The sequence below is a fragment of the Dromaius novaehollandiae genome, chromosome 1 (genome assembly GCF_036370855.1).
Source record: "Dromaius novaehollandiae isolate bDroNov1 chromosome 1, bDroNov1.hap1, whole genome shotgun sequence".
NCBI lineage: Eukaryota > Metazoa > Chordata > Aves > Casuariiformes > Dromaiidae > Dromaius > Dromaius novaehollandiae.
Genome location: NC_088098.1, coordinates 56395723 through 56466438, shown reverse-complemented (window position 1 = coordinate 56466438; position 70716 = coordinate 56395723). Strand labels below are relative to the sequence as shown.

Below are 70716 nucleotides of genomic sequence, written 5' to 3'. Positions count from 1 at the left end.
TGAGGTAGAGAGCGCCACGCTCACAGAGTTGGTGCTCATGGCCACAGTATGAATGGAGTCATTTAGTGTGCTGTCTGATATTCCGGTCACTCGCCCGGCGATGTGGTCGGGCTCCATGACAACGGGGAGTTCCAAAGTGCTACTGTGAATGGGGATGACGCCACCATGCCCCACAGCATCCGACGTCAAGTTACTGCCCACCGTGTCTACGGCTAAAGGTTCGTGATTCCGGGAGCCATCTGGCATCTGCGAATGATCCCCAGCTACATCATCCATCGTAAGCTCCTCTGTCATCCCATCTGTAGAGATTGGGCTGGTTACTCTTGAAACACTCTCCATAGTGATTGTCGTATCCAGCGCTACTTCATGGCTGTCACTAGGATGCAGACTTTGAGCACCATGCGCGTTCACTGTGCGGGAGTCCATGGAGACAATTCCGGGTTCCAGCCCCACGGATCCACTGGGCTGGTATGGATCTAGGGCTGAGGGATTACTGGGGACTGACAATGCTGGATTGCTATCAACATTTATAGTGTTGGGATGGATGTACTGAGGTGGAGGTCTGTCAGCCAAGTAAGATAAGATACCTGATAGAATGAGAGGGGAAAATAGGAAAAGGTGAGATAACATCAGTTTTCAAATCTTAAACAAAAATAGCCAGTCCCTGTGGTACACTACATTAAGACCTAGATCCCTGAAGACACACTCTATACATGATGTCCAATTAAGAAGCACTAATTCTAAAACATGACTCACAAACATATGCCTACCAGACTCTCTTTCCAAGGTGTCATTTGACAACGAAAACAGAGTTTCCATCCAATAAGGAAAGCCTCTACTTGTCATATTCTGAACAGCCAAGTTTCTCGCAGCATTAGCCTATGCTCCTTAGTACACAAACTGAATCAGAAAGGGGTTCCTCGCTTTTTAGTTATAATTTTTCATTCTCAAGAAATAGCTCACAAAAGATGAAAGACTGCTAGTACAATTAAAAATTTCATAATCCCTGGTTACTCTTTGCTAGGAGTACGGGAAGTAGAAACAGTTCTCCAGGATACATCTTTTTTGCTTAGGTGTTTAAGTTTTAACAATGACTACTTCCCTCCTCTAAGACTAAATAACACAATTGTCCCTCTCAGAGCTCATCAACTGCAATCCTGAAGGACCAAGCTAACACCTCTCAAAGGTATCCTGAGTCACCTGCTCTCTTTTCTTAAATGAAAAGCATAAAACTGTACCAAGGTCCTGATACCAAGGTCTGGTAGCTCTGGAAAGCTCTTCAACGTCAAACAACCTTGTAACTTAAGATATGAAGAAACACTGACCTACACTTACATACTACCAACTTCTCTTGTTGGACAAAGCTGAAAGGTCTTTGGAGGAAATACATCAGCACATTTGTGTAAACAGTACTTCCAGTGGAGACAGAGAAAGATTTTGCAGATTCTGCAAGATCTGAGTCAGCATGTTTCTTTTTGGCCTTGAACCCTATATGCCATTTGCTCTGTACAAGCTTTCCATTCAAATATGGGCATTATCACTAATATGCATATATGGATAGTCTTCCTGCAACAGTGGAATAACCCCACAAAAAAAGGCTGAGCCACAAAATTAGTAATAAACAGTTTCATTTAATCAATGGTATCAAATATTTCTGCATGGAATACTGCCATGTGGCTTGAACAAGGGAGATTCTTGAAGGCAGTAAGATGACTGACAGAAGAGCCCTGTGAAATGTCAGATAATCATCAAGCAGCTTACAAGGAAGAAGATATATTTCTGCATAAATTATTGCAGCTCAGAAATATGGCAAATACCCTTGGCTCTCAGACGCACTATCTCCCCCTCTGCCCTTTGCCCACAGGCATTTAGTAGCAAAGGTTACTCCTAAATAGGGGAGTTCAGCCACCAGTTGCAGGTAGTTGGATGGGATTTAATGCGGGCTGCTGTATTTTTTTTCCTAATCCAGGCTGAAACAACAACACTCACTGTGCAACCTTGAAGTTTATCTACCCTCTTCCACCATGTCAATCATAGCTACAAAACAAAAGAAGGACAACATTTAAAGCTCAAATTTCTGTGTCTTGATGTATTTCCATGTAAAATTTTACATTAACACTGTAAAATGCATGCTAGAGGGGAACTGAGATAGAAAACAGTATGTTAGACCTTTGGAAATCAGCTTTGAACAATCATGAGAAAAACTGTGCCATGGACTAAAGGGATAGGAAGGAGCCCAAACTCCTCACTGAAGGCTTGTTCTTTTTAAGCTTTGAACTACTGCATCCGAGCATTATGCCCATATCAATGTGTTACTTCAGACTACAGGAAAAAATAAAAAACAGCAGCAGTTTTCAGACTACAACAGGCCACTTGAGATCAAAACCAGGCATGTCTTGTTTTCTGTTGATCTTAAAAATAAAGCAACAGGAGGAGCAATCAGAGTTTTAGTTAAAGTAGCAAATGCCCTGCAATTCTCTTCATATTTTTATAGAGAGAGAGACATAAAAGAAAATACAGGTGCATAAATAACACAGACTTCAAACTCTGTGAATTCACAGCTCCACAAAATACTCATTTAGTATTGGCTGCTTCAGGATAGGAACCACACTGCTCTTAACACAATCTCTTTCTATGTTCCCATCCATCAGCATCAGACTACTTACCAGGTAGAATGTGTCTAAAATAGCTGCTCTCCAGGTGAGGGTACGGTGGTGGAGGTAGGGTGTAGTTTCTCTCTGGTATACCACACATCACTCCTCGATCCCCAATACCCATTGGGAGCATCAGAGACAGAGCAGAGGGCAAGGAACTCAAGGAGGGGCCCAAGTTTGGAATTGCAACAGGCAAGCCTGCAAAAGAAAATGCCCATTTAAACTCAATGGAACTATTTGAGCTTACAAAAAATAACCAAAAAGGCTTTCTAATTGCTTAGAAGTTCATTATGGAAGCACATAATGGTATTTTCAAAGCAAGGTGACAAGCTTCAAAGAAGGGATCACAGTTATTGGACTGAGAGGCATGCTTGAATGTGGCTAGATCTTTTTTGGATTTATTATGTAGGGTCTGTTTCTGCTTTGCAAATGTCTGTGGAGCCCCCTGAAAAAAACAGATAAGAAAACAATTTTGCTTTACAGGTTAAAAAAAATCATTATTTCCACCCGAGTGAAAATAGACAAAGATGGAGACAGATTCGCAGCTACAGTTAACATTTCAAAAGACTCTGCTACCACCCACATACACGCAGTGCAAAACGCCCCATTAGAACAAAACAAGATTCTCATTAAGGTATAGGCCTGGTAAGCACACATCCCTTTTCCTTCGTCCCATAAGCAATGCTTTATGGTCTGTCCTTCCACAACGCTATGCCGATCATCTGATGAGCCGTGAGATCCGCTATAGTGCGTGACTTACTATCAAAGCAAATGTTGCTACCAATTGTGAACTTCCATGTGAAGTGTAAAACACAGAGCACCAGCTGTCATACCCTTTGTGGGAGCTTCTCCCCTTACCTGGTGCTGGTATGGCGTTGTGAGTGGGTGATGCTGCCAATCCCAAGTGACTCCCTGAGACAGGCAGGGCATTGCTCACAGAGGACGAGGTCAGCTGGTCCATCCCTACAGGACTCAAGTTCATTTCATTCATTCTGGAGGACAGGGAACAGAGAGGGGATGAGGAGAAAAAAAAAAGTGTGAGAGAGGAACAGAAGCAGCAACATTCCTGATTACTGTGATGAAGGAGGACTGAGTCAACAAACTTAAAATCAGATATTGACACATTAAAACTCTGCCTTAGAAAGCTAAGCATATGACACATCAGTCACTCACACTATGATCACAATGTGATCGATACATATTGATCATACTAGATACCAATATCCTGGATTTAAAAGCTGGTTCCAAAACACAAATCAGACCACAGCTGTCTGTGGTTGTCCAGAAAACAAGGCTTCACTCCTCACAGTCAAAGCCATTGTGATTTAAGTATTGTGAACGCAGACCAATCTGCAAGCTGAATGTCACAAATGTTTGGACAATGGCGTCTGATTTGTATTTCGTAACTTCTGAAATCCACATTCATATTCAAAGTTCCTCCTCTCCTCATGGGAGAGGAGGGGGAAAACTCACTTAAAACTGGCAGTGGACACAAACCCTCTAATTCACCACCAACTTGAACCAGGCCAATAGGGCCAAGAGTCACCTCTGCAAAATAGCCATTTTATAGAGTTTCAATAGGCTACCTTTGCCTGGCTCTTCACTGGCACATGCTCCGATCGCACAAAAAACCCTGGCACCGTGGATGACACATTATTTCAGACTGATCGACCAGTGGCACCCAAGTGCCTGCACCTCTCGAGCTACTCCAGCGGGCCCACGCCACGCGACCAGTGGCAGGGTTCTGGGAGCCATAGGGGCTGCTGCACAGCCCAAACGCTCCACTTCGGGAGAAAGCAAGTAGGCCGGCGTCCCTCCTCTGGGGTCTGAGGCAGCCCACGTAGGGGGCCCTGCCTCGAGCCCTGCACGCCCTGGCATGCTTGCCCACGCAGAGATGATGATCGGTAGTCTGCAGGGTCGGGGAGACGGGCTATGCCCGCAGCGGTCCTAACCCGGAGCAGAAAAAGGACTGATGCAAGGCCGATCCTCACCCCTCGCGCATGCCACACCAGCAGCAGCGCCGGGGCTAGCACGGCAGGCGGGGGCCGGGGCTCGGCTCGCCCCCGGCCCTTAGGAAAGAAAGGTGCCGCTCAAAACCCACCAGCCCCACGCGACCCCCGCGGGCCAGCCCCACGGCCGGCTCCGCGCCGCTGCCACGCCTGGGCACAACGCTGACCCCGCACCGCATCCCGCCGCGGCCCCCTCTCCCCGCCGCGCGACGGGCGGGGGGACGCGCGGCCTGCGGGCGGCGCGGCCGTTTGGGGGGCGCCAGGGGACCCTCCCGCCGCCAGGATCTGCCGCCGAGGCCCGCGCGTCCCCCGGCCCCGGCGCGGGCCGCGGCGGACGCGAGGCCGCTCACCTGGGGTGCATGGGGCCCGGTGCCGGCGCGGGGCCTCTGCCGGCGGCGGAGCGGCCGCCGCCGCATGGGGCCCCTCAGTCCCGGCCCACCGCCGCCGCCCCTAGGGCAGGCGCCAGCCCCCGCCGCGCGGCCCGGGCCCCGCGGGCCAGCCCCAGCCCCAGCCCCAGCGCGGCCACAGCCACAGCCGCCGCCGCCTCATGGGCGGGCCCCGAGCGGCGCCGGCCCCGCTGGCGCAGGGGAAGGAGGGAGGGACGGACGAGGAGGCGGCGATGGCGGCGGCGGCGATGGCGGAGGGGGAGCTTCCGCCGCCGGCAAGCGCCGCCGCCGCCCCGGCCCTGCCCGCCGCCGCCTCCCCTGCCCGGGCTGTGCCCGGTACCCGCCGCTGCCCGGGCGCGGCTGCCGGCCTGGAGAAACCGCTTGTGCGGCCTCGGGGCTGGCCTCGGTGCGGAGCTGGGCCGCCTTGCAGCTCGCTTTGCGCTTAGCGCCCTGCCCGGCAAGTCTTTCCTTAACGGTTATTGCAGAGGTTTGCGTGAAAAGTAACCACCAGCGAGAGTATATTGCTAAAAGAAGAAATGGAATAAGAAAACGTTAAAAGGAGACCTGTCCTGGAAGTTGCTGGATACATAGCACTTTTTCCTCCTCAGAGGACAACTTCAGTTGCTATTCTCCAGTCCTCAAGTGTCATCTCAGCCTATCAAGGACTTGCTGTTCAACCTGACATTTCATACGCCACTTCTTTCGGAGGAAAGCTGTGATGATTATTCATTTCTTCCACACAAAAATCCAAGCTTTTTCACTCGGTTCTCATTATACCTGTGTATCTGCTGTCGTTAGAGGGTTACATTTCATGGGCTCTGGTATCATCAGCCCGTGCTTTCCTAGATACATTCTGGAGATCTGGTATTCTTTAAATACGTATGATTTATGGCTAATACCTATAATTCCGGCAAAGGCTAGGATATCTTGATGTGTGTGAGTAGTTTTGCAGCTCACAGTCACCTGTGACACATGTATATTAATCACACGCTGCTCAAATCAGTCTACAGGTTACTTAAGTACTGGGGTGAACGGCTGCTTCCTGAAACACTAATATGCTTCTGTAATTTGATCAAGCCTGACACTTAAATGATGTCTCATTTAATGAGACATCCCTTGATAGGGTGTCTGCACAGGAGGAAACTTAAGGTATTTTTCTGCCTGATACCTTTTGATCTAAAAAGCCTGAATGAAAGATCTGGAAGGGTAATTCCAGTTCAGTACAAACTTATCGGTGCTTTTAGAGGTGGAATTAGTCTCTCCTGATTTGACTTCGTCTAAAATTTAGCCACCTCACATAAACTAGTTCTTCAAGCTCTATCTGCAGCTGATGGAGAGAAGTAGGCTCCTGCAGAAAATGCCTTGTCCCATCCTGGGGTAGACTTCTAAGACATGTGGGATGAATCCCCTTTGGAGGTGTTTTTCTGTGTCTATAGCCACTGTACTAGTCATAGTACAACTGGAACCTACATAATTAGTTTAGTCTATATATATAACTTGTAGAGAACTACAGTTAGGTGAAGTGAATCCAGGCCTCAGTATCATCTGTGACTGAAAGAGTGACCTCATTTAGTTTCACATATATTTGAAAAGCACTCATGTTCCCCACTAAGCCAAGTGATATTAACTCCTCCATGATCGAGTGTATCTGAATCAGCCAATAAACACTATCTCATCAAGCCAGACAGCCCCTCAGGCTTTTGGGGGCTGCTAAGAATGTGATGGAGGTTTGTCTGTGCTTTATTTTTGTGAATATAGTACCACATATTCACATGGTGGTTGCTAATACTTTGCATCTTTCTTAGAAGTGCTCCTGAAAAATTACAAGCCTGCTGGCTTTGATAAAGTACGGGCAGCTACAAGAAAAGCCTCAAAGTCCCCCTCTTCACATTGCATTCCCTAATACATAGAATACAACTGGAGACCTTTTGTTTTCATTTCTGTCACCCTTGCAACTTCTGTTATGCTCAATACATCTTGCCTCTGTCCTGTTATCCCAAGCCCTGAGCTTGTCTTTATGCCAATTACGATAGACTAGCTCTACCAGAGAACTGGCCTGTTACAGAAATTCTTGTGTTATTTCAACTAACTGAGCTGAAAGTAATACTCTGTGGCCTGTGAGCCAGATTGGACATAGTCATACCCAGATAAGGGTACTTTCTCCTACTGGCAAATATATGAGTCCTCCAGACTTCAGCTTGTTTTGCAGTCACTCTACTCCCTTGAACGAGTGATATCGAACTACCAGTTTAAAGCACGAAGTATCAAAGGAAGTCAGTGATAATATGAAGTGTCACTGAATGAGAAATTAGTCTGTGTCCGCAGAGATATATTCTGCATGCCCAAGGTATAATGATAAAACACATTTCAGAAATATTACTTCTGAAAGGGAAGGTATTTTTTATATACTGAACATTTATATGTGAAGTGTTTTGATAAGACAACTGCACTCTGTCCCCAAAAGCTTAGGTTATTGACATCTGTAGCAGTCCTTGCTGCATAAGGAAGAAATTACAGCGCTATTTTTCAAGTTGTCTTCAGATCCTGGAGACATACTGAAGCATAAGGGAGACTTGTGGAGTCACGGGGAAAAAAAGATGCAGTAAGCAAGCTTTGGTACTTTGTTGTGTGAGTGGAAATCCCTGCTGGACCATGTATACACCTCACAACACAGTCATTAGTTTTCTTCTGCCTCTATAGTGAACTTGCCGTTGGATTGTTTCTCAGGGTGAGCAGGACTACACTGAACAGAGATTAAGCAGAAAAACAGTAGCTGAGGCCACCTGTTTTAACATCAAAAAACCACATTCCCTTCCACCTTTTATCAGCTGGTCAGCACCTTGCAGGCTCACCTGTACCTTGGTGATGATCACAGTATAAAACCCTCCTTTGGTCATATAGCTCTTACTTCTAGCTATAAAACTGGGGAGAGATGGCCCATGCTGAAGGAGAAAACAGTGTTAGAGGTGCATAAAACTATTCAGTCTTGTAATCATGAGTCTCAGTCTAAATTGTTGCTATTAGTTTAATTCTGTGGTCTGCAGATAACATGAGAAACTCCTAATTTCATGATTTTGTATAGGTGAATAAATTGCAGCATCCTAGACAAGCTATGATATGCATAATAAATATTAGAATTCAATATAATTATGAAACAGTAAAATATAAGAAATGAATAATGTCGTGAGGGTTTCTTTTAACTCCTGATATATTTTCTTTTATTCCTTGGTAATAGGTTCACAGATAAAGTAGTTGAGACATCTCTTGGGAAATAGGTGGACCTGTATGTGTTCAGCTGACTCTTGTGTTTCTGCTATAGCATTTCCACTGATGATTTTCCTTTCAGAAAAGACCCAAAGGGACACGGTGTCATGGTGAATCTGTTGCTTTGAGTAATTCAAAGTCATTCAGATCCATCACTGTGTAATGCAGGAATGTTAGTAGTGTTATATATGATTCTTGTGGGAGTCAGAAAAAATTGGAAGCAGAGTAGTAATACAGGTACTTGAGGGTTCTTTTGTAAGTGTAACACTACAAAGATTACATTCTTTTTCTTGTAGATACTGTGTTGGGATATATGCAATTAAAACCACAACTAAGTTATATCTGGAAGGAATATGCCTCAGTCTTTTATTTGTATGTGCATGGGAAGTATTTTCTATTAGTTTTGGCTGGATAATTAAGAGTATATAGTGAAGGAGAAGGAAGGAAACCTGTTAGAGTGCCATGGGCAATGGAGAATGTAAGGAATGTCCCAGTGTCCCAGTTTAAACTTTGTACTAAAAAAAAAAGCAAAACATGTAATATAAATAGAAACAGCACTACTTCCAGAACCTCAGAGCCTGAATATCATCTTGCAACAGTTCTGTAGTGGGACTTTCTTGCCATTATAGAGGAGTGAACAAGGCTTGATTTCTACTATGCAACCAAGCCCTCTGCTTCCTTTCAGCTTGGAGGATGTGGTGTTCTGGGATCAAAGCATCACCCAGGCAAATGTGTTAAGGAAGAGGAGTTAATCTGAGAAACAGTTCAAGAAAGAAGATCAAAGGCTTTTCTTGGGAGGGGGGCATAATCCATTTTGTCTTAACCTACTCTTAAGAAGAAGGCACCTTAGCCTTACCCTTGGTGGGTCTGTCCTGCTTGCTTCCACTGAGTCAGTGTGCATGTGCGGACACATTGAGAAGGGCCTGCTTTGGGCAGGGGTCTGGACAAGAAATGTATGTTGCTTTAATCCTGCTAGGTGTCTCCAAAGGGATCTACAGTGGGCTGTGCATTGGCTCCCTGCCCAGGAGAGACCCCCCTACCCCCTTCCAAGAGAGCAGCATTAGATTGTCAGGAAGATAACGCATTCAACAAAAGCTCATGACAGGATTTTCATTTTTCTCTTGTGCAGAAGCAAAATCAGCCTACAGACTCCACTTGATATGAGATCAACTCTTTCAGTCATTCAGATTAACAAATAACATTTACCTGTAATATTTTTTCATATATTTCTCTGAAGAATTACCAACATGCTTTTTTTTTCTGTAGGAAAAGCAGGTGTCTGTCTGGTGCAGGTGGAATTCTGATGCCCTGGAAGGTGCGGGTGACCTGCATTTACAGTAAACATAGAAAAGAGGTCTGGCGGCAAAGAATAGTGTGTTTGTGTTACCAAACTGAAACATAACCCTGCCTTTTGAACAAGGCTAGACTTCTGGCAAAGTCACAGAGAGAGCTCTGGAAACTTCTAGCATCTGAGACACCCAAGAGGAATGCTTCCATTTCCTTACAGGAATACTGTCACTGCAAAAATCATAGAAACTGGGAAAGATCTTTGCCTGTGCTGCTTATGACAGATAACAGCTTTTCAAATTGAATAACGGTACAATCAAATGTAATTTTCCTACTTCAGGCATTTGCATACAGGTCGACATCCTCTTTACTTTAAGAAGACTTCTAAATCCTGGCCTGCCTCAGTGAATGAGCTATTCTCATCTAACAAATCATTTCTGAAAACATTTCTGCTAGAGACCTTTCTTACAGCAAAAGTTACAGTGCAAGTCATGCTGAGAAGCCCATGCTGTTCAATGGTTTTCACAGATTTTTTAATGGCAGAAAGAGTCTCTTGATCATTTGATCTGAAGTGAATTGCATGTACTATGGAGACTTCTCCAGTAATTCCTGCTTCGCACCCCTATGTTCCATCTGAGCTATGGCATGTATTTTACAAAGACATTTAGTTGTGACTGAAAAAGATCTCAACCCCTCGTGAAATGTAGTAGCCAACTCTCAGGTAATGCTACAAAACCTTCAGCTCGAAACACCAGCTTTTGCTACGTGATGTCAGTGAAGGAGGTGAAAGTAGATGGATACTTGTCCTGGCTTCTGAGCCATTTTGGTGCTGATCCTACCCCTGGCATAAATCAGAGTCCAGAATTGTTCTCACTTAGGTCTTTCTGGAACCGTCTCCATGTATGTTTCTCATACTTTGAAGATTAAAATCTAGGTTGTTCTTGTATCATTGCTTTTTGAAGCTGAAGAACAGGCCAGCAAAGATACAAAAGCTGGCTTGAAAATGCACACTGACATCATTGCCGCTGGTTTCTGACTCAGCAGAGACATAGATGTGTTTCTCAGAGTGGAGGATGTTGTTTCAGTTATTCACTGTTCTGAGACAGTTTGGCATAAAACACTGAGCAGGGCGGAAACTTTCACTTTGAGCAAAAGAACAGTTTTAATAGAGCCTACGTGCCTGTACCTTTTCACATCCTTCTCATAGCTCTCCCACACCAGAAGTTCAACTCACCAAACTGATAGTGGGAGAACCAGCAGATTTATTTCACTGCAAACGTTTGTTTCTGGAAAGATTTTGTAACTATGGAACCCTTCAAATACACTCCATTTGCTGCAGATGATCCTAACACAGCAGGACATCTTAGAAACACAGATTGGGACATTATGCCCTTACACTGGCAAAAATCCTCGTCTTCTGTCCACCTCTTCTCTTTGCCAAGCAAATTGGAGGATACAGCACAGGTATGGCACAGTCAAGAGGAATTTTCCACTCCCCAATTAAAGCAATATGCAGGGTTCATCTGGTAAGCCAGTATCTGTGTAAATGTCTAGTAATACCTACACTGCTGTCTGAGGGCAATCAGAGCATAACCGTTACATTTGGTTTTTTTGAAATAGGTGTTCATAGTAATGACCAAAACATCTCTGCAGTGAATAGAAACAGGCAAAATGTTGAAGATTTTTGAAAATGCACACTTTCAGCTTGTGAAACTCGTACTTCTTGAAAAAGCCTCTCTTCAGATGAAGAAAGCAGTTTTCCTCTTATGCTTGCACATATTCATTCTTGATCTGACATGACTTGCAACCACAAGAGAGCACTCTTTCCTTTGATGATTTCTTAGCTTCCCCAGAAAGCTAGAGAGATGCCATATAAGTTTTGCAAACTGCATGTGAGCTGTTTCAGTTAGACCAGAGCAGCAGAAACAACAAAGCTTGCAGTTGTCTTTTGGATTTCATTGTGAAAAGCCTTTGGGTAGTTTTCAGATGACAGAAGATCCTTGGTTCCTGAAAGGGAGGAGTTCTGCCAAAACTTTGAAGATCCATGTAAACTTTGCAAATTACCCATCTTTTGGAGACAATTATATCAAACGATACTGTGGATTACAATACATGAGAAGTGTTTAGAGCCTGGAAGATTATTTATGTTTGGCATTAACTCTTATGGTCATAATTTGAAGTGGAGAGGAAAGGAATACACAGGAACCCTCTTATTATCTTTTGAAATATGAAGATCAGAGGAAAAGCAGGGTTTAAAGTGTGGAGTGATGGTCCTCAAAACCTGTCTATAAATTAGCTGGCATCCTACATCTTTAAAAACAACAAGGCTTCGAGCTGATTTTCAGGCACAGAGTGGACCTCGTGATTTGTTAGCTGTACTTGAAGAGCTGAATTGTTATATACCACAGAAGGAAATTGCAGCCCGCGGGGCAGAGTACCTGTACAAATGTTTCCTCTTTGCTTGGATTGATACAAGATTTGGAAGCCAAATTCGGGAACTGACAGTTGCACTGGTGAAAAAAAGGAAAAGCATGGACAGCAATAAAGATGATGACGGACTATTGAACCGGATTGCATTTTCAGAAGCTATGTCCCTGGCTAACAGCCACGGGACTCCCCACGGGGTCCCCCTGAGGGAGCCCTTTGGGGTTCCCTTCCACCTGGAGCCATCTTACTGGGACCAAGCCTACAGCGGGCACACAGGTCGCATTTCCTATATCCCATTCGCCGGATACGTGGGCATCTACGACTACTCCTTTGAGCCTGCCTTCATTCGAAAGAGGAACGAGAGGGAAAGGCAGCGGGTGCGCTGTGTGAATGAGGGCTACACACGCCTGAGAGAGCACCTGCCCAAGGAATTTGCTGACAAGCGCCTCAGCAAAGTGGAGACCCTGAGAGCTGCCATAAGTTACATCAAACACCTGCAGAGCTTGCTGGACTGTCATCCCTTAGAGTCTGGCGGTAAGGAAGCGCTCTCTACCAAGGAGATCACGGAAGCTCCCAGTCCTGGTCCCCCCAGGGAGTGCAACAGTGATGGGGAGTCTAAAACCTCTTCAGCGTCATCCCCCTACAGTGAATTTGAGGAGCCGGGCAGCTAGGAAACATCTTCTCTGGAAACAGAAGCCTTCCAGATCAACTGAAAACCAAATCTAAAACCTTGGGGATTTTGCTGCAGATTAAAATGAATACCAGGAAAAGGAAAAAGGCTAGGAAGAACTGAAGGTATTTTCAGTCTGTCAGGGGACTTTTAATTTTGTCTGCATGAAACCTGAAAACTCTCTGTAAGCAAGTCGATTTCTCTCAGATTGCTTCTGTCGTACTACCAAACTTCCTTTAGACTGTAAAAACCAAAGCAATTTTTACCATTCAGCTTCTATTCTGTTTATTTTCTTTTGCCTCGCACTTGGTAAGACAAACAGATAAATCAATTTCAGGAAATCCTCCTCCCCTCTCTCCTGCTCCCTCCTGTAACTTTTATTGTCTATTTTTCCTGACTGCTAACCTGAGATGCACTGGGTTATAAACAATTGGACTGGGAAAGGTAAGATTTAGATAAAAATGTCTTTCCCTAACGTTTTTTGAAAACTCACACAATGCTTCTATTTCCAAAAATCTTTTTTTTCCCCTTATAAATAAGCCCCTATTTGTGAGTGGATTTCTTTTGCAGCATCTTCCAAAGTGAAAGAAACAACTCATACTTTGGAAACTGGGCTATACAGTGATTATTTGAAGGATTCTTTTCAGGAGAAGAAAGTCTTACGCTTTCATTCTAATAATACAAGAAAGTGGCGACGGAGTTTTATAAAACTGCACCTATGAAAGCAAAGTTCCACTAATGATACTGAAGAAATATTTCCAGCCTTTTTCTTTCTTTTATGAAAACTGAGTTTGCGGACAAAATATTATTGATTGTGGCTTTTTGACAGGTCAGAGTTTAGACGCTTAGAAATGTGTTCCTGTAATGGTTAGGTACCGGTGTGTACAAAAAGGGAAACATTAACTATATCAGTTTACATCTGCATGAAAATATAGGCATTTCTCCTTTTTTTTAGAATATTGTATTTTTTTTAAAAGACTACACCTTTTAAGATTAATATTTCAAGATCTATGAAATACTATTAATTTGGACTATGTCTACTTAAAATGAGATGCAGAATTTTTCTCCAAATTTCTCAAAAATCTTCCTTTTCTCCAAGGCCAGATTTATCCAAACACTTAATTATCTGCTTATATTTAAGTATCTGCCATTCTGAATTAGGGGAAAACCGCTCTTTTCCCATATGCTTCCCACTTACCTTTCAAAAATGGTTTCATATCTTTTTTTCCTCCTGTCATGATATGCTGACTGAAAACCTGAAAAAATACTCCTGTATAAATATGAACAAATACTGATCAAATACCTCAAAACATGTCCATGAATTTTGTTTAAATAAAAAGTGGAATTAATCCTGGCTGTGTTTTTTTTTACACTTTCTATTGATAATAATGAACGGGGCAGCAGTGTTTGCAGGAATAATGAATTTTCAGGAAAGAATAAAGAAAATGTCCAGGAAGCAAATATGAACTGCTAACTATGAAACTTGTAAGAGTTTTTAAATCTAGAAAAAGGAGCAGAAAGAAAGGTGTGTGCTGTGAGCATCTAATCAAAATTATTAGGTATAAAAATACTCCTCTGATGATTTCTAGCAAACTACTCTGAAACATCTGATTGTATGCTTTTTGCTATTGACTGCCTACCTTCAAACTCGTGCAGCAAAAGTTTCGGTCTAACTATTGCTGAGGCTCTGAACCCAATTTTTTTCAAATTTTTCAGTCAATAATCTTAAAAAGCAAATACATTTAGGCAAATCACACAATTCACAAATGGAAAGAGTGTAAATGAGTTATCCAAATGGCTTGCTACAAATTATTCCCTCAGCTGGACCATATTACAGCAGCACTGTTAAAAATGTCAGTGCAAGTCACAAGCTTCGTACTTTATTCTTTATGCAGTAGCCAGGTTCCTTTATAATGAGTATTTTTTTTCCCCCGTAAGTGCTGTTACTTTTGTGTGATCTGTTTCCAAGACCCAAAGAGTATATGTCCAGTTTCCTGGACAATTCTCTCTAAGAATCCAGAGCTGAAGCACTTATTTTGGGGTGCACAAGTATTTGTATTTGTTATCAAAAGAAAGGGGAGGAGGGTAAGGTAGTGGTCTGATTGGGATCCATTACTTATTGGCTTTTCTTCTTCTCTGACAGGACATTAAACCTCTCTCTCTGCCTCAGATTTTAGATTTTTGGAAATATGGTAATGCTGGTGATAACTCTATCAGTAAGACTGAATTGCATTTCTCCACAAAGCAGAGAATAAATCCCTGTTATCTATGAAAAATGTACGCTCCCTTGGAGTACCTCAGATGAATTCTGTGAGACAGAGTTGTTTGTAAAGCTCTCTGAAGACGAAAAGCAGTTAATATACATAAAATTACAATATATTAGCCAAATCAAACTGAGCCATTAGAATAAAAATGACCGTAAGGTCTCTTACTTTGTGGGCAGAAGGCATCAGATAACACCCCACAGAAATGTTTAGGTCAGATGGTTATCGCAGACATTTGGCCCCTACAGAGTTATCCGAGAGCCGTACTCTGATTTCCACATCCCAGAGAGAGGGTAGAGAGAGCTGCCTTCTCCGCAGCCAGCCAGAGCAGGGGCTGACCGCTAGGTCAGGCAGCTCCGCCATGTTTCAGCTTCGTTTCCCACGGGATGTGGCTCAGTGGGAGTCTACCGGAGTGGGGACTGTCCCCTCTGTGGTGCCCTGGGCCTGTCGCTACTGTCACTGCTGCGACACATCCCTTCCCGTGGGAGACGCGGGCTGATTTGGTGCACTTTCAGACAGTTCTCTTTTATTTGTTGTTTAGCCTTAATATTCTGCAGTCAGAACCGAACCTGGATTTTGAGAAATAACATTCTGGAAGAGACTTCTGTGACTCAGGTCAAGGAGACTAGTTAAAAATCTACCTCTTAATGAAACTGTAGATTGCTTTATTTTTTAGATTGTACAGTTCACTCTCTTTAACATGTCTGAAAGTTTTCTTAAAATGTGTCCTGATCCAACCTCAGTGCTGAAGATTCAAGAGCTAGAATGTCATATGTAGGTTAATTTTATTTTAAAGGAAAATTAATTTCTGGATGAAAAGGGAATTCTTTCCGCGGGAAAAGTCTATCACAGGTTGAACCACTCGTAGGAGAGAACATTCTACATTTTGTTTCTCACAGTTCCTGTTGTCATACAAACCTCTTGCATGGTTTTAGCACTTTTAGCACAAGGAAGTAGAAAACAACCAAAAATTTTGCAAATATGGATCAGACTACATGCATCAACAAAGATTTCAAGTGAATGCTACATTTCAAAAACTTTCTTAAGCTGTTTCTGTCTAGACAAAGGTTTTCTTCAAAGCTTCCAAAGTGTATCATTATCAGACTTTGAAAGCAGAGAGTGATCCAACTTGTCACCTGAGAATTAAAGTTTTAATAAAAATGTTGACCAGAAGAATTGTCTCCATGTGGCGCAATTACTATTTACAAGGAAGATGAACACTGATATCCCTAGGCAACCGTGCTACAGCTTTATCAAACTGCACACCAAATGTAGACACTTTAATCTTTCTATCAAACGTGAAAAAACATACATCTGAAGTCTTCCCTCTTCTGCCATTAAATTACAAATCCATTTGTTCCTTGATATTATCAGCATTTTAAAGATGTGTAATCCTGGCCATGGGATTGCTTTTAATCCTCTAATAGCTATTTAGCTGATTTCTTCAGTAAAAGCCCATCCACACTCCTTTCATGTTATCCTATTATCGTGTTATCATGTTATCATGTCATCCAGTGTCAATAAATGGCCAAAGAAAACCAGAAGATACCATAGAAAAGGAATGTTCAGACAGTCAAGCAATCAGGGCCAACTTAGCTCTCTGGAATGGATGAACAGGGAACACTCACACAAAAATAAAGGCTCTTTGAAAACATTTGTCACCAACCTACTAGGGAAGAAGGCAAAAAAGATCCAAAATATTTTGAAGAGCATCTCAGGCAGTACCAATGGGAGAGCCCTGCTGAAGTTAGATGATGTCAGTCACTGTAGCTGAGCAAGGGCTCTACAAAATAGGGATTAAGCAGGTATACCCCAAGCAGGTACCTCAGTAGTGATCCTCAGCATGTGGTTAAATTGCTATAGAGAGAGTAACAGAGAGATTTGCTCCAAACAAACAGAGAGGAGCAAAACGATGAGACTGTAGCAATGCTTAGCTCTTACACGTGGCTGTCCGACCGTAGGTCTCAAAGCCCTGTAAAAGCAAGGTGAACAACATTATCAACCAGAAGGTGTCCTTGTAGATAAAAATATGTTATAAATGCTCGCTTGTACTTCCCACATTATTTTTATATGTTTTGTCTACCTCACTGTGAATATGTCCATTGACAGATCAATAGAAAAGTTCTGTTAGATGAGCAAGCCTGCCTTGCTGGGAGAGCAAAGTAGAGGAGAGAAGGTGTTCCTAAAGGTGAATGTTTCTCTCCATACCTCTTTTATACTGAAATTAATGGGGGAATCGAACACAGAGGAGGGCCAGGCAGGGGTGCTGTTTAAATGAGCACAGACAGCTCAGTGCTTTTGTTTGCAATTTACAGCAGTTTGCAAGGTGGCACTGCTCAGAAGACACGCCAGAGCTGGCTGAAAACATTATGACTAGAATTCATTTGACTCAACTGAAAATATACTTCTATTGGGAACCAATGGCAATGACCTTGAGCTGAGATCAGGAAACTCAATAGGAACAACTGTGCTCACTTAATCTGCTGTGCAGGAGGCTGTTAGTGCTTTTCAGGAGTGAAAGGATCACCTCTCTGGCCATCAAACTGTCCGTCTCTCTTCCCGCTCATATCTACATTGCACAGGTATTCCTGGTGCCTGATTCTGGTGTCTGAAAATTTCATAACTAAGAAAAGCAGTTAGAGCATCCTATCTAATGTGGCAGTAGCAGCACTGACCTCGCAAGTGCCTTCTTTTCCCCCCACATGAAAACCCACCATTGCTGACTGACATACCTAGCACAGGTAGCTGGTGGGTCACAGACCAGGTCACCCAGCAGTGCTCACATGGCAGTGGGATCATGGAGAGGCAGATGATGGCAAAGTAGGAGAAGGCTGTTGCTTAGCACTGGGAAGAAGACACTTGCCTAGCTGTGGGTTGGGGAGTGAGATGGAAGCCAGTTGTACTAACTACCACTCTCTATGGGTGGGATTTGACAGGTCGTGTTTTAACATCCATTGTTTAGTAGCCTTGCCCTATTGTATCACCTGAAAAATTCTTATTTAAAAGTCAAGAAGTGGGCTTGGGAAAAGACACAAGTTACTGTTTGCAAAGATATAGGAGACAGCTCTGCTAGTGTCTTACCATGAGGGCTTTACAAGAGCAAATCTCTCTCTGAAATCAGTTGGTCATTTTTCACTAGATTAAGCCCTAAGTGAAAAGCATCTGGTGGCACATTTATGTTTGGTTATCATACTTGTTGCCAGAACATGTCCCTCCCTGGTCTGAGCATGCAACATGCACTCAGGGTACAATCAGCAAGAAGGCAGCTACTTGGGAATGTATGAAAGCTGTGGATAGTTGCTTCTACCAATGCCTGGGCTGAGGGTGAGAATAAAGATTCAGAGCTCTAGTCTGGTGGTGAGGTCCAACCTCAGAAGACAAACCTTTCCCAAGTTTGCAAACTGAGTTAAAAAAGGAAGTGAATAACAACAAAAACCTAACTCATAAAGCGATAGCTCAGGTATGTGCACAGGCTGAGTTTATTGGATACACTTCAAAGGAAAAGCACAAGAAAAGAATGGTTTAATTGGTTTTCCTTTATTTGTCATGGCTTACAAAAGAACCATTCTTCCCTAACAAACATGGTAGCTGTCTGCTGTTGAGCTGGAAATGCTGGGGGAGCCCATGGCTGGGCCCTAGAACATAGCTCTGTCACTGCACTTTTCCTGTGGAGACCATGAGCCTGTGCGAATGCACTTGTGAATCCTAAACATTGTAAATCCAAGACAAAGCCCATTAGTGATTTTTAATTTGGTTTCCACTGGAAACTAAGCTTAGACAACACTCTGTGTGAGACCTTAGGTCACCAAAAGTTTCTGACTCTCTGCCTGATTTTCAAGCAACCCTCACAGGAAGAGAGGCCAAGAATGCAAATCAAATTTCTACAAATTTGGGTCAAAATAGGTGCTGGGCAGAGGAGGGAAGCCCAACTGAGGACCTATGGCTCCAGCTGGTGAACTCTGGTGCTTGATGCTACGTCAGCTGAAGATGTTAATGGCCCCAGATTACTACGCTACCTAACTTCTGGAGGCCACAACCTCTGTGGCAGATGCAGAGATCAGGTAGTGTATCCGCTTTTTAATCACCACCATCATAACTTGGTATTCATGTAGCCTGAGGTTTTTTTTTCAAGGTCAATACTCCCACCTGTGAAGCTGGGTGGCTGAAGACTCTGGCTGATTATCACCATTGTCTTTAGATATAGCTGAAGGGGCCAATACTCCCATAGCTGGGGAGACAGGGACAGGGAGCAGCCAGCAAGCCTATATCTCAATCTGAGTTCCCTTCCTCTTGCTTAAAAGCTTTGAAGCCAGGCTTCTTGGACTCACTCTCTCATTTGGGAATGAGTCTCCATTTGAAGAAGCACAAAGAGTTAAATCCACGTTACTGTGTGTCTCAGTTTTTAACCATTATGCTTTTACAGGTGCAGGAAAGGAAAAGATTCATTATTATGGGTAATACTTTTTTAGCCAGGCTTCCTAGGGAAAAAAAGAAGTTTAGGAGTCCAAACATCTCTGCTGGTTTCCCCATTGAAAACTTTGGATCTTCCTTGGCTGCCTTCAGATTTGACAGGAGACAGAGGTCTCAAAGACATGAAATTTCTCTAAGGCCCATGAAGATCAGTGGCATCATGGTGGAAAAAGACTCCCAGTTTGAGTCCTTAGGGAGGAAGAGCTAACACCAAGCTGCCTTTCCAATTTGACCTGCTCGATGTCCAGTCAGCCCCCGGCTACCAGCCAGCCTATCCGCAGGCATGCATGCTTTGCACTAGTTGTGACACATACTGCTTCTTGCCTAGTCTACTGGGGACAAGGAATGAAAGTGTGTGCATTTTGAGGGAGTTTTGGATTTGTAAGGGGGAAACTGAATAGACTGTGGGGACTAAAGGGATGAAAATGTGGAGACAGTTTACTGCAACCGAGCATGGGAACTTATAGCACAAAGCCAAGCCAAGCCAGGCTTCATTAGTTCTGCTGCTCACAGAGCACCTTTTTGTCACAGTGATTTTATCACGATGCTGTGTGGTTCTGGGCATAAGTAGAAGATTTTTGCATTCCAGGGCTGTCAGCCGTCGGCACTGAATCACAACCAATCTCTTCCATCTGTACTGAGTTCACAAAGAGAACAAGTAGTTACAAATAAATGGAATTTTCAGGTCTTTTAATGTATTTGCTTTACTGCCAGCATTATGCTATATTAGGCTGCTGTCTAGATGGAGCTCTTTAAATTTAAGAAGCACTGAAGAAGTCACAAACTCTGCAGCAGAGGGTTTATCCCAAGGTAACACTCACACTGAGGTAGGTGGTCTATACATCACCATATCCAATAGTGTTAAATCTCAATGGTGCTTAATGAATGAAATTGATAACAAACTGTGTAACATATAGATGAAATAAGTCAGATATACAGACATATGCATGTGTGTTGTGGTGCTTGTGCATGGGAGAAGGAATAAGGATGGAAGCAGGGAGGGAGAAAAGAAATGTTTTTGAAGTGTAGCACACTGTGGGATATCAAATCAGCCACATGGCTGAAACTGGGGAAATAGGAACAAATTAGAAACAACACCTTTTGGGGAGGATTAATTCATGTAAACAAAGGACTTAAAGATAACATATTGACAGACAAACCCTGTGGAGATGTAAAAAGGCTGAGAGATTTTGCAGAGTAGAAATCTAATAGGAGCAAGCAGAGCAGTGACTTTCATGGGACAGGACTTACAGGGAGCAGTAGGCAGAGCTGGAGTGAGGCACGACTCCTGCCTCCCACCAGCCAGTGTGGATGTCTGTCATCATTTAACCTATATTTCTCCTTCTCCTGGTTTATTCATTCTACTCCACTTAGAGGGAGGAGTGCTCATGCCCCTGGCGGGATGGCCTTACATTTTTAGCCTAGGTGTGCCACGAGTTTAGGGAAGACTCAGCTTTTCACCTTGAGGCATTGCTCACTTTGGCCATCCCTCATAAGCTTGGCCATGAGCTGCTACATCTGCGGTCTGTCATGGGGGTCCTATGGGGCTGATAGTAGCCCCCAAGCATGAGTCGCTCCCGCTCCATGTGGGAGCCGCGGGCAGGATGTGCTTTGGCACCCGTGGCTCCCGCATGGCTCAGGTGGGCACTGCTGGCCTGGCTCTAAAGGGAGCACCTCAGATGCAGCACTTGATCCCAACATGATTTTTTTGGAACATGTGTGTCCAGCAGGGAAGATAACAGGAGCCTAGCACCATGATGAGAGATGTGACAAGGAGCCTGGGATATGGACAGGAGGCCAAGCACAAGAGATATGTCTCTTAAATGAGGAGTTGCACCACTGGCACCAGTCTTTCTCTCTCCTCTTCCTCTGTCCCCCATCTCGAGAGTCAGGAGTGCTCCTGGAAAGCAGGGGAATGTCATGCTGGGCACCGCACAGGAAAAGGAAAGTGCTGGCTCTGTGAACATGGTGAGGAAACAAGGAGCAATGTCTGTAGCACTGGCAGGATCTCAGGCCACCTTTGGGCATCCAACTCAACACAGAAACAAATCCATTAGAAAGAGGAATCAAAGGACTCTAGGCTAAGCATGCTTTTCTGGTTGTGATGGAAAGATTTTCCAAGCCCAGGACTATAGGAAGAGCTGTTCCCTGCTGTTAGTGTTTTTCAATGGGTGGATATAGGTTTATAGGTAATACCCATTTCTTTCCATTTTGCCAGTCCCCATAGTTCTCTCTTCCCTCCAGTCTACACCTGTAGCTCTGGCTTCTGCTAAAGGGGCACAGGTAGAGAGGCGTGTCCTGACTGTGTATTTCATGTGCTTCTCATAGCATCGCCTGATTTTAGTGTCCCTCCTTGCTTACATCTCTCTGCTGTTGATCGCACTAACTGTTGCCCTTGATGAAGATGGACATATCTCCCTGCAGCTGGGCTGGAGGTGGGCAGGGAGTTGTTTCATAAGCAAAATTAAAAAAAAAGCCCTAACAACAAAAAAGGCAATATAATTCTACCACAAGCCATTGCACGAAGATGGCTGAGATCACAGCATTTGCATGACAGTGTGTCTGCCTGCCTGCACCTCAAACATGCTGTCTCATCTACCTACCATCACTTCTCATTCATCTTTTCTTGTTAATCATTGCAAAATACCTCGAAGGGTATTTCTTATCAAAGTGCTGAGCAGTTGTGAGCAGGTTATGCTCTAGCTGGGGAGCAGAGAGGATGATTACAGTGCTTAGCCCACCTGCTGTCAGGAGGGCCTGGTAGTCTAGCAATAAACTCAGTTTATTTTAGCCCTGGGTTCCCCTTCCTTTCTCCTTAACAGCGTGGCCCTCCTCTCAGGTCTGTGCTGAGAAGACCAAGAGATCCTGCACCATCTCCCTGGAAAACACTGTCTAGATTGCCTTTATACCAGTTCACAGGAGCTGGTTGTAGCTGCAGTGCTGTTGAACCCATCTGGCTGCTTGTCCCTCGTATGAGTGGAAGCACAGGGCTCTGCTTAGCGGCGGAGTCCCCTTAGCTCATAGATAAATGCCTTTGCATGTTACCCAGCTCTGCCTGCATGGCACTTGCATATATGATACAGGCTGCAGTGAGGACGGTGGGGACAAAGAGAGCTCTTTGCAGGTATAACCCCAATGACACCACCAGAGTCCTCTTTGTGATCAACTCCCTCCTGCTGACTAATGAAAACCATCACTGAAGCCAGGCAAAAAGCTCCCCCTCCCCCCAAGTCCTCAGGCCCTGCCCAGTTCCATCATCAGCCCTGCACGCCCAAAAATCCCTCTGCGTGCAAATGAAGGCCGCTGCTTCCCTGCTCAGCCACGAGGCACTGGGGGTCACTGGTCTTGGTGGTGGTGGGGGCTGTGTGTGTGTGTGTGTGTGTGTGGTGGAGAGCTGCCAGCACATCAGGCAGGAGCCCCAGCTCTGCAAATAGGCCAAAAGGTTTGGCTGAGGCTTGAAGTCCTTTATCTGTGGTGGACGATGAGGTGGAAAAAATGGGTTCCCCTACTGGAGGGAAGGGGGAGAGGCTAAATCTCAGCTTGAATCTCAGCAGCAGCCTGATCCTAGAGGCTGAGCAGCCAAACATGGCCTTTCCTGGGGCCAACGGCAGAGCGTCCGTAGCGGCTTAGGAAATTTGAGGTGCTCCAGATTCAGTCAGACATAGATAAGAGCTGTCCTGCTGACTTCAAAGGGATTGATTCTCCATGGGGAGCTTACAGCACTGGCCTGCTGGTCCCACACAGCTAGCACTCACCCCACCTACCTGCACAGCCTCTGAAATTGGAAGCTGAGTGTCCCTGGGGTCCTTGGGAAGAGAGATAGCTCTTGGGGTGCAGAGGGCTGGACCATCTCCTGCGGGTGCCCATCTCCCTCCACAAGTGAGGGGCCAGCGCTTGGCCCTGCAGGGGCTGTGGGGAGAGCAGGCCAGGCAGCGCAGAGGAGACGGGGCACAGGGTCCACGTGGAGGGGGCAGGTGGCAAAGAGGTTGCCCTAACACAGCGGGGGCTGTGAGCTAAGGGATGGGATGTGGGTCAGGGATGCCAAAGACCAAGCACGCAGCTCTGCTGCTGACCACCTGCACAGCCCTGGGGAGACATTTGCTTTGTCATTGCCTTGCCTGTGCTTCCTCTCGCTTCCTTGGGAAGCGCTGCAGGAAAGTAACTGTCTTTCATTTCATTGGCATGGTGCCTTTTGCAAAGGACTACCTAGACCAGACACAAGCAACAGTCTTCCTGGTCGCGCAGGAAAATGGGCCAATTACAAGATTATAGGGAGCAGTACCCATGAAGGATCAGCCAGACAGCATTTAAGGGAATTACATTCTGCCTTCCTAAACTCACCTTTTTAGCGCAAGTGGAGTAGGATTGCGCCCCGATGCCCACACAGACACTTATACTCTTCCACGCACACCCAACACGGCTGGGTAGTGTTGCACCCCCCATTTCACAGGGGCTATTCCCCATGCAAGCAGTGGCTGTACATCCCTAGTGGCCTGTTTGGACAGATCAAAGTTGTGTGCATAAAGCATGTCAGCATGGGACGTGTTATACAAATGCGAGGCTTTGTGTCTCCGTGTGCTGCGTGCTTCATAGCTTTGCATTTTGCAGCAGTATGAAAGCTTCAAAAGTTCTATTATTTTAACAAGCCCATAAAGAATAAGGTTATTAAATGTTGTTTATAGTACCCTGAGAAGCTCATTCAGTTACCAGCTGGTTCAGTTTTTACTAAGGCGAGTTTCATAAGGGCGCCAAGTCCTATTTGCTTGTGTTATGGGAGCTTGCACAGAAAGCTCGAGACACTGACAATGTGATCAGCACACAATGGCTGAATTACTCTGTAGCAGGGGCGGTCAACATCAGATCAAAGATTAATGAAATATATTGGTTTTGTAATGGAAAAAAAGTCCCATTTAAACATTTCTAAATTTATTTCTGGTAAAAAATTGTTTTTTTCCACAAATGTTATTGGAGTTTTATTGAGGTCATTGTCTTAAAGAACACATTTCGTATTTGCACCTTCTTTGTAAAAAAATCACAATTTAAGTCATTTTATCACCTAATAATTACGAAAATGTTAATAAAAATTTGCATATCTGGAGTAATGGGCATCAGAATCTGTAGCTGGGCAGGAGATGGTCTTGCTAAGCAAGGATTATGTGGCAGCAAAATAGTCAGCATGGCACAGTGTGGCACAAGCACTTGCAGACAGCAGCTGGACAAGAACAGTTGGAAAGAAAGGATTTAGATTGTCTGAGTAAAGGGAGAAGCCTGCTGAGGTGCCAGGAAAGGATCCCAAGGTTTCTTCCATTTGGGCCTGAGTTTAGACTACTGGGAAGGTGGCACTAAGACCAAATTCACTGTCTCATGGATTTTTTTCCAAGAAGGAAGTCTAAAGTGGGGTCAGGCTTTCCTGTGCTGAAGCACAGGGTAAGAAGAAGACCACCTCAAGGAAAGTTACTTGAGAATTTTATTCATGGTTCTTAATTGCAGGAGATAAAGTAAGAGTTTAGTAATCAAGTCTGGCACGCAAATGTGGGCAGATATATGTGCAGCAAAAGTCACAGAGCACCTATATAGCTGACTTCAAGTGCTGGGAGCTGGGAACTTTGGAGCATGGGGCAGGGCAGATGGTCATGTGGTATAAATGCTTGGTATAAAGTGTCACTAAAACATGACAACAGAAGCAGCAACCTGTGTCTAGGAATCATCAGGATGATGTATTTTATTTCATACCTAAAATCTAGTTTTAGGGATAAGAAAATGTTCCAAAATATTTCCAAAGACAGTTTTAGTGTAAAAGTATACAATAGAAAATATTGTAAAAATGAATTTATATTGAAACCTGCCTGCAAAACAGAGGCAGCTTTGATTTTATTCTCTTCCTGAAAGCATTTCCCTCTTTTCAGCTAGTCCTAATTTTTAATACTGAGAACAAAGGCCCAAGCTTATGCTCAAATATTGATAGTGACTTGATTGCAATGATTAGGAAAGTGACTTGCAGCTTACACAGATATGAAAGTCTAAGACATGCAGACACCAAGAAGAGTGTGAATGGAGAACTGTTGGACTCACAAATTACTTGAGGAGGTTTAAGGAAAGGTGATTTGTAGGGCTGAGTGAAAAAGCTGAAAAGCTTTGGAGAATCGAGGTATTCCTAGAAGATTAGATACTTAATTTTTCTGAGACTCCTCGGGATGGAACTCTTCAGAGAATAGGTTTTATAGAGAAATTTCCAGTACATCTTGGTTTCAGCCAGGTCATAAATGCCAAGAAAATTACAACATAGGCACCTCAGAAGGAAAATGTGTGTATAGAACAGGCTATAGGACAGGACTAGAAGTATATTCTGCCTGGCACATTGTAGATGTGAGACTACACCTATATGGTTAAATCATATTCCTCCTTTTCTGTTTTTCTCCTAGATTCAATGGGACAAATTCACACCCTCATGAAAGATCTGGCAGCTCCCTCCAAGTGCTGAACCTTATCCAAGTGATAATTATATCTGTTTGAAATTCCAGGAGCTGAGAACTAGCCTCCAGCAACTCAACAAAGGCTTCTCTAGTGCTCTGAGGAAATGATGCCGACACTTCCCTTCTCTCTGTCTACCTCCTGCTGAAACATATTTGCAGTTTCCTGAAGCCTTTAAGGCTTTCAAGAGATCTGGTGGAACTAGACCTAATATCTCATGGAGTATCATCACATACAAAGACAAAGAAACACCCCCATGGGCATAGTTAAGGCAGAAAAATCTTAATAGCTTTTTTTTCCTCCAGTTGCAAATATGTAATTAATCTCAGTTCAAATTTACATGTTTGATCTGCTTCCTTTAAGCACTAGACTTCAGATGTCTTTGAAGGAAAGGGAAGGTCCTATGATTTGATCTGGAGTGCCGAGGATATGCTCAGCATTTATGTGGGCAAATCCTGTGCGCCCAGTGCTGGATGGGTGCTGAGGGCACAGGGAAAGGGATGGGAGCCTGCACTCCTCCAGCCAGGATGGCTTAGCTCTTCTGCCATTGGGCTGAAATAGGTCTGCAGGATGATAATCCAGCAGCTGCTAGGGCAGTCCAGTTTTAAAAGCCATCAGGATGGAGATATGGAAATTAATATCTCTGAATGATGGAAAAGTGTCTGATTCATCTCCTACTTGTGTTAGTGAAGGTCTGTTCATTGGGTTTAATGGGTTTGGGTGGTGTCTCTAAAAGACTCCTTATACTGGTTGTGATGGTTGATCAGTCCCTCCTGAGCTCTCACTGTATAGGGTACAAATCTTCCACCCTTTCGTAGTCATGGTAAAACCTCCCTCAAAACAACTTCCTAACTTCCTTGACAGAGCCTTGTAGCAACACCTACTGCAAACTCCCATGAAATTCAGCTAATTAAAACCTGAAAATGATGTACTAAGTGTTTCAACTGCTTCCTCAGTCTGTCTGAAGCCAAAGAGAAAGCAAAGTGTAGATCCCTCTGGTCTGGGAAAAGCAAAGGAAGAATTCCTCCTTTTTTCCTTACCCTGAGCATCTGTAATAAACCCCACTCCTTTACAGGTTTGTGGCTGGACAAACATTGTCTCTTCGCTTGGAAACGTGAAATGGGAAAGCAGAAGGCTCTATAGACAGCTGCAAAGCTGTGTGCCTCCCAAGCCAGACTGCCAGGAGGTGGAAACACAGTGGCATGAGTCAGCAGAAGAAACCACAACAGTATTTGGCACAGCAGGTGGTTTAGCTTTGTGCTGGGCCTCAGATGCACTTGTAGGAAAGCATGGAGGCCTGCAACTAGAACAACAAGGAGTAGTTCGGGGCAGGGTTGACTTTTCAGTGGCAGAGCAGTGATGAGGAATGGGAACAGGACTTGAGCAGAGGTGGGGCAAGACTGATGTGGCTGGCAGTCTGAGCGAAAACAGGATGGGAATAGCACTAAGGTCGGAAATGAGCTTGGTTGTACACAAGGAAAGGGAATTGAGTTAGCCTTGAGAGCTTGTATCAAGACCTACCTCTGCAGCTGCCCTAAGCCAATGTCTGCAGTGGGTCTGCAGCCAGCAGGGCAATGCCAGGAGTGAGGAAGTAGCAACAAGCCAGGGTGCCTGAAGCACCAGCCAGTTCACCACATCTCCAGGACAGCTCCCACGGTGGAGCCTCAGTGAAGGAGAACAAAGATAAGATCAAAGCCTGTTCCCCAGAGGGAATGTCAGGAGAGGCAGTGCTCACTGAAGGGCAATATCTCTGCTGCATTGTCCAGAAGTCATTCAGAGCCATGGCTTTTGAAAAAGACTTGTTTCATTAGCAGTCCAAAGTCAGACTGATCAACTCCACATAGCATGAGCATCTGCACAGCAACCCACCATTCTGAGAGGACTCCCATGACATCTTGCCATGCCTTCCTCCCTGACCACTCTCCGCCTCCTCCACCAGATTCCAGTCTCCTATGCTAAGCAGGATATGCCTGCAGCTGGAGGAGTGGCAGATCTCCCAGCAGGGCTACGGTTCATGGGCACAGCTCCATGTGGGGCCTGGGGCAAGAGGAAGAGGAAGTGCTGCAGGTGAGATGCACGGGCACCTGTGGGCTGCTGGTGGAAACCTGAGCAGTTTCCTGCCAGCTCCGTCAGCCTTTTGCAAACACGAGCAGCAGCAGGAGCTAATTCTCATGCCAACAAAACCTCCAAGTTCTTGCTCCATAGTTTAAAAGAAAAGAAAGGAGTAAAGATGAAAACGTATCCACTTCAAAAAGGGAAATTTCCATTTGAAGTGCTGAGAATTCAAAGCCATGTTCAAGTCAAATCCTCCCCAGCAGCAGCATTTTTTTTCCCTCAGTAGTGTGTATCAATTTCTTCTGACAACAGTTTCATGGCTTGAGGATAAATAAGCCCAACTTCATTGGTATTATATTTTACAACTACAGACAGACCATGGAGATTAAAATTCTTTGGATGAGTCACCAAAGAAAGGGGAGGTGGGACTGTTGAAAAGCCAGTGTTGTGAAACACGGATTGAACACAAAACAAACAGAATTTAGCCTTTCATCCACAAGACTATGGAGACTGGAATTTCCCTAGCGCTAGGAGAAAGGCAAATGTGTGAGGTGGGTGATGAGGGCAGAGGGAAGGAGGCGCAGGCATGGAGGGTCACACCACCGCAGGCTCGTGAAGATCGTCTTGCACACTTGCGAAGAGGAGGTACATGATTTCTCACCCCTGGCTGGGTGCTGATTCAGCCATTAGGTAAAAGCTGGGGAAGCCTCAGGGCTTTTCTCACTCATTCTAATGCAATATTAATTTCTTGATTCCCTGGTAAAAAAATGTAACTGAAAAAGAAAATCATTTCTAGTTGATCCAAAAGAATTTTCTTTTTTTTTTTGTTTTCCCACTGGAACCAAAAGCCTCCCTTAAATTTTTTCTTCCCTGAAGTGCAATGTTTTAGTTTGATCTCAGGATTTTTTGAAGTCTTTCATGAACTAAACTGAAATAAAACCCATCATTCTGAAACAAATTATTGAAATGTTTCCTGCTGAAAATGTCAAAGTCAGTCATTTTTCCCTTTTTCCAATCCATTCTCCTTTGTCACCTCTCAGACAAAACAATTTGATGCATATGACATGAATTTACAGATTGTTCTAGATGACCCAAATATGCTTTATCAGCAAAAAAAAAAATTTCTTGAAAAAAATAATCACCCAGCTCCATCCCAGCTTGCCCCGGAAAATTACCTTCACTGGGAATGTGGCCAGAGGGAATTGTTTTAGGCTGTTGGAGGAATCCTCCCTGCTTAAGATGCCCTTTAACACAGCTTGAATCCTTCTGTGCAAAGGGAACTTGGGCAAGCCAGGAGCTTCTACCTGGTTGTTTTCTCTTAGAATATTTTATATGCATTTTCAGATTGTTGCTTTAAACCTCAGCATTCATTCCAGCCAACTCTTTTCCACACTAGACTTTCTACTTGCAGGTTAGGGAGACATGGTAGTTCGGACCTAACACTATGACATTCAGGACAAGTCCTCCAAGAGCCTTTGCTGTCTGCACAACTGAAGATGTCCAAAAACTTCTCTAAATTGCTTCACATGCAGAACCTGTCTAGGGTCTAGATAAAGAAGGGCTCAAATCCTCCAGGATTGCCACAGCTCCTCTTCCGGACTCTCCTGCTCCAAGCATCACTGGTCTCTGCTGATGCAGGCTTATAGAAGTATGCTGGGAATTTCCTTAGAAGACTTGCCTACCTCTGCAGGCCTGCATTAATATTAGGACTAATTAAATTATGAGTCTGTCTGGATTTGCCTTCCCTCAGCACCAATGGTAGAGCAGGGCAGAGCAGTAACTTTGATTTTAGTGATTTGAGATGACACTGTAGCTGACCCTTGGCTAGAGCTAAGATCAAACCAGAAAATTTTACAAGCAGAAGAGTAGTTGGTGATTACCTACTGCCTATGCATGTCCTGCACCCACAAAGGGAGCACAGCTAGCTAGCATGCTTAACAGAGACTCAGGCAATGCAGTGCACCCACTTACTCAATGCCTGTACAGGCATTGTGGAGCTGCTGTCACACTGCTTACCAGTACTGAACTTCACTCAGCTATGCTGGACACAGTTGTTTCTAAGCATGTGACTCACAGCAGCAGTTCCTGAACGAGGCATCAAGCCCTCAAGTAGGGTCATGAGCCTGGAAATACAAGTGGTAGGGGAATCACCACTGAGGAAATGAAAAAAATTTAGCAATCACTGGTCTGTGGTTTCTGGTTTTTGCTTTGGACTGGTGGCTCCCATTTCTTCCTTGTTGATCTACTTGCTCTTGGCCTCATTGCTGGTTTGTTTGGCAGAAGCAGCACAGCCTGGATGCTCAACAGGGCACTTGCTTGAGCGATGGTGACTTTCCCCAGCAGCTCAGTCAGCTCCTGACCATTGCACATGGTGTATTGCTGGTCACAGAGGACAGTTCTGGTCTCCCAGGCTACCCTCCCAGTACTTCTTGTCTATACATAACCCCTGTGCTAGCTTCAGCCTCCTCTCATGCTGCGACCTTCTCTTGCAAAGAAAAGCTGAGGCTACACATAGATAAATCCACTCTGTGTGAACTTTTGTATGCCATGAAGGAGAGGTGTGCCAGCCTTCACCCTCCTCATGATGGAGGCAGTAGAAACCTTCAAAGTCCCCATCACCAGCCTAACATTCCTTCAGCTTCTGCCCTTTAACAAGAATGCCTGTAGAGGGCAAAAGCAAAGTGGCACATTTAGTGTTTCACACAAGTCTAGGTCCCATATCCTCAAAACAAAAAGGAATTGAGGCACATCTCTAGCACTGAACTCAAGGTGAGGGTCTGGCCCAGAAGGTCTGCTTCGTAGCCAGAGTACTATGAAAACTTTTTCTAAATTTTGTGGTGAATATTTGAAACTCTGTCCAGCTTACAAGCTTTTCTGCTCTCAATTTAGTTTGCAAAAGGAATGAACTTAGTTCCTCCAGCAGTCCCAGAAGGCACACGACAAGACTCAGGGCTGCTGCACACTTGCAAGGCTGGCACTGAGCACAAGATCAGCTGAGGCTGAGGTCTGGAGAGATGTATCACTGAGATGGTCCCTGAATCAGAGTTTGGTATGTAAATAGGAAAGATGGATAAAAGGTGAAAGGAAAGAAAGTGATTATCTCCATTTGCGGATAGGGTACCAAGACACAGGATGATTTAATACTTGGTACAGGTTGGACAAGTCTGGTAGGAACATAGCGCTGGAAGCTGCTCTCTGAAAGCATACCTGAATGCCTCAGTCTTATACCCAATTTTCCTTTCCAGGAACTGTTCTGTGACAGTGGATTCACTTTCTGCCAAAAGAACGGGGAGGAAAGAAGACAGCAATGGTGCTCTTCACTGCTGTTGATAATCATCAAATAGTTTGAATTCCTGCCCAGGAGACAAGGAAACGAATATTTGTCTCACAAACAAGGCTTCATGTTTCTCAATCAAGATAAAACTTTTTCCTCATCCACTGACCATTAATGGAAGAGCTCACAGGATCTGGCAGGAAGAACAGCCAGAAGCATGTGTTTTCTGAACTAAAGGGATTTTTTAGGTCTTGCCCAGGTCATCTGAAGTTCTGGGAATGAGACAGAATGGGATGGAGGGAAAAGGAGAGAGGGTCTCCCTCCAGAACAGCATGCAGCTCCTGGCACTCAAAGTGCTGGGAGAGGAAGGCTCTTGTATGACCAGGGATTTCTCTCCCTGCTTTTCTCTCTGTGATCCCGGCTGGCTGGCATGAAGGACGCTGTAGCCATTCCTCCCACGCCAACAGCCCCTGCCCTCTCCAAACTCCAACAGGCACCATAAGCAACCTCTGCTCCTTGTTTACTGCTCTGCTTGTCCAGGCAGCTGCGTGGGGAACAGTGGCTAGGTGAGGAGATGGCAAGTCTGCTGGCATCCCCTTCAGCATGTTCCTCTTCAGCTTCTTGCTTGCTCTGATGGTCCTGTCCCACCTGCAGCTGCTCCTTTTTTTGTCAGAGCATGCACTCTCCTCTCCGATAGCAGAAGTTTCACCTTGCTGCACACCCTGTGGAGGACCCCACTCTGCACCCAGGGTGGACAAAACCCTTGCGACAGCACAGCCGGGAAAACACAGTCTAGGGGCAATGCTGTTGCAAAGGACCTCTGGTCCTGGTGGACAGTAGGTTAAACATGAGCCAGCAGCATGCCTGGGCAGCGATGAAGGCCAACATGAAGCATCCTGGGCTGTATCAACAGGACCATTGCCAGTAGACTGAGGGAAGTGATGATGCTTCTCTGCTCAGCACTTGTTACATCACATTTGGAATACTGTATCCAGTTTTATGGACCCCCAAAACAAGGAAGATGGTGATAGATTTGAGTGAGGCCAGTGGACAGCCTCCCAGCTGGTCAAGGGTTGGAGCACTTGCCCTTTGAGGGGCAGCTGAAGGAGCTGGACTTATTCAGCCTCGAAAAGAGATGGCTTTGGGGGGACCTAATGGCAGCTCCCCGGTGAGAAGGTCACCAAGAAGATGGAGCCAGGCTCTTCACGGTGATGCACAGTAGAAGAGTGAAAGAGAGTGGTCATAAACTGAATGAAGAGAGAATCTGACTGGATATAAGTGAAAAAAGAAATCACTGTGAAAATAATTAAGCTAGACGAGGCTGCCCAAAGAGGTTGAGCAGTCTCCATCCTTGTAGGTTTTCAAGACCAGACTGGATAAAGCCTTGAGCAACCCAGTCTGATCTCAGAGCTGACCCTGCTCAAAGCAGAGGTTGGACTAGAGACATCCTGAGGTCCCTTCCGCCAGAATGTTTCTGTGCTGCCGATGTGCCTGGCAGCTGTGTGGAGAGTGCTTGGTGCTGCCTGGCAGCCCCACAGCCTGTGCTCCTCAGGGGTGCCCCCAAACAAAGGCACCCTACTGCCAGCAGAGTCCTCATGCTCTGGCCTTGTGCTGGGCAAAGGGGTTTCCATGGGCAGAAGTGACAGTCTCAACCACGGATGGGCTACAGGCCCTGCAGACATGCACGGACTTACGGCAGGAAGGAAGCGGACAAAATCCTTTCTGGGATAGACTCAAAACGCACAGCCTAAATTGAGAAGAAAGTGCTTGTCATGTCCTTTTTTGTATCTGCCTGATAAAAAAATGCCTTATGAGGGATGAATGGAGAAAATCCCTGTAGCAACAGCTACAACATAAATACCTTCCCGGGAAAAAAGTAATTTACAGTAATACTTTTTTCTTCCTCATCCAAGAAGTGGTTAAGAATTTGGCAGAGAAACAGTGGAGGAACTGATCACTCCATCTATGATTTTAAATCTTGATAAGTTGTCTGTGAATGCCACAAATTTATAGCCCAACAACAGTAAGCATTAGTCAAAAATAAAATAACCCACTTTCTTTTTTTTTAAGATTAAAAGCATGAACAGGTTACAATTCTCAAATGCCAAGAGCTCAGTAACCAGGTGATTTATCAGTAAGACATTCTTCCAGCAGGGAAACCCACCTTTTTGTTCTGCCTGGAACTCTAAAAAGGGTAATAAAAAGTTATGGGATGTAACTATTATTGGCAGTACAATATGGAGCCTCTTACCCGAAGACTGAAATAGAAATGTAGCCCAGTGCTCGTACTCCAAGACTTGCATACTGTAACCCTGATGGCTCCTGGTTGCTTCCCAGGAGGGATCCAGCTGTCCACAGGTTTCCATGCTAAAGCTTGTAGCATTGGAAGAAAAACTTTCTGGAAAGCTGTCAGCTCAAGAGTTAAAAAGTCTGGTTAGGTTCTGGCGGCTGGTCTAAGTCTTCCCTTTGCCCTGGTTGGGGGCTGGTCTCGGTCACCATCAGGAGCTGTTCTTTTGGCCAGTGGTACTGCTGCTTTTGCGGCAAGCAAAGCGCTGTGCTGCCCATGGCAGCTACTTCTCGTTCACAAGGGACCACACACCAAGGCGAAAAGCAACAGTTTGGGGTGGAAGCACGTTTGGGTGCTGGTGCTAGTGCTGACACAGTAGAGATAAGCCAAGTTTTAACCGATCCCTAGCACACTCTAGGCTAGAAAGGATTCACAGATCCAGAGGTTTCCTCTTTCATTATTTCAAGTAGTGTATTTGCTTGCTTTTCATTTTCCTCTTTCTCTCCCTCCAATTTTGTCATAAAACCCTTATGTCTTGTCCTCAAGCATGTATACTCAGCTACTGGCAGCATGCTGTTCTTACTACACAACTCTTTGCTAGTAGTGTGCTCAGGTTTGATAATCTCCTACCACTTAATTGACTCAAGTAATAAGCTGCTGTTCTAATGCGTTTAGGTTTGGACCTTATTGCACACACACCTACAACCATATCTTCACCTCCAGGAGCTGCATCTCTCCCTCCCCTTGGGCTCCTCCAGGCCCCCCTCCCCATTTAGACCTTCTCCCAGCTCTTGACACATGGCACGGAGAACAGATTCCCCAAGTTTGCACTTCAGAGAGGAAGAGCAGAAAGCCTGACTTCCCACTGCACACACTGTTGGGCTGAGAACAGAAAGAGCCCAGACTCCCTACCTTGATCCCCTAACTCAAAGCACAGCTTGTGCAGAGAAAAAAGGGGTTGGCGCCTCAGTTTCCTCAGCCACTGAGGCAGGAGAGAAAGAGGAGGAAAACACTTCCCTCCATTCTGACTGCACCACAAGGACAATGCAGTTAACATTTGTGTCATGTTCACATGTGCTGGGCAAAGCCAAGCCCAAGTGGAAAGCATGTTGTAGGCTATAGCTCAGTTGGGGGTGGGTGGGGGGAATAATCCAGGCTTCCCCTGGCACCTCCATTTAGGAAAAGGCTCCATCATAAGGCTGACTCAAACACCATAGTATCTAGGTGAGGGCAGACCAGTCCCTGCACTCTTACTTTTGCTAAGGTAGTAAATGTTAGATTAAATGCTGGCAAAAAACTCCATTTCCTTTTCCTGGTCCTAATCTCTGCAATTAAGGCTGGTGATTATTTTGATTTCTAAGTTTTATATACAACACAAACCAAAGCACAGTCTCTTGGGCTTTGGGAATGAGCATGGAGTGATATGGGGATGTACTCAATGTTACTAAAAGCAGCAGCAGCACAGGCTGGGGAGTAGTCTAACGGTGTCCAAGAAGCCTAGTTACACCTTTGCCTGGGCAGTTCATAGGGCTTTGCTTGCTGTCTGCTCTCATGCCTTCCTTTACTCTCACACCACCCAGTTCTCCCCCAGCTGCAGGGAACAAGAGGGCAGGGAATGACTCCCCACTGCCCTTTTAGATCACAGAGAAAAAAAACAAAAACAAAACAGAAACTACAAACATCTGAAATATGAAGTAATTCTTTGTGTCCTGTGGGCGCCAGGACGTTACCATCTTTGTCTCCTTCCCACTGCAGGAGGGAAAAAGCACCTGCAGCAGACGTGTTAAGTTCACCTCTGGCTGGGGAACTGCAAAGCTCCTGTTTCTTTTCTGCCATAAGCCTCCCACTGCCACCTCGCTAGGCAGAAAAAAGGGGCACTAGCAATCAAAACTGCTCAAGCTGGGACAGAGCTCAAGAGCGCAAAGCAGATGCCAGCTACAGGCAAGGCCCGCTGCTTAATTGAAATCTTCCTTCTGAAAGCAAGAGAGCGTGTTGGCACATGCTGCAGGAGGGATATTGCTTTGTCTGATTGCTTTGAAGATTTGGGGGTGGAGAGGGAAGAGAAGAGGCCAGTTAAGTGTGTTTATGTTTGAGAGGAACAAAGGAGAGTGGAGGAGAGACCGGGTTGCCTGCGCCAGAGATGTGTCAGAGATCACTTGTTCCTCCTGGGCCAGAACAGCCCAGGGACCACCAGCGGAGGAGGAAGCAGTGTGTGTGAGGAGCAGTGATTAAAACAGTGAGGGGAAAGATGTAACAGAGAACCCCCTTCTCCCAAGACGCTTAGGACGGCGATAAACATGACACACATTAGATGCTGGGCTCCCAAACACTGGGGAACATGATACAGTGCAAATACAGCACAGCAGATACACTGCAAGCATGTACCTTCTAGGGTCCAGTTAACTACTGGCTTTCCTGGAGGGAGGATAAGTTAAGGAAGTCAGGGAGCCCTGGAGTAGACAAACATCCAAGTTGATCCAAATCAAAAGCTCAGGGCCATCTGCTACACCTCAGCGTTGCCATCCATGATGGCAAATAGCTCACCGGCTCCCCCCCATTTTCAACACAACAAAGAGGAACTGCCTTCCCCGGGGGAGCCCTCCCACAGCCGAGGGCCTGGCCTGCACCTTTGCACTGCAGGGGGGAAAACAGCATCCCCCAGCAGCTGCGCTTAGAGGATTCCTTTTCAGTCACTTGCCCCCACACAAAAACCTGACGTACTTTTCCTGCTAGCTATTTAATGCTACGCTAACGGTGACAGGAACAGCACCTGCATGAGCCTCCCGAGCACATTGCGAACAGTTGGCTCCTGGCAAGAGAGGAAGCACTCGTCCATGCTTGCTGTAGCTGCACAGCACTAGTCCCTGCAGCAAGCCCTGTGAGCACAGGCAGAAGGAAGGTGCCACTGAAGCACTAACCAGAGATGACAGCTTCTATTTCCTAGAGGCAGAAATAGCTTTGTTTTGGCAAGATCAATCGTTAAGCTAAACCATGTAGTCCTCTAGCACCGAGTAACATAAATGCGGCAAGCTATTTGTTCTCACTAAAAGCAGAACTCTGCATCTAAGGACGGCTTTTATTGCACTGTCTAAAGGCCAGCATAATGCAGACACACTATGCAATTCCTACGGACAGCAAACCTTCTGCTGCAGGTTGTCATGCAGAAGACAACTGAATCAACTATGGTTAGGCAGGAAATGAGTGCCTGCTGTTGGACAGATGTGTTCCACAGCTCAAAGGGTGTGGCACAAACCCAAATCGACCTACCTGTGGCTTCCTACAGAAAAGGAGAAAAAAAAAAAAAAAAAAAAAAGGACAGACACTTCAGAAGAAATTAAAAAAAATAAAAGCTCCAATTATCCACCAAAGCTTTTTTAGTCTTTTGGGGGAGGAAGGGAAACACATCATACTCTAACAGATACTTCTGAGTTATCAGTAACCTTCCATGGGAACAGAGATGGCTCAATAACCACACTGGCTCTTTGGTGTTGCTGAGATGTTTTTTACAGATTCACCTGTATTTCAGCATATGAATTTTAATGATTCCTCCCTTATCTACATTATTTGTCCCAATTACTTAAAAAAAAAATACAGATAAAAAAAGAGCCATCACACAGTCCTATTTGGAGAGCATGGACAAACTCAAATTGGAACACCATCCCAATTTAAATCCTATGTTTTGTTTTACCTCAAAATTTGTACAGCTGATAATAGCTTACCTTACATGCTTTACTCTTACTTTTTTGGGGACAAGCGGAATTAGGAAACCAGCACCCACTTCTGTACTGCACAAAATATACCCCAAACTAGTACTGGTTTGGTAACAGGAAACAAAAATTGTCAGCACTTACTGCATTCATGAATGCTAATGCGTAAGAGTTCATGTTCAGAAGAGACTTAATACATACATATGAGAGAGCACCTAGGTGGCACAGAGGATTTTGATTATTTTAAGAAACTGAAATTTGTCTACTGCTGTCATAACGGCAACAATAGGTAAAAGTTGAAAGGGGAACTGTTTGAGAAATGCTTCTTTGTTTCTAAATATGAACATTTTAAGTTCCCTTGTATTCCACATCAGAGAATCTGCAATATTTATAGACAGAAAAGGTGAAATGGAACTAACAATCCTGCATAAGACTGAGATGAACAATTTGCTTTTCAGTCACTGGTTCCATAAGCATATGGACATTTTTAAATGAAATAATTTTTGATGAAATTCAGCAAGCCTGACTCAGACCTCAGAGATGTTGATCTGGAGCAATTCCATTAAGATGGCAGAAGAAAGCAAGACGGTCACTTTAAAGTCAAACCTACTAGTAGTCACAGCAGTCCTTACTACAGCATGTACTGCTTCTGAACCTGTAATGATGCTTGAATGATTTTTGAACTTAGGAAGCCAACACAGTGATTATAACTGTAAAATGCCATTATGCATCCTGAGATCAATAAGTTTTTGCTAAGATTGTAGACCTGAAAGGATGTTTCCCCCAAAAGGTGCTTGATCATCAAGCCCATCCATCAGTATCTGCTCCTTTTGCATGAGAGTCCTTGGCAGGGCTGCACTCTTGCTTTGAGGTTTTATTTTTCTCCGCCTGCCCTCTTGTGTCCACATACAGGCTTACAGTCAAGCTTCGTCCCCTACCCAGCTAGGTGGAACCAGCAGTCAAAATACGGTGGATTCCAAGCTGGTACACATACTTAACAGGACCACAGACATTTTAGCAACATAATAAATAAGACACAGACAAGCTACAGTGTCTATCTTCCCATTTTATTTATAAGTCCCCTACGCATTCCAATTCTGATGGTCAGCCCCTCCCTCCAGTCAGTTAATGAACATGAAAGAAAAATAATTGGCTGAGAGCAGTCAAACCATATTGGGCCAAACCTTGCAATTGGACTCAAATCAGAGAGCTGCAGAACACAGTGAGCAACACTATCTGATCCAACTTTTACATGCTTAGGCCTTTGCAAAACGTTGGATTAGCACATCTCTATTGGTTGTTAAGTCACAACTTTTTACAGGGCAAAAACCTTTCAAAGCAACATATTCAATCCTACTTGCATTTCCACAGGATTTTGTGGAACACCTTCCTGTACTGAGTCAGTATGGCAGGTGATGTGTTAAAGGGGACAGGGTGGGGGAAGAGGAGAGGACTGTGCCTCAAGCCTAGCTAGTTCCTCTCAACTGGGAGACCCCTCCCAACTTGGTATTTCTTACTCAATTACCACAATACACGCAGCAATATAGACCACGCATAGAACCATCTGCAAAAAGAGCAACCTCTCCCTGCCCAAAAGGGCCACACCCTGCCTACCAGAGTACAGTATGCAGAAAGAGTTCTAGGCCCTCAGGTATGGAGACAGCAGATCTGGTTCATATGCCCTCTTCGCTGAAGGAGGTGGTCTTGCAGCATAGCAAGTAGTGACAACTCGGGTAAGTCTGAAGTCCCACCAGTGGAATCATCATGTACAGCTGTGGGGGAAGGACTGCATACAAAACCAGAACTGTTTTTTTTTTTTTTTGCTCTTTCATCATAAGAAAAGAGCATCATATAAAAAAAGGAGGTGGAAGGGGGGGCATTAATTATGTCTAGGAGTGGTTAAAGATAGGGGCATCCTCAATTGCCTGTATTTCCAGAACAGGGATGTGATATCTGAGCATCCTACAGAGTCCAAGAGGTATGGGAAGATGATGATTCTAGTCAGTTTTGTGAAAGGCCTAGAGATGTCAGTAGGCTTCTGCTGCTTTGTCAGTTCCTAGCCTTTAATAACAGCAATAGGTCTCAATTTAATGGCTTTCTTGCTGATGCCAGCTGCATGGCAGGTGTTAACCACATCTGTCACGTTCTTGTAAGACTCTGGTGCCTGGAGAGGGGGAAGAGGAGAAAGAAAGAAAGAAAAAAAAAGAGACAAAACTATAAACAACCCAGAGAAACAGAAAGTTAGATGAAGGCTTCTGATATCCCTTCTTTTCTGTGCAAAAATAGAGCCACATATTAACTGAGGGTCTAGAAGTAGGGGGAAGAGTGCTGAGATTCTCAATTATCTTACACAACTAAGAGGTCTGTCAGATGCTTGGCTTTACAAGTGAGGTTCCACGATATTCCAGAAAATGATGCTATTTTGGCTTAGTTTTTCCAGTATCCTCAGATAATCCAATCCACCAACAGGAGAGAATGACAGGCCTCAGTATCTGGCAGGAAGTCACTCCAAATTCCTCCTTACAGGAGGCAATCTTAGAGATCTTCACAGCCTGTTTGTGACTGGAATAGGGGCTGAACTTTGGAGCTTCCGCGTCCAACATTCTGACAAGGAAGCTTTTCTTGAACAGAGATTTTAATGCAGTGAATGTGTTTGTACAACACCAAAAACCGTAAGAGCATAGTTACAAATGATTAACGTGCTTCCATGAGCAAGACTGTGAACAAAGAAGGCATTCTATGATGTTACTATAGAAGAACCGGAAGTCATAATATTCAAGGTTTCCTAGCTATTCAAAGTTTTCTTCTCGAGCAAATATAGGAATTTGTCTTAAGAGAGCGATCTCTCATACACTGCTAATAAGCTATGGGACAGCTGCAGTGTACAGTGAATTTAAAGCTGGGAGAGCATCACGTAAGAAGGAAGTGAATCCACAAAACCTAATAGTTTTTGTGATGCTCTTCCATGAAGTCTTCCCACTATGGAGAGTAAATTATCCCTATCACCAGGTAGGAGAGGGGAGAGACATACCCACCCACCTACCCAAAACCACAACGTCCCCTCCCAAACCTGTCAAACACACATCTTTCATTTTCAGCAGGATTCCGGAGACAGAGAAAACATTAAATTATTTCCCAGAAAACTGGGCAGCTCTTTAAGGAATCACAGAAGCTGTACATTTAGCATACTGGTGATCACTCAACACTGCCAAGAATCAAGTCAGGATCATTCAGCCAAGGAGCAAGACCCCCTTTCCCCTCTCAGATAAAGTATTAAACTCACTTCTTCCATAACCAGTTTGGGAGAAGCAACACGGATGGCAATGCCCATGTCAGCCAGTTTGTCCAATACATCCTGGAAGTCCAAGTTACGTCGAGATTTGGCTCGAGACAGTGCACGACCCTAGACAATAGTCTTAAGTTAGTTCTGTTTTTTGAAGCCATAGGGAAAAATCAGAACTCTTTAGCATTAAAGGGAAGAAAAAACAAGCAAACAAACAAAAATAAATAACAGATACACACTGGAAGCTAAGCCATGTTCCCAACTGTGTTGAATGAAATGAAAGAGCATTTGTCAGAACAACCGCTAATGTAAGTGGTTGTACGCGCTGACGAGGAGGTAGATTCCTGGGACAGAACCTCTGGAATATTCTCGGGTGAAGTTCAACACCTGTTGCTACACCCAGCACATGTTCACAAAATCAATTTACATTAAAAGCAAATGCAGAATAGTTTGAGGCACAGATGATAGTAAGCCACAAAATGGCTTATATGAATTTAGACTTTAGGTGATGGTCTCCTGCATAATCACACATTTGGTATGATGACTTGGAAAGTTCCATAGGCCTAACGTACTAGCCCGCAAGTCTCTTTTTATCCAAACCACTTGTCAGACAATATTCAGAGTCCAGAGTTTTAATGAAGGATTTGGGAGCTATTTCTCTTCCTCAAACATCCTTCTCTCATGCCATAAATAAGAGGAAAGACAATACCTCCTTCTGACTACTGAGGAGGTAGGTTTGTTTGTTTGTTGTGTTTTTTTTTTTTTTTTTTTTTTTTTTTTTTTTTTTTTAAATGTTCCTCCTCAGGATATTCAGTTCTTCTTGTAAACTCAGAAATATCAGAATTTGGTACCAGGAGCTCATCCTCCAGATCTTCATCCTAACCTTTGCCTTATATAAGGAAGCATCCCATAATTTTCTGCAGGAGTAGTCAAAACTAATCAGGGAGGGACAGAAAAGAGGACTTCCAGCCTACATTTCTCCTGGGCTAGGATTACTGTGGCAAGGCTACTGTACTTCCATTACAAACAGATGAACCTTGCACTGGATGACCCTTGAACAACCTTCTTCGGATATCAATCCCAATCCAGCCCCTTCCTGAAATGATTTAACTTACAGCTCCATGACAAGTAGTTCCGAAGGTCTCAGTCATGCCTTGCTCTGTGCCAGTAAGAACGTAGCTACAGGTGCCCATAGTCCCGCCAATCAGAACAGGCTGTCCAGTCAGCTGCGGATGCAAAATAACCTTAACTGAACAAGCAAAAGCCTGTAAAACTCTTTCTTAATAAATACCTGAGGGGAACTGCATCTCCAGAAAAAGGAGTTCAGGTTCACGTGCCCTCAGACTTGCCTCACTACTTGCCTTGGGTACCTAGTATCAAGGATTCTGGAGAACTAACTGCACTGGAGGATGTAGGCCAGCATAGGAAAAGACTTGTGGCCAATAGAGAGACACGGCAAATCGCTGCAGCCTGCCCTAGTTATGAAACACTCCTTTCTGTTTGTGATCTTACAGCTGTTCTGTATGTGTAGAAGAGGGAGCTCAGTATCCCAAAGATCTAATACACAGACAAGCAGAGCACTGAATCTCATTAGCATTCAAGTGCTATTAGTTCAAGAGAGGAACCCACAGCATTTAGATCTGTTAGCAACCCTAAAAGTGCTCATTCATCCAAAAGCCTCTTCCGATCTCTTTCTTCCACAGTTAAACTTACTTGGTAATCAACAGCAATAAGGGGATGGTGAGGAGGGAAGGCCCTGGTTGATCCCTTCCTGTGCACCAGAAGAGTCCGCTCTTTTCCATCCACTACATGTTGCTCCACTTTGGCAATGTTGTGAGATACATCATAGATAACATGCATATCAAGGTCATCTGGGGTTGTGTTGAAGACTTTGGCAAAGGCCTAAAGAGTAAGCAAACTGGGACTTAAAATACAAGAATATATACTGTGTAAGTGTGGAAGATTTCTAATACTTTTAGGAATTGAAAGCAACAAATTTGCTTGAAAGTATTTCTTACTGATGAGCCAGTAACCTAAACACTTGACATTAAACATAAGAAACCTCAGGGAGATTCAGCCATGATGGAAGTGAATACAACAATGGAAGTGAATACAACACTGCTGAGGGTCTTGGAACTGGGCTGCACTAAGCCATTTATCTGCCCATTGGCAGTTTTAATGCTGGAATTTAATCAGATATCAACTGCATGAATTTTTGCAACTCTGAAAAGATGGATTCAGCAGTGTAAAAACAATTTTCCTGTATCATCCTCTTCTAGTTTGAAGCAATATTCAAAGCAATAATCCCTTAGTGGCTTCTGAAAGTGAAGTTAAGAGGTTTTAGACTGACTGTGATGCCTGCAGCTTTATGTAAGTCTGTCCAGCAAACACAGCTTAAGAAGCACGAAAGTGATAATTATATTTAATACTACAGTTACTGTGTTTTTCACGTGTCTAAGATAAAGCAGGACATCTGTAAAAGTACCAGAATGTTTGCAGAGAACTCTGCTCCTACCTGTCTTGTTAAAAAAGTCATAGAAGAGCGGTTGACCCATGCATAGTTCCCAGCAGCTGCCATTCCCTTCAGGTAATCCTGTCCTTCTGCAGAGGCAATCCTGGCACATGCCAGCTGGCGATCATTCACTATGATTTTGTCCCGTTTCATGGCTTTTTCCATAGCCACCAATGCATCTGGGAAATAAACATATTAAGTCTAAGTCACTTATTATTGTTTCAATCTATGCAATGAAACATGGATTTCTATTATCTATATTTTAAAGCTGAACTCATCTGGCTGATGTTCTAACTTACAAGCTTCCTCTCAAATGTGAGGAAGTAAAAGGAAAAAGTGAGTATGTGCCAGAACCACATCAGCTGTTCACAAATAAGACACTCCAAGATTATTTTTAGAAAGAAAAGTTAAGGGCTTTGGGTGAACTTTTGGGAATTCTCTGCTTAGGCAAAAGCAGTTCACCTTAGTGATACGCTCTAACAATCTGAGCACTTCATTTGGGTCTCAGAACAAGAAATGCAGATTTAACACCTTTTTGTGACCTAAGAATTTAGACTCTTTTCCTTTTCCGCTGTAGGAATGCCTACCTTTGTTATACCGGAGATTATGGCCTCACCATCCTATGCAAGTGCAGGTAAAGAGAGCCCCTGACATAGAAGATTTAGTGAAAATCTCTATCTTCTCTTGCTGTTAGAATAATTTAGCTTGGAAGGGACTTCCAGAAGTTATCAGGTCCAGCTCCCTGCTCAGGGCATCTCTAACTAGATCAGGTTGCTCAGGGACTTGTTCAGTCAAGTTTTGAGTATCTCCACAGATGCATATTCTACAATACGCCTAAGCAACCTGTTCTTGCATTTGACCAGTCTCACAGTTAAAAAAAGAAACAAATAAATAAGAACTCATATATCTAAATGGAATCTCCTGTGTCCCAATATGAGTCTGCCATCTCTTATCCTATCATTATGTGGATGAATGCCAGGTCAATACTCTGCAAGACCAGAAACAAGTAATATACTGATTTTAAACATTGCAATAAGAGGCTCAAAAATACATGCAAAAGCAAACAAAACTCGAGACAATCCCTGTCAAGGCAACTCAGAACAGACTCAGCAAATATACTGTATGAAATACTATTCAGCGCTGGAGTTTAATGTCAATGACAAGACCACACTGAACAGTTTGCTTCACTTCAGGTACCTACATGAGTCAGATCGTACCTGTGGCAACTTGGTGGCCCAAACCTCTGCTGCCGCTGTGGATCATTACGCACACCTGCCCCTTGTGGTCGATGCCCATTTTCCTCGCAGCATATTCGTTGTAAATGTCATCCACTACCTGGATCTCGGCATAATGGTTTCCTGCTCCCAGGGTCCCCAGCTGCCAATCACAACATACTGATCAGACAGAGTCAGTTAGCCAGCCTCTGGGAGTACAAGGGAGAGCCATGGGAACGTGAGCAATGGGACAAATCACTACTGCAAGGTTTTCATTTTAGAAAAGCTTTTTGGAGGGAGGAAGGGGAGGGGCATATAAACTGAAAGGAAGTAGAAAATAGTAGCATCACCACAGTCCCCTTTCAGCAGATTTCTAACTATTTTTATTGTTGGAACAAGACTGCCATTAAACTAAAGGACCAGGATCTACAGACTCTGCTGCCACCTTTTTTGCAACTCAGGCCTCATTAAAAGAGGGAACAAGTACAGAGCATTGAGAAACCATCTTCAATTTGTATAGGCAAGGCAGATAGATATCTTATACTTGCTTAGAACTCCAGGAAGAGGTTACAACATCCTGCTAAGTTCTTAAAACTTACCAGCAGATTAAAGCAAGATACTTCATTTTCAAGCCCCCTCTTTTTCAGCTGCATAACAGGCAATTACTTATTTGCAAGGAGAATGTGAAAATTAAGGACATAAGATTTTTTTCATGTTAAAATGCTGTAAATTGCTTGCAGCATCATAATTCATATACTTCAAGTCATAAAAAAAATTTTGTTAGCAATAGTAATGTTAGTACAGTTATCTCAGAAGTGTTCCAGCCTGAGCAATAAGATACGATCTACAAAATTGGAATCCAACCCTTGAACTGCAATCCAAAATTCTGACTTAGTCACATTCAATCTAAAATCCATCCTTGCTCTACTGTTTGCTCAGCCAGTTGACAAGGAGAAAAGTTATAGAACAATTTCACTGTTTCTTAACAACAAAACATTACCTGGATGGGGAAATGTCAGCAAACATGAATTCTAGTACCAGGTGTTAACTGATGAAAAACTGATGGCCCCAGGGACCTTGGGTATACCCAATATTTGTGTTGTTTCCCTCTGTTCCAGTTCTGTCAAGACTTGCTCAGGACCAGCTTCACTATCTCACCTTCCCCTTGCCCACCAATGCTAGATAGAGTTTCAAGGTAAGATACAGTATTAGAGAACTACTTGCTATCTTTTACATTTGAACCCTGTGAGCACTCACAGCTCTCCTGAAGTGTAACATTACCTGAGGGAGGCCCCTCTTCTTTGCTCTTGAGGAAACCTTGTTGGGATCAGCCTGCAGCATTCTTCCATATTCCTCACAGTGCTCCTTGTCCTCTGCCCAGGCATAGCCTTCCCGGAGAGACCAGTCCACACCCATTTCGAGAGCCTCTTCCAAATCCCTGCAATTATCAAACACCCACATAAACGTTACCCTTGGAAATATTCAAAGGTCAAATGGATTTGGCCCTGCACAGTTTGATCTAACTTTGTAGCTGGATCTACCTTCAGAGTTAGCTGTCCTTTAAGCAGGGGCTTGGATGACAGGACCTCAAGAGGTCCCTCCCAAACTAAATTGTTCTGATTCTATGATCAGCCCCCAAATCCTCTAGTAAAAAGTGTGGCTTCTTGCCACTTCACGTAACGTCTACAAAAACATTAACATGGAAGTAACACTGAATATGTTATTACTTTTTACTTTGTTGTGTGTGGGATACCCTACTTTCTCTCTCTCTCACGCCTTTCCAAAAATAGCTCTACCTTTAAGGAAGTTTAAGGGAAAGTGAAATAACTAGGGGTTCTTAAAAGGTTTGCAGAGTTTTAAATGAGGGAGGAAAACGCTGACTTTGTGCCTTAACAATTATGCCAGTTCTCCTAGTGAAGCATGCACGTAGATGGAATGGGAAAGAGTTTAGAATTTCTTTCTCTTTCTTGGAGTCTCTCACTGATGAATCTTTCATCAAAATAAACACCAGAGGATATCCCCTCTGCTAACATGTAAAGTCATTCTCTTACTTGGCATTCATGGGGATGACACCCTTGGAGCCCACACCAACAGGAATGTGGTCAAACATAGCCTGAGCGAGCTGCTCCTTCACAGGCTGTACATCACTTTCGTCCAAATTTGTACGTAGTAAGCGGACACCACAGTTGATGTCAAACCCGACACCACCTAGAAGTATTGAAAAAGCCACAATGTTAATGAACAAGGTATGCTGATGGCAAGCATTTGCTGCACTCCTCTTCAATTGGTAAGCTTCCTGACAGGGACCGTGTACTGAATGCTGGGATCTGATGCCTTCTCTCTGACACAATACTGGGAATAAAGCAGAACAACTGCATTAAGCTTCATATTAATAAGGTTACATGAAGCCCTCAGATACCAGGACAGCCAAAAATGCAGTCCTGCAAAAAAAGTAAACCTGGAACTCTTAAAAATCCTATTTTTCAGTGTCTCCAGCAAATGCTCTGCAAACACAGCTGTACAATTCAGAGCTTTCACTTTACAAGTTGCTCCAGCAAGTAGACAAAAGAACAAAGACAAAAGAAAAGACACATCTATAGAGTATAAGGTTTACAGAAAGCAGAATAGGCAGTTACTGTTCTCCTGCCTAAGGATAGTGATTTGTTATGGAAATCCGAGCATAGCTTCCTCAGGTAGGAAGTTCCTGAAGCAAGTCCCTGAAAGCTAGTCCCTTTTGACTTTTCACTAAAGTGAATAAATAATAGTTAAAACCAGCAATAAATACTTACTAGGGATATTAAACTCCACTGTTTAGCATTTAGGCTAATTCTTAGTATTAAAAGAAAAAAGAATGACTGTAGAACATGGCCTAGCATAGAAGATCAATTACGTCATCTTTACCAGTAAGGCATCTGATACTAACCAGTGTCAGAGAGGGGATACCAGACTAAGGAGACCTTGGGTTTGAATCACTCAGGAACCCTGGAATTGCCTATAGCAAACCTGAACCGTCCTATCAGCCACAACCACAAAAGCCTCTCCAGACATCGGTAACGAAAAACTGAAGTGCTTGTTAAAAAGATAGAAATATTAGGGTCACATTTTTAATAAAGCGTAGAAATATTCTAAACAGAGGTTTTCAAATGTTGAAGAAAAGAATCAATTATTTCTCTGCCTAGCCAAACCCAAGTTCATTGTCTTGTGCTATCTCTTCATGACTGAGGACATCACACGCCCAAGCCAGAATAACGAGGGCAACCCTCTCTGTAGTGTTTAGATTTTTTCAGTGCAACTAGTGGCTCCATAAAGGTTCTGGGTGCAAGAATCTTAACTCCTGTATATCTTTTTTGGGTTCTGTACTGTAAAGCACTGTAAAGACCTGGCATCCCAAAAAGCATTTAAGTCACCACAGACATTTCTCAGTGCAGATTAACTCAGTCCTAAAGTATCCTTACCTGGTGACACCACTGCTTCAGGATCATTCATATCGAAGGCAGCCATGTTGCCAATGGCAAACCCATAGCCTGAATGGACATCTGGAAGGCCTATTGATCTCTGGAAGAGGACAAAGCACATTTTGAAGTCTTATGAAACTCTGTATTGCACAGAGATTCATCTCAGTTATGCTTGACCTTGTGACAGTGGTTGTCACAGATGAAGACGCAGATAAACACCTCAATTCAGGTAAGTATCTAAACTCCCACCATTAAAGAAGACATAGTCAATATAGTCAAAGAAAGCAGAGAGCAGTTTCCCTCTCCCTGAAGTAAACACCCGGTGACAAGTCAGCCGAGTCGCGCCCTTGGCTCCATTGACCAGATTTCAAGACACCTGAACAGGAGGTCAAACACCTAAATGTAGGAAACAATGTCAAACTGAATTTCAGCCTAGCTTTTCTGGGATTCAGAATCCTTATATTCAAAACCTACATAGGTAGTAGCTTATGGGTAGCGTGATGCAGAGTTATAAAAGTGAAGATAAGGTTGTCTTTATCAAGTTTATCTAGAAGTATCTACAATTTTGGAATAGTGCAAATGTAACAAGGGAGGAGCTGAATGTAATGGAATGAGATCATGTCAGCATTTTGCCGTTTTAGCTATGTAACTGAACATTGACCAAAGATTGCACCCTGTAGGCAAGAAATAGTCATACAGCAGATAGGAGTCAAGTCACTTTATTTTGTAAAAGAATTCTTTTTACTGATCCTTTTCATATTACTACCAGTTGAAGAAAGTAAGGACATGCTCCTACACAACCCTAGAAGTTTAAAGTATGCCTAACCTGGCAGACTTAGATTAGAACACCACAATCTCTCAGAAAAATACCCAGAAGACTGCCAGAAATTTGAACTTTTCAGATATGTAGTAACTGTTTATCGAGCATTAAAATGAAAAAGTATTTTTCAGGGGATTACACGCTGCTTCTGCCTCCCCTCACCATCTGCCCAAAATCTCTTGGTCTGAAACAGAGCGAAGACTGAAAGTGAGAGATGATCATGACATTTCTCCTATGAACTACCAGCCAAAACACCAACTTTAACAGGTTACTGTTATTCTCCCTTACTTCCTTTTTGGTTGACCATAAATATTATTGTTAAATATTTTAAGTAAAATATTTTAATTTTTGAGTGTTTTAAAACAGCATGACAGGCAGCCTTTTACTGCAGCAAGAAATTCTGAACTTTCGTCAAGTAACCAAAAAAACAATTACAAAAAAAACCCTTCCACTGTTTCTTACTCATTAATATAAGTAATATTAAATATAAGTAATATTAAATATGAAAAAGACCAATTTCACATTGTATTTAAAGCTTCTTGAAAGGTGATCCAGCCTACTACAATGCTTCATTTCCAAAATGAGTGGGGCAAAGGAAAGGAGTGCTGAATACACAGGAAAGCTCACTGCCAATATTAGGGTCATAGTGCAGACAAGAAGATCAGATTAAAAGCAAGGACAAAAAAAATAGTAAGCTACCAAGCTAAAGCAAGCATTTAACATATACTCTGGCTTAATCTAGGATATATATTCTAAACACAGAATATATTCTAATAAAATCAATAACCCTAGTACCATACTTTTCAATGGACTTTACTGTAACCGTATCCTGGGCAAGCTCTTTCAAGGAAAAGAAAACTGCTACTGAGCTTTTACCCATAAATAATGGGAAAGGCTGTATTTCACAAAGGTGACAGGATTAAGAGATGAGAACTCAAATGCACAGCAAGTTTACCTGATAACTTACCTTAGACACATTAATGGTTCAAATTAAACTCAGTAAGGAGAGAATCTAATTTAATCTCTGCTGTATATAAATAAGAGAAGTGCAAGAGTGCCATCTCGTCATGACAGGACAGCCTTAGTAAGAAACCTCTTCAGGCTATACATACTTTACACGCTTTGCCAGTATTAAATCATTACATATTCCAACACACAGAGGACCAAATGGAATCTTAACAGCCTTTAAACATTTATCCTGCCCCAGGAAAGTTTCTGGGCTAAATTTTCCACACTGTACCCAGGATACAAATTGGTTTTCAAAAAACTTCTCATGCTTGAGAGCTTGGGAGGAGGCCAGTATTCTAATCCTACCATCACTTTGCTGCAAACATGACTATATCACAACTAAATGAAGAACTCCTGTTAACACCAGGAGGAGATGAACACTGTGGAGAAACTGAAGAAGAGTGGCAAGCTTTGAAAGCTAGGGAAAAATGTAACAGAGTGTCATTTCCCCCCCTCTTTTCTTTAAATCTCATTTGCTGTATTAAGACCCAATTAATTTGATGCACTTGAAATTGTTTAAAAGACAGAAAAAAAAAACCCACCTCAAGACATACATAAGCATAGAGTTAGCCACATCAGGATGAAGGGGGGAAAAAAAAAAAAAAAGAGAGAGAAAAATCTTTCTCTCTCTCCCCACTCCTCCACACCTTCCAGGTTAGCAGAGACAACTTAAGAACAACAAATACACAGTACAAGCTGTGGAGAAAAGATGGCTCAAGCAAAATAAACAGCATAAAGCAAAGCTAAGAAGACTTAATGTCAAATGGCAGCTGATGAAATAAACAGATACTTCCACTTCTGCCAAATTAATTTTACAACCTGGTTTTGCAAACACTTCCTACTCAGAGACAGGTTCCTAACACACAGGGTACAGGCCAAAGTTGATATTGAGGCAGTCTATGTCACAGCACAGTTTCTATATGGAAGGCAATAATCACTGGCAAACAAGAACAGAGAAACAATATTTTTTCAGAGCAGTTACTCACATGAACAATGCCAGGTAATGCAGCCACATTCCCAATCTGTTTCATAGCAGGCAAAAAGCCACCTGCACCTGAAAAAAAAAAAAGAGAAAAGGAGAAGTTGAAGGAGGATGTAAAGGATCTGCTGATTTACCACAGCGATCACCAAAGACAGTGAAGCATTTTCTAAACAGCTAGCTCAAAATACTGTCAGATTACAAACTGCCAAAATGCCTGGTGACTCTGGTTAATAAAAAAAAAAAAAAAAAAAGAAAGAAAAAAACCCTAGTATTATGCAGGATCTGCAATTTCATTAAACAGGAGAGTTTTCCAGAATCTCCCCTCCGGCCGCATTAGTCCTTAGGAAGACCGATCTGTGCTAGCAACAGCAAAAGTGCGTCAGCGCCGGCCCAGCAGCCACACCGGGGTCCGGTCCTGCGCAGAGCGGGCCGGGCGACACTAAAGCCCCCACCGGAGCGGACCCCGCGGGGAGGCTCACCGGGCCTCGGCGGCCGGCCGGCCGGCCGGCCCCCCACCCCCCGCTGCCCATCGGGGCCCCACCGCCCCGGCTACGCCCGTGGGGGGCCCAGAGCCCCGTGGCGGCCCCCCCGGCCGCACGCACCTCCGCCGCGGCAGGCATTGCGCAGTTCCTCGAACATGAGCTTCTCCAGCGGGTCGTTCACGTAGAAAACGCCCTCCACCTGCGGGGACAGCCGGCCCGTCAGCGCCCGCACCCCCCGGCCACGGGCCCTTGGTTCAGCCCAGCCGTCCCCCCGCCCCGCCCCGGCTGCCCCACGCACGTGCATGTTCGGCACGAAGCCCTTCTTGATGCGCCAGCAGTTCTTGTCGAGCTTGTCCAGGTACTGCAGCTCATCGTTGTAGCTGCGGCTCATGGCGGCGGCGCCGCTGCCCTCCCGCTCCCGCCCGGCGGCTCCGTGTCAACTCGCTCCTGCCGCCCGCACCCGGCCAAGGGGATGAACCAGCCGCGCGGACGGTGGCCGCCTAGGGCCCCACCACCTCCGGAACGGAAGAAGCGGACAGAAGCCGCAGAGGGTCAAACGTCCTCCTCTGGGTTCCGAGGGGCGGGGAGACGGCGGCGGCTCCGCCCCGACCCGCTGCTGCCCGCGCACCCTGGCGGCGCCGGGCGCTGCGGCACGGCCGGGCCGTCCAACGGCCCGTAGCAACAGGTTTTATCTGTTTAATAAAAACGCTTTGTCAGGTTAACCCGGCTGCTCGTGCCTTGAGGCTTCAGAGGAAGCCCCTCGTTTCGCAGAAGCCACCTTCCGTGCCCCTGTCTTGCCCCCAAAGGCACGGACGCCCTGTCTGTCCCACCAACGCCCTCAGCTCAGGCGGTGGCCCAAGCTGAGGGGGAAGATGCCGTGCAACGGGTGAAGCTTGGAGACCCTTCAGTGTGGCAGGGATGCAAAACTGAGCTCTTTGCTGGCCCTGGGGCAAGGGAGCTGGTACCAGCTGGGCAAGGGCACAAAGGGGAGTGGTGTCACGGTACGCCTGCCTTAGGCCTCCCTGCTTCTTGCCATGGCAGGGCTGAAGGAAGAGGGGTTTGTGAGCTGCTGCCGTGTCCTTCACGCTGGGTGTGACTTTTGGGCCAGCTGTGCTGAAGAAACAGAAGTGTTTTTTTCACGTGGCTGTGGCTAACACAAGCTGCTCGTCTGGGTGTGCGGCCCCAGTGCAGGCAGGGTGGTTTTGACCAGGACCTGCTCTGCCATGAAGAGGGGAAAACAGTGTGCCCACCTGCAGTCACCACATTCAGAAGGAAGTTATTTAAGATTGTTACAGTAGAAATAGAAGATTAACACCGTAGCTGCATTTTGACAATGCATTTTTCCTTCTCTTGGGGGAAAAAAAAAAACCAAAAAAAAACCCACAAAAAAGCACCTTTCTGGAAGTGTGTAAAAAAGATTTTATTTGAAGAGAGGCATTAATCTTACAAAAACACACAGCTTTGCATCAGTTTAAAAAAAATCCAGAATAAATAATGACAAATATGTCATATGTTTTCCTCTGAGTCTCTGCTTATTACCACTGTTACTCAGCCTTAAACACTCCATAAGCCTCCTTTGGCTTCCCCCCCCTCCACAAACCAGGACATCATCACTCTTGCCAGGGCTCAGGTTACACATTTCAGCAGAATGGGACTGTGCTAGCCTTCGGAGTCACATTATTGATTTGAAGTTTGCAATTAACAAATGGTCTCTCTCCTCCTTTAGTGTTTGTAGTGAACATCAGTAGAAATCAACAGGTAACCCTGAGAGAAGAAGAACAATCACTGAAATGCTGTGAATTACAAAATAAAGGTTCTCTCCCACCCCCTATTTCCATTCTATACTAGTGTTAAATGTCATAAAAATCTACTGAAAATAGCTGAGACTTGGAAGTAACATGTTTGGGAAGTTCAAAGTACAGAGACTAATAATAACAACTCCATCTTCTGCCTCAGGTCCTACCACTTTGCACCATGTTAGCAACAGAAGGTACATCTAAAGATCATATAGCCTACCCAGGAAAGTTCACCTGAGCTTTGAGGTATCATCCCAAGGTGGGATATTTTTGCCTAACTTGAGCAACCTAAAAATTAACCATCTTATCTAAACTCCTCCTTAAGGCTTCCCCTATTGTCAATGCAAACAGAGCAATGAACCTCTGGAGAGTAGTCCACCACAGTCTAATATGGTATCTTTGAAAAATGGGAACAGTTGCCTATCTGTTTTTATTGGCTATAGCCAATAGACTGGACTGGAAGTGGAGACTATAGAATTAACTTCTAATTGGGAACCCTGTTCATATTGATAGGGTAGAGCAGTTCTCCTGTGTCCTCTCCCAATCCTGGTTAGCGATGAAGAGGTTGTGTCTAGAGAAAAAGAGGTGGGAAATCGGCCCCACAGAACCACCAAAATGCTTGTTTTGTATTTAGCCTTTAAGGTTGTTGGCAACTTTGGAAACTGCAAGTAGTCTCCAAGTTCTATTTTGTAGGAAATTGGGCTGCTGCTAGATACGGGAGATGCAAAGAAAGGTTAACAACCTTTGCATTTCCTTCCCCGAGTTGTACTCTGTGCTTGAGCACAAGCAAGGGTCTGGGACTGTTTCTGGAGAGCAGAAAGTGACAGAGAAGTTGGAAGACAAATGGAGAAATTTAACTGCCTCACCCATTTTCTACAAATTCATTTGTCAGCAATTCCCTGTACAGTCTGATTTTCTAGCAACACACTGTACATTCAAACTAAGGGCTACAGAGTACTGCAAGATGCACAGAATACTGCATGATTTGGAGAAGAATAATCAGAAGGCAGAGGATATTTTCTGAGAGCTCAGTAACTACCTTTGGGTAATAGCCTCAGCCATTATCACCAGCTATTAACAAAATCTAAATCACTATGTGCACAAAAATCAAGTCCACTTCTCTCTCACATTTCTGCTATTCTACTGAATTCAGCAGGACTACATGGGTAGGGGTAATTGTAATTTCATTTGATTAGCCAAGTTTGAACAAAATTTTAAAAGGCAAGTTTGTTTCCACACTGAATTGGAACTTGCAAGGCTGAGCAAGCTGTATGTTTAATCACTCCGTGCTTATGTATGTAACTCCGTTTTATTTTCTCCCCCCCTCAAAGAAAGAAACATTGTTTCTAATGAGATTTTACTAGTATATAGATCTCATTTTAAACCCAGGCTTTTTTGCTACTTAACTAGCTGAAGATCCAGGAAATTTCCTATGCAAATAGAAGGTGAATAAATATCTAGCCAAAAAAAGAATAGGAATAACTATTTCATAAGAGTGTCAAAATCTCACCTGTACAATTGTAATATGAGGTCTTGTCAAGGTGACATTGGCCAGATTAGGAAGAGGGAATCCTTTTGACAGTTTAGCTTAAGAAAAGACAAACACAATGAGTTAGGTATGCAGTAAAAGGATAATAAATATCTATTGTTCATCAACACTGTTCATCCAGAGACCACTAGGTCATCTATAATAATTAACCTATCAGTCTTCACAAGCAACCCTGGGAGGTAGGTATGATGCTCATCTACCAATGGGGAAAGAATTACAGATGTTCTTCTCTTGGCGAAGTGTTGCCATCAAACCAAGGCATTTCATGTTCAGTGCATTATGCATTACGTACTCAGTGATATGTCCTTAATGACCTGAGGGAGTGTTAATACAGCTCTAGCCTTCACTAGAAGCTGTTCCTATTTGTCTCCATTAACTAAGGAAGGTGAAGTTCATCCTGGTACAGAGGACTGACACAAAGTTCTGTCTCCCTCCTTGGGAGCTTAAATAAGATTTACAAAAGGCAAAAGCCCTGTGTTGGTCTTCTAGAGAGGAAAATGTTTCACACACAGCAGCCCTCAGACAGGTGTACAGACTGGAGAGGCATGCTTCTGAACTGACACATCAACTGCCTCAGTCACTACTTTCAGAACCACCTTTACTGATGAAAAGGTGGATGAGTTTCCTGGTCCTTTCTGCCTGGACTTCTCTGCTGACACTGCAAAACAGTACCAGCTAGAGAGTGTACTCATACCCCTACAAATCAGTCTCCCTGTTCCATGGCTTACTGGTTGATGGCCATTTTCCACTCAAGTTAATGGGAAGGGGTAACCTAAGCAGCAAAAGTCAGTAGAAGTTACTAGAACCACCCACTGTGCTAGAAGCTTTTAGGTAATCATTAGAAATGTAGCCTCACCATTAGCCGACGGAATTACTTCAGTCTGTAAAATATAAGACAGGCTGTTCTCCAGAAGTGAGATCTGCCACAGATAAGAAAACTGAGTTAGACATTACTTCCTGATAGTGGTGGAATTGTCAAGCCCTAATCCTGGATGGAGTTTATAGGGTCATGTTCAACTGTTCAGCTCATTTGGCCCAAGAGAGTCACAAGTTAAAGTGACCTTTGGATCTTAAGCCTTTGAAATGATGCCAAGGAAATGAAATGCAAAATGCAAATGGCTCTCATCATTCTTGGACAACATTTTCATCAAAAATAGTCAATTTCCTTTACTTGTAAGATAAATTATCTCCAATAGCAAAGCAGGAGTTTTAATCCTCTCTCCTCAGCTTCTCAGAACTGATTGATTTTCCTCAGAATTAAATGACTCTCTGTGGAGGCAGGGTTTTCCTCTCTACAGCTGTAACAGCACTATTTCAGGCATTTGAGACTAGTTTTGGCTCCCATTCCCTACCGTAATTATGAGCATCTGTGATGAGTACCACTGCACCACATGGAGCGCCTCTTGCTCAGTCATGCATGTGATCACTTAGACAGCACACTGCTCTGTCTTACTGCTACGTTTCAGATTACTGCTGTGTGTTTCATGGTTATGATTTGAGAAATCTTTGTGCTCACTGATGAAGTACGACATACCAGTCAGGGAGACTGCAGAATGTCTCATTTTCAGAGCACTTAACTTGCCCCAAAGAATATACTTTTTTTAAACTCACAGCAGAAAGGTGACTGCCAGAAGGTGGTAAAAGAGCCATTCAAGAAATGAAGCCAAATGATTTAGAAATAATAGACAGAATTAGCTGCTTACTCTTAAGCCTGGATATCACTGAAATTCTTGGTTTGCATTTCCTCTATGCTTAAACTATCAGCTTACCTCAAAAAAACCAACATTAGAGTGGGTTAGGGAGTACTGGAGCCTGAGGGAAAGAAAAGAAACAAAATGAGTCACTAGAAAGGACAAATACACATTATTCTAATCATGTGCAGTCACTGCTGTAGAGTTCCAGGCCTTACAAAGCACCTGTAAAGAGATTTTTCTGAAGGATTTTGGTACCTTTGCTTAATGCTTTGATGTGAGCCCTACTGGGGCTGGGAAGAAAAATTCTGTTCATAGTATGCTGTTGCTGATGTCTGTGCTGCTATATGTTTCCATATTCAGAGCAGTTTAGATGAGTACTTATTCAAAACAAGATTTCTGAGGTTCCATAGCACCAGCACCCCAGCTCTCAAGGCAGTTTTCCAAGCACATTGTAGATTCCCCCTCTTTGAATGCTGTTGTGGGAAACTGATGACAACACTGTCCTCCTTAAATTTCTAGCATCTCACTAATGTCCTTAAACTCCTGAGACTCTGGATATCCTTAACCCTATAGCTAACTCCCCAGAAGGGACCTTTGTGAAATCTGGATCCCAATTTCCAGCTATGAGGTCACAGTATACAGAGCTTCTCTCTATAAAATGTGATGTGCTAGATTTCTAAAGGCCCAGGCCTCCAGTTGCCATCTTTGTGGAAGCTGCAGTGCCTCAGCCTGGGAATCTCTGCTACAAGAATATCAGTGTAGGGGGAACCTGCAAGGGGCCAAATTCTTTCCTGTGTCTTGAACCACTCTGCACTTCTCTGGTGGCACAGATGGGCTAGAAAGCTGGCCAGCTGGAAGGGGAGGACGGAAGTTCTCAAATGATTCAGGGTCATCATAACTGCCCTCTGCATACTTCTTTAATCTTGCCCAAGGGGGAAAGTAGATGTTAGGAGCAGAGAGGTCTGATGAGCACAGTCTTGCAGTAATCCTCAGTGGGTGGGCAGTCCCTTGGGGACTGTGGCAGTTGTCACAGAAAAACCTCCTGACTGCTCTAAACTATACAAGCATAGCTATAGAGAATTAAGAAATCACAGCTAGATCTTAGTCCAGAAGAAAATCTGTATGAATGATTTTAGATTAAATTGAGCTACTAAATCAAATATAACTCCCTAGAATTAATTGATTGTTACACTCACTAGTTGCAGTAGTTATAGCAACCACATTGCTTCAGGTTGAAAAAGTCTGTCAAGCTCAGATAGATGAGGATTCATGAGCTACTGCAGCTTAGCAGCAAGTGTCACAAGCATGAGGAAAGATATGGGAGCGCAAACCTTTTTTTCTGATGGAATTCTTGCAAGTGAATTCACCCAGAGAAACAATCATTAAGTTGTGGTAATCTGATCGTGTGTCTAAGCTAATGTTAAGATTGTTAACACTGCTTTCTGAATGACCTTGGGTCAATCTGTCCCTGAATTACCTGTTCAAACATAGTGAGCCCATCAATTTCTGGTCAAATATATTCACAGCAATACTGGTATTGGCTGCCTGCAGAAGAAAGAAACCTTGTGTTACCAGGCAAAGAAAACAAAATCCTTGCTTAGAATTAGTCACAAATATGAAAACATTATCTTCTTGGTTATGTATAGAAGCTGTTCCATATAGAAGCACCTTCCTCCCTAGCCCGTGGTTCATGCAGGTTGCATACAGTAAATGTCTGGTTGTCTGAATGGCACTGACAGGAGCTGAAATGCAGGTAATGAGATTTCACTAATCAAAGACATTTTCAGTTAAATGAACAAGATGTCACTACACATGACTCATGCCTGCAGAACAGGAATTCCAGAGAACAAAAGTTTAGGTAATTGAAGCTGGGATATATTTGGATTTTTGTTCATCTATAGGAAAACATTCTTTCCCATAGAAATTTCATGTAGGCTAAGTTGGCCCACATAGGCACTGCTTGTGACTAAGGTGAATTTGCATGTTTAAACGGAAGAAATCTGGTCTTCTCTACTTCTATGACAGACTTAAAAGAAGGAAAGAACGTACATATTTAGATCTGAATTAAACATAGCTTTGTTTATTATACTTACTATATTCATTGTGAACAATGACTGGGTGGTTGAGTCTGGCAGAACAGCAAATACCTCCATGGAGCCCTGAATCTCTAGCGTAAAGGAATCCTGTTGTAAGCTGATGATAGGTGTTTCAGTAGCCATTAGCTTCAGCATCACTGGGTATGGCATAACTGAATACTGGGCTACCTGTGAGGATCCAAGGCAAAAAAAGTCTGAGAAATGCTTTTTTTGTAGAACAGATCAGATTAATACATCTTCCCCGTTCTCCAAAGTAATCATTTTGAAGTAGCTTCTTAAGGTGAGGTTTTAAGAACAACTGCTAACATGAGATTCTTTGACTAAGCTGGAAATAGAAATTTCCTCTGGTGATAAATCAACAGTCCTGGCCATATCAGGAATGCAGTGGAAAGTTCCTTCCACTCTAGGAAGCCTGTTTCCTCTGAATCACTTCCAGAAAAATTAAACATTAGTTTGTGAACACAGTTAAGAAATGGAACATGAATGTGACATTTAAGTAACACAACAAAAGAGCTCAGGAGTCACTTTGAGATTCACCCAACCCATAAGGTAGGCTCCTGCTCTGGACTGTCCTCAGAGCCTCACTCTGTCATTTGCCTGAAAGGAGAATAGATTTGCCAAATAAATTTGTTCCTTAGAGCAGGGGGATGGAATATTAGCATCAGAGCTCAGGGCATTTTATGGAGACCATACGATGACAGCCTTTAGAATAAACTCTCTAGATTTCTTGCAGAAGAACCTAGTATCATCCTGCAAGCAAACAAGGGCATCAAGTTCCTGGAACCCCAAGTCAGATTTCATCCATCCTTGGCATTCAAAGCCTGAGATATCTTATGATCATTTTTGGTTGCTCAGTCTGTCTGTCAAGTCTGGTAGAAGCCACGCAGGCTCATACTCTCTCCTGTTCTATTCACTGTCTCTTGAAATAAATGGCAATCCTGTATCTGTCTATTCTTTTCCATAGATGCAACCATTTCCTTCCCATCTGTCAGCTTGCCTTCTTTCTGCTAGTGAGTCACAGGATAGCAGTGAAGCAAAGGCAATCATGGAAGTATGGGCAGGGGAAGGGAGTTATTTCTGAGCTGAGATGAGGCCAGTCAGTACTCTCTCAAAGCAGGACTCTTGACTGAAAGCTTTTTCCTACCCAGAACCAGTTTTAGGTGGAAACAACTATGACTTTTGCTAAGTGCCCAGAGCAAAGATTGATGTACAAGCTTATAGGCCAAGTTTGGTAACAGCTCAAGTCATTCAATTGATTGTGGGGGGTGGAGTTGGGAAGGCCCATCTGCTCTGCTCTTAGGATGCATAGATGCTCCCACTTCTCCACTACAAGAGCCTAGCTGGCCCCATAAAGTCTTTGGAATATACCAATACTCAGGTGTCTCACACCTACTGGGGCTAGAGATAGCGGTTTCCTAAGGGTGTGTGGAAATAACAATACTCACCTCAGGGATGATACTGCCAAATATCTCTGAGCTTATATTAAAATAACTGCAAGTCTGCAAAAAGGAAAGAAAGACATGAGTTTACCAGGCATGATTTTTATGCCTGACTTTTCTTTAAATGCATTATTACTGTCATTTCAATGAATCTTTGATTTTATACCTTTTGTTCTCAGAAATATCCTTAAAGGACTCAGCATACTTAAAGCTGCTTCCCAGTAACATATGCCAAAACACTCCCTGGGGAAGCAAATACTTAATAAGGCCTTCTGCAGAAGTCCAGTTGCAAAAAACATTCTTGCAGTCTGGCCTGCAGACTTTAGGCTTTGGGACTTACTGAACCTCCTGGAGACAGGATAGCCAAGCCTGCCTGGCCTCCAAGCCACAGCTGCTGCTGTTTGTGACATATGCTCTGCTTCTGTGGCCTCTGTAGCACTTTGAGTAGGTAAAGGCCCCTTAGAAAATGGCCACTGAGGCAGCTAATTCCCCAGGGTATCCATCTCAGAAGGGCCTATATCTCAGGTCTATAAAAGCATTACTTTTGCAGGAAAATTGCCAGCATTTGATATTTTGCTCAGTGGAACTAGGCACCTCTGGCTATGCTCTAAAGAATCTATATAGCACACAACAGCATAACAGTTCCTTAGTGTTTATGATCCACCGTCACAGGGCTCACAGGCCAATTAGCAGTGAATCTGCCACTACGTTGAAAAGTGTCATGTCTTGGATTACTTGGACAGCTCTGAACCCATTCCTCTGGGAGTCCTACTCACCTCTTCTGCAATGGTGATGTTGAAGGCTCCTGCTGTGTAGTAAGCAAAGGAGGAGGTCTGAAAGAAATACTCAGAGATGGCAAGGTAGAGCATGGAGTCACTTTGGTCTGGGACAGTGAAGGGAGTTGCCACAAAAGGGGGGGCAGTATAGTTTCCACCTGGGTAGACTATCCCCTGAAAAGTATTGTCAGAAATAAAAATCAGTACCACTCAAAAATTCTGACCGACTTTAAAGCGATTTCAGACAACAAAGCTATTTTCCTTCCCCTTGTTCCCCAGCCTATTCATTTAAGTGTATAAATGAGCATAAAGGCCTGGCAGCACACCCCAAAACCCTTGCTCTTTCAAGTAGGTTGAGAAGACAAATTCCACAGATGGGATGCCTCCACAGAAGACACCTGAGATCTACCTTTTGAGATGCAGATCACCTACTGAAGACAGTCTACTCCTCAGGAAATAAAGCCTCTTATTTAAGGGCCTAAATATTGAATGAAGAACATGACTAAGCATAACTATGGCTCCTTTTTCTAGAAAAGCTTCTTTACTTCTTCCTTTCCCCATCTCCAGGGATTGAAATCTGAAAACCGCTAGCCTGAGCTATCCAACAGGATCAATAAGAAGATGGATCTCTAAAACTACAGAGGCCTTTCTAGCTAAAATCAGGACCTTATTCTACCCAGAAACAAACTGGTAACTTGTGCAGAGAAAAGAATGCCAGTGAGATAGAAAGGAAAGAAAACAAAACTTGCTGTCAGACAACAGAACACCTGTGTTGTCTTTTGCACTACCCATGATATCAGCCAAGGCTTGCAGATCTAATACTTCCAAAAGCATCTAGACAAAAAGTAGAATCTATTTTTAGTGAGGAAGGTTAAGAATCCAGAAGTTAAGATGACTTTTTTTACATCCCTTTTATCAATTCCTTCTCCTTCTGTTTCATCTCAGATGTATTCTCTGTGTCTTTACTTTCTCAACCCTTCCTCAGCTAACTGCACGTTTTCTGTTACCTCTTAAGGACTACCTAATTGCTTATAAAATGCTGAGTGTCTTTGCCCATGACCTCCACATTCAACCCTAACTTTTTGAATTTAACAGCTGTTGACTTTGTCTTTTCCCATGTTACATCTTATATGGGAGAGTAACTCTTGTAAGCACCCTTGACATTACCATACAAGCCTACCTTAAGTCCCTTCTTAAAAAACTATTTTGCCCTAATACCCAGAGGAACTTGACAGTGGTCACAGAGTTGTTGTGCTGAGACCGGTGCCTACCATACTGACTGATACTGGCTCATTGCTCTTTTGTGTTCCTGTCTGTTTTTTTTTCCTGCTGTCTCTTGTTTATACTTAATTTACAAAATCTTTGTGACAGGACTGTCTATTTCTTCTGCCTTTGTAGAGCACTTAGCACGAAAGATTTTAGGCTTCATTAAGGATCTTAGGTACTATGATGATAACTATCCTCAGCTAAATCACCTTTTCACCTTACATAGAATGAGAATCAAGTCATTTTAGAATTAAAATCTTGTCTAATGCTGGTCTCAGTGCCTAAGAGTTTATTTCTTTTTGTGTTTTTCTTTATCTGAAGGAAACTTGCATGGCTTTTGACTTCAGCAGCACTCCTCAGAATTCCATACATTTTTCCAAGAGTCTTCTCTTTTCCCATTCAAAGTGTCAGAGATTAAATTCTTGCCTGTAAAGGCTTGCTCTGTCTTTTCCTCTCTCTCCTGACAGAAGACTCATCTAATTCACCAAGATGTGTAAAAATCTTCCCAGCTGACTTAAAGAAGTCCCAGATATTAACCAACAGCAACAGAGAAGGAGGAAGATGGATACCTCTTCTTCTCTCCTTTCTTTATTTTTTCCTTCTAACCTGCTCAGTCAACTTTTACTGCTCTCTACTTGCTGTAACCAATTCACCAGCAATTTAAAAAAAATGGATGCGGCTTTTGAGTAATTCATTTTACAACAGCACTGTTAAAATTATCACAATAACAAACGCAATAGTGCTTTGGAATGTCTGTCTGATACTGTGTCTTAATGTTCAAAACAGCAATCATATTCATCTAGAAAGAGGATCATGTCATAATAAAAAAGCAATCTTGGCAAATAGCACTACAGGCAATTACCTTTAAGTCCAGGTCAATGTATGGTCGGGAGACTGCTGGCAAGCTATTTAAAGAGTAGTCTATTTCAGCCAAATCATCAACCGGCATTAGGACTGTAAGGATGGCAAATAAAACAAGATGTCAGATATTGCAAAAGCACAGAAATTATTTTAGGTTTAATTAAAACTAAGCCTTTTTTAAGGATACAAAAAGTTGTCCCCAAAGGGCGGGGGGTCGAAATCAGCGGAGGATCTCCTAACATGCATTGTGACTGAAGGCTTGCTGTTTCTACTGGCAGTTACCTGAAAGCACCTCCTTTAATTTGCCTAGCATTCTCCTATTGTAGAAAAATAAGTTTGGCGTAACCACAAAAAGGAAATGACTGTAGCAGTACTTCGAGGCAGGAGGAGGTACTGGGCTTTCTTGTCAATCAGTTCTGCATCCAAAGAGCCTCTCAATTCCAGATGCTTTCCCAAAAACGCTGGCACCTGACCTGCCTGGGCGCTGCTGAATATTGCATGCAGTATCTGCCTAACACTTTTGGTGCCTAAATACCTTTGTAAATCTGGCCCAGAATGGTTGCCATGAGAAGCTTTTTACAAATGAGCTTTTTCATTTTGCCTTTGGCAAGTCAGATAAATAGCCAAGACAGACCTAAATTTCCAGGCAGGTTAAGAGAGCTGGCTTCAGCTTTTAAAGTGCAGGTGCATGGAGGACTCATGGAGCATGAGAAGGGAAAGCAGCCTCACCATCAGTGCTGCTTACTAAGGAGCACTTTTGACAATAGATGTGCAGACTGCCACATTTGCAAGTTGAGAACCACTCCTAAGTTCTTGGCTCCTCAGAAGTGTCCTGCAAGCAAGGCAGAATGTGGGGCTCACACTACTTCTGCAGGATTTGCAGAGCAGCTGCTGCTTAGGGAACTACAGAATCTCACTGAACAGGAGACAAAGTACAAGGAAAAGATATCACTAGTGACTCACCATTCAGTGATTGGAGGCCTTCATCTATCAGCTGGATCCCAGACCTGATGTTGGGACATGACTGTATAAAAGCACACTCAAGTTATGGCTTGATTAGTGTGGGCCTGTACCCACCGCTCTACTGCATATGCTGGCAAAACTGGCACTGCTCTACTGCATGCTGGCATATGTGACATACATTGCAGCATTTGTCAAAGCTCCTGAGCTAGCTTGAATTTAGCTACCTGGGTCCCCAATGTCAGTATTTGCTGCAACGTAAACACATCCTATGTCAGAGCTGCCTTTAGGCAACAGTCAAAATAGGAAGTTGCCTAGGGCAGCAGCCTGATGGGGGTGACATAACTAAAGACTTAGTATGAGAAGGAGACAGATCTCACGTTGGTTTCACAGCCACCTCAAGCTCTGTCTTCTCTCAGAGGCGATGGGCAGGTTGTCATCTGACCTACTCACGTCTTTGACACTATGAAATTTAAGTAAGTCATACTATGAGATGCCATACTACAAGATCTGTATGTTTCACCCAATACATGTTTTATCCCTCAATCTGCTCAGTACAAAGATTAACCAATAACCAAGTTGCTTCTAGATACACAGGCACAGACTTATTCTGTATTACAATGGGAAAATAACTACATGCTGCTGGCCCTGCTACTGCCCTGGTTGAACTTAGCTCTGCATCAGCCAGTATCTTGGCCATGAACTCAGCACTTTATCTGGAAGCATTTCTGACTGGCAAAACGCTGATGGTGCTCTCAGACCAGAATGAGACTATACTATTTTTCTAGTTCTTTTGCCAAGTTCCCAGCATTGGCTTGTGAAAGTCATATTTCTTAAAACCCTCCCCCTAAACAACTGAGACGACTTACATTAGTAGCCAAGCTCCTGTGAATGGGTTTCTTCAGATACTTAATAAAGAAGTTACGCAGGAAGCTACAGGAAAGCAAAAAGAGCAATTCACAGGTCAAACACTACAGTCATTGACAGACTTTTACACTTCCTGGGTATACTTATTTATAAAGCTATTCCTGTAGGAAATCAAGTATCTCTGCACATCACTAATTTAATGGCCTCAGAGTTGATATTTGAGTACACACTGGGGCTTCCTGAAATGTAAGCACTGTCAGAGGGCCACCATTTAAAAGCAGACAATTTCAGCACTGTTCACCTCAATGATTAGACTGGACAGGTTATATTACCACCAATGTGTATATACAAACACAGAATAAATAAGCAGTCTGTGCCCCAGGAGTTTTCAATGCAAATTAAAAAAGAGAGAGAGAGAGAGAGAGAGAGAGAGAGAGAGAGAGAGAGAGAGAGAGAGAGAGAGAGAGAGAGATGAGTTGTATTCAGACAGTGAGACAATGAGAGAAGTACAAGAAAACAATGAAATAATGTTGCATAGAGTTGTAACCAGAGGCACATCATGCAGCAGCCTTGTTGCTGTTTTTGTAGTGTTGTGACTACAAGTACTTAAAACATAGTACAAGCATCCAATTCCTACCTAGGGTTGAGGATTAGAGCAGCATTTGGAAAGAACTGCATGCTAAAGGAGCTTGAGGAATTATTTGATCTGACCAGAATTGCTCTATTTATCCTCTACTCAGGTGACAGTGTGGACAAATGGCACAAGGACATTGGTCAAATTTGGCCCGAGGAAACATGTTTTAACACTGGATTAGGGCTCTGATTCTCACCTGTAGTGCAAGTACACTCCTAAAAGCAATTGCGTGCCCTATTTTGTGAAGCTGTCTTCGCACCATTGACAGTTGCTTTCTCCCTGAGTAGATACAAAACTCTTGCACTTACCCACTTTTTCCATTCAATTTGATGTCTATATCACCAGAAGCTGTCCGGCAGCTTGTAAGTGATATCAATGTATGACCTCTGTTATCCACAGGTGTTGAAAAGACTGCAGTAACAAATACCTTTGAAATGTACACCGTGCTTCTTCCAGTGTCTTTGCTGCATAAAAGTAAAAATATATAAACAACTGAAAAAAAAAAATCTATTTTTAGGGAACATTCAAGACTCAGATTAACTCTCAAACAGACTTTTCTGTTCATTGAGGATGAACTAAGACAGTTGTTTATCTGAATATTTTTAATTGCATTTCTTATAATGAAAATAGATTCTAAGAGAATCTGCAAAGACTCAAGTTTTCTACACAGTAATATAGTAACACTCCATGTTAGGAGTTTGAAAAAAAATGGATTTGGGGAAGTTGTTAATTCACCATTTTACAGTAATTCATTCCAGTTATAAGACAAGTGTATCCACAACAGAGGGAACTGCAATCTATCTGATATCGGTCTGCGCAAGACAGCTGTACTGGATCTGGTCTGTTGCTATCTGAGCAGGGTCCATGCACAACTGATGTCAGGGAGCCTGGTGTGCCCTGATGGGCTCTGCAGTCCCTGCTCCATCACTCTCCCAGGGGTTTGATGGCCCATGCTCAAGACCAGCTCTGATAGGGTACAATTGTGTTATCTTGGATCAAACTGTTGTGAAAACAATTCACTTGTGAGAAAGAGCTGTGAGAAGCTTCATTGAGGGTCTCTGCCCATTGGCTTGGGAGCTAACATTCAAAGTCAGGTCCTTGCCTGAGCTATGTGTACAGCCTTGTACCTCATTAATCCTGATGGTGCCTTGCTGGCTTGACTTCCTTGCTTGGCCTCAGACCTGCCTCATACTTATGGACTTACTTGGCAATTTGGACTGGTGGCTGAGCCTGGTCACTGTTGCTGATCTGCTCTGCTTGCCTTTCTCAGGTACTTGCCAGTTAGGTACTTGCCCCTACTGCTGTGCCATCACCCTCCACTCCCTGCTTCCCTGCCCTCACAGAGCATCCAGCACTCCCTGTCCCTGACAGCAGAAGCCCAGAAGAGCAGCTCAGACTGCTGTAATTCAGTCAGTTTAGCAATACAGGTAATGCAAGTTGGAGAGAAGAAGGAAGAGGAGGGATTTCTTTCCTCTGAAGCAGCCCAGGACTGGGAAGGTGCGGAGACCAATATAGGGATCTTGCTGAATGCTTGTCCTTTTTCCATTGGCTTCTGAGCTGCTTCTCTTGGAGAGAGCACAGAGTTTCTAACAGTAAGGCTGCACTTTAAATCAGTGGGTTTATTATACTAGACTGATCCACTGTATCAGTTTTTCTAAATGTGTGATTAGCTACAGGCCTGTCAAGTGTTCCACCAGAACTTCAATCTTTTAGTACCGACAGAGATGCTTCTTTATCAGTGCTACAGATTAGTGGACTGAGGCTATCTCCCACCAGCAAACCTGTTGAGAAGGACCAGTCTACTCCTGGGTTACTGGTGTTAGCTCTTAAAGAGCAACTTTGTCATGAAGAGTTCACAAGGAAAGCTAAACTTTGCATTTTTATCTTTATATTCTTTTTCATGAAGAAAACACCCAGGATACATCAGGCTGTACTTACAACATCCAGGTCCTTATGTTCCAGTTCATATCAATGGTTAGAGAAACATTTCCAATCACCAGTTTTATCCCTGCCCCAGGTATGAGGGAGATGGAAGCACTGGGGAATTCAACAGCAATGACTCTTATTCTATAACATGAGGGAGATAACACACAGAGAAAAAAGAATATGAATAAGAAAAAAGTTTATACTCCAAGAGTCAGGGTGAAGCCAAAACAAGGTTTAAATTTCAGCCACATACAAATTCCCCTCAGAGAGAATGAAATGGTAGGATGTCAGGAGAACTCTGACTCTCTGGGAGTCACAGCCCTTTATGGAACCAAACTGAATGTTTCTCTTCCCTGCTTGTATGGTTTGCATTGTCTTACAATTGATTTTCTGGTGAGAATATTTCTGTGATTAATATCAAATCTATTTTCTGTAGCATTCCTGAAGTATCTATTTACAATTTCCTGCAACTCAGCTGGTTAGTAAACAAAACAGAGATGTAATTATAGTAGTATTCATTCAACTACAGACATAGATACTAATTGTACTTTGAATACTTACTCTCAGTTGTTGCTACATTCATACAAGTTCATGTACTGAGTCATTCCTGCTCCTGTGTGCACTTTTCCAGGCTATGAGAGGTGTAACAGTGCTCCTATGTCCTAACATAGTTTTACATTCACTTAGCACAACTGAATAGGCAAATTTTTTAAGCGCTTGTCTGAGCAACTAGCAAGGTACCTAATTAAATTTGTACATATGTTGCAGACTAAGCACTGAAGTGCAAAATGTTGCACCTAGACACTGACCTTCATGTTTATGCATGAGGACTCTGTATATTTTAAAACTTTGCTCTTTTACTGTTTCAAATCATGTAGCATTTCTTCATCTCTCCTGCAGATCTTAAGGCTGACTGCCTTTACGGAGACTTGGAATCTGCTATGTGGTATGTGTACTGTCAGAGTCATACTACAGAGTGGGATTATTTATTCAGATGAAAGTCCTGGTGCTTACAGCAAATACAACCAGCAACTAGCAGAATACAAAACTGACATTCTTTCTGTCCGGCTGTTAAAACAAGCCTGTAAATCCAGTGATAAAATTGGTGCGGACGGCTACCAGGAGCATTATCCAAGAAACACTGCACAGCACTTTAAAATCAATTCTTATAGATATATTCCAGATCAGCAGCTAATTCTGATCCAGGTTCCTCTCTGGTCCACTTCAGCCACCTGAAAAATCAGATATCTGGCATAAGCTAGCTCTCCTGGCTCACTCTCACATCAACATCTGCAGGGGATGATCAATCTCATTCTAAAATAGGTGTCTAAAACAGAGGTGGAGCTGGCCTCTGAGTATGTGAGCTCTCTCCACTCATCACAGTAAGAGCTTAGTTGACTAAATTAGACCAGATAGTTAATTTCCATCTGGAAAAAAAATAAGTGAAAGGAATCACTCTTTATGAATGTTTGCTGTGATTTCATCAGGATTTGGATGAAGGCCCCAGGTCACAAATGAGGCTGTCCCCCTTTAAGTGATAGTTACTGTAAAATACATTGACATTCCCACAATTATGCATGCACAGTGCTACATAAAGTGATAGTATCTTAATCTTATATTACAAAAAGCTATTTTGCAGGATTGTTACTTACCTTGAGATGTTATATTTGACATTACCAAGCCCAAATTTCTCATAGCCACTCAAATCAGGGAGATGCTCCTTTTCCATGTTCTGCTTCAAGATCTCAAGCCCAACCTCCTTGGCTGCAAGAAGACAGTAATCACTTCAATTGCCTTTGATACTGACTGAGAGTTTATGCTTATGAACTTTCAGTTTAGGAGATTTTAAATACTGCCTGCTTCCATTGATTGGATGGACACAGGGACAGAAGGATGAAGGTGTCTCATCCGAGGCCCAGAAGTGCTATTTCAGGTCTCGCTCTTGGTCATTGCAAGAGCTGACTTGATTGATTCAATATCTAAACTCAGATGAATTTGGATATGTTGTACCAGGCTGTCAAGCACCTTCCTGCATGCTACAATCATTTCTGCTCTATTATGTTCTTAAACCTTCCTTTTCTTTATAGCCTGTCATCATTCTTCCCACTGCCCTCATTCCCCAAGATATTCAGCATATCAGGATTCAATGCAGTAGCACCACCAGCTCCTAACAAAGATAACAAACAAACAAAAAAAAGAATCACACATACCATACTCCAACCCCTTCTGGCTGATCCTCACTTTGAGCCCAGGGTTAGCTTTGAGTTGCAAACTGAGCAAACTTAAGAGGAGGAGAGAACAGCAAATCTTCATCATCATCTTTGTTTTTCACAGGACCTGTTAATAAATATTGGTAACAACAGTGGCAGTTCATGCAGAAAGAATCATAACTGATGGAGTGTCAGCAACCTTCGTTACGTGGTGGCTGTACTTCTTTCTCCCCTGGAGTGAGTTGTTCTGTCACCAGCTTTCCCTCCAGAATGGATAAGGTAAACACCCAACACCCATGATAGTGAAAGAGAGAGCCTGTTTTTGCACAAATTGTTTGGGAAATGGAGCTCCTCAGGACAGGACAAAAGTCAGGCAATTCATCATCCACCTTGGCAGGCAGTGGAGAAGGTGCTTGAGACATACCCACTTGGGCAAATCCTCTTCAAAGGGGAATGCTATTGCATTTTTAGGTTGTGATTTCCCCCCCCCCCCAGGTACCAAAACAAGGAACCTATTTTTCACCAAATATGCAGGCCTATAAGTATCTGGTGGCGATTCAGCAGAAGTCATTGGAACTTAGCACTTTGGAAAACCTGATCAGCTCATTTAACTATAGAAATGGATAACTCCACTTTAAGAACCACGTGTTAAGATCTTAGCTACAACTTTGAGAAGCCCTTTATGATCCCTCCTGGCTGTCAACAAAAGGAAATAATTTTTTGTGAGCAGAAAATGTTTTTGTCTCCCCTCATCTGCGTGTTAATAAATGCATTCAGTTTTATCCAAAAACTCTCCTTGCAAACTTCATGGTAAAATGGCCATTTATTTTCACTTTTTTTATTCCTATTAAACAGTTTTTCATCCATGATGGAGCTTTATTTCTCATCCCAGGTTTCCAAAGGATCCTTGTTAGTGTCCTGTGGGAAACCGGGAAAATGCTGAAACAAATCCACAAGTTCTACTTTATCTCACATTTGTATTTTTTCCACTTTATTTTGCTCACACCACCACTGATTTTTAATAGGGTTGAGTGCCATCATGTAGCTTCTCAGATTGGCAGTTTTGTACCTCTTTGTGTCACAGTCCAGATATTTTTCACACTTTCCCCATTGTTTTTTTTCCCTACCTATATACTTCTTCAGTCAAATGAACCTAAAGTTTGCTATAACCTGCTCTTCCATTCACAGATAGGGGCTTCAGTGTTCAAAGTATTTTACAAAAACAAATTCTTAATAGCCAAGTGAGTGTGTTTAGTAATAAGTTACATATTATTGCTAGTCATTTGGTTCCTTTAATTTTTTAGCTTGTTTGAGCTCATCAGCAACTGGCTGATTTCTGCTCTTTTGTCTCAACAAATTTTAAGGGGATATTCACAGCCTGGGACAGTGACCTAACGCCCAGGATAAAGAAACCTCATTTACCATTCACAGATGGCTGTCCCTCCAGAGGACATACTTGGGTGGATTCAGTCTTATTTGATTAGAGCCATTCAAGAGTCAGGCCTTTTATCTGGCACAGTCATCTTTACAGTGGAGAGAGATTCATCCCACCTATCTTAAAATGAATTGCCCTGTGGGGAGTGCTATCTTGCTCCTGTGATTGCCCAAGGATTCACTGTTTACCTCTCTGAGGTGGGTCAAGGTAGGTAGGCCAAACCTGT

General features: G+C 43.5%; 4 protein-coding genes across 6 annotated transcripts in view; 1 reads left to right on the top strand and 3 right to left on the bottom strand.

Moving 5' to 3' along the window:
- PRDM4 (PR/SET domain 4) overlaps positions 1-5312 on the bottom strand; it is a 17884-nt gene extending 12572 nt beyond the window's left edge. The window contains exons 1-4 of one of the 2 annotated variants that reach the window (XR_010389569.1): positions 5014-5312; positions 3513-3646; positions 2667-2852; positions 1-587 (exon numbers count right to left, since the gene is read on the bottom strand). The exon at positions 1-587 is cut by the window's left edge and continues 208 nt beyond it. Coding sequence is in view for 1 of the 2 variants with exons in the window: in XM_064513344.1 (XP_064369414.1) it covers positions 1-587; positions 2667-2852; positions 3513-3646; positions 5014-5024 (918 nt within the window). In the remaining variant the exon portion in view is untranslated. The remainder of the gene's footprint in view (positions 588-2666; positions 2853-3512; positions 3647-5013) is intronic. The other variant, XM_064513344.1, reaches the window with a different exon arrangement.
- A 6221-nt stretch (positions 5313-11533) lies between these two features.
- On the top strand, positions 11534-14046 carry ASCL4 (achaete-scute family bHLH transcription factor 4). The gene has a single exon (XM_026117998.2). It carries the CDS (start codon positions 12132-12134, stop codon positions 12696-12698), a length of 567 nt encoding a protein of 188 aa, XP_025973783.1. The 5' UTR covers positions 11534-12131; the 3' UTR covers positions 12699-14046.
- A 24225-nt stretch (positions 14047-38271) lies between these two features.
- Positions 38272-51538, bottom strand: RTCB (RNA 2',3'-cyclic phosphate and 5'-OH ligase). 2 transcript variants are annotated; one of them, XM_026118020.2, is made up of 12 exons: positions 51280-51538; positions 51102-51180; positions 50504-50571; positions 47690-47789; positions 46286-46442; positions 45516-45672; positions 44238-44397; positions 43024-43199; positions 42222-42410; positions 41624-41734; positions 40509-40628; positions 38272-39389 (listed from the first exon to the last, which is right to left on the bottom strand). In XM_026118020.2, exons 1-12 carry the CDS (start codon positions 51370-51372, stop codon positions 39282-39284), a joined length of 1518 nt encoding a protein of 505 aa, XP_025973805.1. In that variant the 5' UTR covers positions 51373-51538; the 3' UTR covers positions 38272-39281. The 2 variants fall into 2 exon arrangements, with proteins under 2 accessions (XP_025973805.1, XP_025973806.1); XM_026118021.2 differs by lacking the exon at positions 51102-51180 and having other exon boundaries at positions 51280-51535.
- Positions 51539-52629: 1091 nt separating this feature from the next.
- On the bottom strand, positions 52630-69161 carry LOC112993967 (BPI fold-containing family C protein). The gene is made up of 15 exons (XM_026118037.2): positions 69056-69161; positions 68498-68609; positions 66858-66986; positions 65228-65383; positions 64288-64351; positions 63422-63482; positions 62460-62551; positions 60332-60505; positions 59562-59615; positions 58114-58284; positions 57498-57565; positions 56096-56138; positions 55183-55246; positions 54288-54364; positions 52630-52745 (listed from the first exon to the last, which is right to left on the bottom strand). Exons 1-15 carry the CDS (start codon positions 69159-69161, stop codon positions 52704-52706), a joined length of 1413 nt encoding a protein of 470 aa, XP_025973822.2. The 3' UTR covers positions 52630-52703.
- Between the last annotated feature and the right edge of the window lie 1555 nt (positions 69162-70716).

Coding starts and splice junctions, on each gene's coding strand:
- ASCL4 (XM_026117998.2), top strand. CDS start 12,132: ATGGACAGCAATAAAGATGATGACGGACTATTGAACCGGATTGCATTT.
- RTCB (XM_026118020.2), bottom strand. CDS start 51,372: ATGAGCCGCAGCTACAACGATGAGCTGCAGTACCTGGACAAGCTCGAC. Junction 41,735..42,221: donor TTATTGCTGTTGATTACCAA/GTAAGTTTAACT, acceptor TTGCATCCGCAG/CTGACTGGACAGCCTGTTCT. Junction 39,390..40,508: donor CCAAACTGGTTATGGAAGAA/GTGAGTTTAATA, acceptor CCCCCTCTCCAG/GCACCAGAGTCTTACAAGAA.
- LOC112993967 (XM_026118037.2), bottom strand. CDS start 69,161: ATGATGAAGATTTGCTGTTCTCTCCTCCTCTTAAGTTTGCTCAGTTTG. Junction 59,616..60,331: donor ACATCACCATTGCAGAAGAG/GTGAGTAGGACT, acceptor TCCTTTTTGCAG/ACTTGCAGTTATTTTAATAT. Junction 56,139..57,497: donor GGCTCACTATGTTTGAACAG/GTAATTCAGGGA, acceptor TCTTTCCCTCAG/GCTCCAGTACTCCCTAACCC.